We start from the raw sequence: 72089 nt of genomic DNA on the forward strand, positions 1-72089 counted from the left end.
TCAGGAACAATTCTTAAGTGACTGGAACGGGCAGGGTGGCCTGCTTGAGTTGCCACCAGCAGTTTGCTTCTCCCACCATCATGTAGGCAGCAAGGATGACTTTTTGTTCGAGAATCACCCCAAAGGTCGTGAAGGCCTTATCTGTCTTAGTTAACTAATACTCGCCCTCTTCAAAGGCGGATCCCACTGCAAAAGTAGATGGATTTAGTCTTTTATACCTTTCGATGTAGCTTGGGTCCATCATGGGAGGAGCTAGGTCTCGTGGAAGAGGGACTGGACTGTGCTGAGGATGGACTGGATGGCCTTGTGGTGGTACTTGATGATACGGTTTAGGCACCGGATTGTACTGTGGTGGTGCCGGGTGATGCAGTTAGTGTAACGGCCCCAGAAATTAAAAGAAAATGTATATATTTATTCTAAGTACAGAAAAGAAATAAAATAGAATATGATTAACATCCCTTACACAAAAACCAAAACGAATTAAACATATGAAAGAATAAACTAACTTAAAGGGAATACTATGAATGAATGCTATAAAGAAAACTAATAAATTCTTTAGCTTCTACTCGCCGTCGTCCTGCAGAACGAGCTCGAGAACCAAGTCCTCCTGATCTGAAATGGTTAAGTAAGGAATGAGCTACACTAGCCCAGTAAAGACATCACACTATCTCACTGTCACAGAAGTAAAGGTTGGTAGAAAACAAAAATAACCAATGGAGCATAATTTATAACAAACTCGTTTATCAATAATAAAATCCTTTACTGTCCACCTACCTCAGTGAGATTTATGAAAACAATTTATAAAAACAATTACATCATAAATATCATAAGATCACGCACACTCTGTAACATAACACATATCATACTTTTGTATTTCAATCATCAGGCAACAATTTTCCTCTTTTATTAGCCTACTAGTATCCATGGGGATCCATAAGGGGTCCCCGCTACACAGGAACCATTCACATTAATAACCTAATTCCAAGGCCGTCCCCATACCCCGCTCGGTGTGGGCGCCAAAACCATAAACCTCAATACCCCGTCCGGTATGAGGGTGAAACGGGTCGTCCCCATACCCCATCCGGTATGGGTGCCAAAACACATAAAGTCTCCATACCCCGTCCGATATGAGAGACCACGTTCCCGGTAGGGTTTCCTATAGACCCGGTCCGTCCACCATCTCCCAAAATATCTAGTCATGATGTCGACATTATCCATTTATCAATTCGCATACTTTTTTCCATTCTTTTCTTAATCTCAATTATCCAATCAAACATAAACACATAAACTGGTAATGGACACCAAACAAGGCAACACAACATCAGGTTCACAATAATTCAAACCATAATAAATAAAACCGTGATTCGTGCATACGAAACTATAGAATAAACACATCAGGCACCATACTGCATTTAAAACTGTAAAATAAATCAAACAACAACTGACCGAAAAATACATCAAATTCGGGCTCCATTAGCAACCTTAATTAATTATACATATCTATTAATTCATAAATACCGTTTTATCATTTATTAAGTTTTAATACCGTAATAGGAAATAGGGTGAGAGATCCTTAATTATTTTGGAGTCTAAAATCGGGCTCGCACTGCGCCTACGGGCAGTCCCTAGATTCCCTGAATTTTTCTCAGAAACTAAAACGCACTTCCGGTACCTACACATTTCCTCAAAAAAAATTCCAAATCAGACCCAGGGCCTTTTCGGCCAATTTCAGAATTCCGGCACGGCGGCTCCGCCGTACTCCGGTGGCAATCCGTTTCGGGTTGGCCGTTTCTGGCTGTTTTTGACCGAATTCGGTAAAACTTGCATTGGTTCCTGTGATAAAACACCCCTAAGGCCCTCGGTGGGCCAAAAAAATTCCAAAAAACTGAGACTTACCGGCGGCGAAGCTCTCGGGTACGGCAGCTCCTTCGGCGCGAGTTGCGATTTGGTGTTTTGCTCCGGTCAACCTGTAGAGAAAATGACGGTGGTCACAGTGGTATAAAAATTACATTGAACGGGAACCAAGAAGGGCCTCATCGGAGGCAAAAGTCGAGGAAACCTGCGGTGGCGCACTGGACTTCGGCGGTATTTTTATGTCAATCGATCGGTGGTTTGGCTCCGATTTGGCCACAGGGAGGTTCAGCATCGAAAAACGAGCCAAGGGAAAAAAGGTTTCCTCGTTTGGTGACCGAAAAATCCTCCAGTGCGGCAGCGGGTGGCGGCGGCTGGTTCCTCTGGTGGCTGGGTCGTCTTCTCCGGCAAGGGTTCTGGCGGCTAGGGTTTGGGGTTGGGTGTGGATGCGATTATTTATAACCTTTCCCTTTTAATCTGAGCTGTCCATCATGATTTAATCTGGACCGTCCGATCGTAATTAAATTAAAAATAAATCTGGGCTGTCCATCGCGATGCAATCTAGGCCATCCGTGCATGATCTAATATAGGCCGTCTGCACGCGTGAGATCTGGGCCGTCCATGCGCGTTTTTGATCTGGGCCGTCCGTGAGTGCGGGAACGAATCTGAGCCGTCCGATCGCACGCACGCGGATCACCCACGTGTCTCCGTCCCACGTGGCTCCCTGCGTCAGTATCCCTGCCACGCGGCGTGTCCTGGTTGGCCGGGGCTGCTAATCGGGCTGCTGATGTGGCACTATTTTTCTAAATTGCGTTTTAATCCCCGGTTTTCGATTTTCTTTCCAAAACATCCCTAGAATCCAAATTTTTACCCATTTTTTTCCTAAATCAATTTCAATTAAATCCTAAAAAAAATTTTACCCCATTTTATTATTATTATTATTTTTATTTCTATTAAATTAAATTAAATTAAAACTTTATAAATTAATTTTTAAAATAAAATAAAATTAGACAAAATTCTAATAAACTTAAAATAAATAAAAAAAGAGAATTTTGGGTGTTACAACTCTCCCCCCTTAAAAAATTTTGGTCCCCCAAATTTACTTCTTACTCTTGGTCGAACAAATGGGGATACTGGGCTCTAAAGTTTGATTCTAGCTCCCAGGTAGCCTCCCTTCGCGAGTGGTTCTGCCACACTACTTTTACAAATGATATTTCCCGATTGCGAAGCATTCTGCTCTTTCGGTCCGTGATACCGACCGGTACTTCCTCATAAGATAAGTCCTCATTGAGTGGAAGCAGTTCATGAGCCAAGATATGAGAGGGGTCCGGGTTGTACTTACGTAGCATGGATACATGGAACACATTGTGGACCTTGGAGAGCTCTGGAGGCAGTGCTAGTCTGTAGGCGGTAGTACCAATCATGTCTAAGACATCATATGGTCCAATAAATCAGGGGTTCAGTTTTCCCCTCCTGCCGAACCTACTAATTCTTTTGAAAGAAGTGACCTTAAAGAACAACCGATCGCCTTCTTCGAATGCTAAATCTCTCCTCCGGGTGTCCGCATAACTCTTCTACCTGCTCTGAGCCGTCTGAATGTTCTTTTTGATTTTAACAATTTTAAACGTGGTCTCCTCCACCAACTTTGGGCTAAACAATTTTCTGTCGTCCACTTATTCCCAACAAATCGGTAATCTGCATGGGCACCTATATAACGCCTCATACAGAGCCATGCCAATGCTCGTTTGGTAGCTGTTGTTGTAAGCAAATTCTATTAGGGGTAGATGGTTGTCCCAATGGCCCCCAGAGTCAAGAACACAAGCTCGGAGCATATCCTCAAGTGTACGGATTGTCCTTTCTGATTGTCCATCAGTCTGAGGATGGAAGGCAGTACTAAAAGACAGCTTTCTTCCCATGGCCTGCTGAAAGCTACTCCAAAATCGAGAGGTGAACTTGGGGTCCCTGTCGAATACCACTGTTATTGGAACTTCATGCAATCTGACTATTTTTCGGATATACATTCTTGTCAACTTGTCCAAGGGATCGGTCATCCTGATGGCTAAGAAGTGGAAAGACTTGGTAAGCTGGTCAACAATTACCCAGATGGCGTCATATCCTAAACGTGCTTTGGGTAATCCCGTTACGAAGTCCATGGCGATATATTCCCACTTCCATTCCGGAATCGGTAAGGGCTGAAGTAACCCGTCTGGGCGTTGATGCTTTCCCTTGACCTGCTGACATACCAAGCATTTAGATATAAAGTCAGTTATGTCCCTCTTCATCCCATTCCACCAAAACCGGGGTCGCATGCTTTAGTACATTTTGGTGCTTCCGGAATGCATGGCAAACTTGGAGCTATGGGACTCTGTCATGATGTCTCTCTTTAACTCACTATCGTCTGGGACACACACCCTGTTCTGAAACTGAAGTAACCCATCGACAGAGACTCAAAATTCTAAGCTCTCTCTCTGTTCTGCATCATTCTTGCGGGCTACTAGGGCGGGGTCGACTAACTGGGCTTCCCTCATTCTCTGTATTAACTCGGGCTGGACAGTCAGACGGCCAAAACATGCGACTCTCTTCAGGTCCTGAAGCCGAACCTATTGTGTGGCCCTAATTTGCCTGCGTTCTGAAACTATTAAATGAAATAAGATACCTGCATTTTTCCTGTTGAGGGCATCTGCCACCACGTTGCTCTTACCCGAATGATACAAGATATCACAATCATAATCTTTAAGGAGTTCCATCCACCTTCTCTGACGCATGTTGAGATCCTTTTGAGTGAATATGTGCTTCAGACTCTTATGATCGGTATAGATCTGGAAGGTCTCTCTGTATAAATAATGGCGCCAGGTTTTCAAAGCGTGTATGATTGCGGCAAGTTCCAAGTTATGGGTGGGGTAATTCTTCTCATGATTCTTTAACTATCTGGACCTATAGGCTATGACCTTCCCATGCTGTATCAGGACACAACCCAGGCCTAGATATGAGGAATCACTATAAACTGTATATCCCCCCGATCCACTCGGTAAAGCCAGTACAGGTGCAGTGGTCAGCCGCTCCTTTAATTCTGAAAAACTTCTCTCACAGTCCTCGTTCCACTCAAACTTAGCATTCTTCTTTCTGAGCTGGGTTAGGGGAGCCGCTAGATAAGAGAATCCTTCGACGAACCTGCGGTAATAACCTGTTATTCCCAGGAAGCTACGGATCTCCTTAACTGATGTCAACTTTTTCCAGCCAAGTACCGCTTCAACCTTTTCGAGATTCACTGATATTCCTTCCTTCGATATGATGTGTCCTAGGAAGGCGGTCTGCTCAAGCCAGAATCCACACTTACTCAACTTTGCATATAGCTTCTTCTTTTTGAGGACCTGCAAAACTTGGGCTAGATGGTGAGCGTGCTCTTCTCTGCTTTTTGAGTATACCAAGATGTCATCGATGAACACAATAACAAATTGATCCAAGAATTCACTGAAGGCCCTGTTCATCAAATCCATAAAGATGGTCGGGGTGTTGGTTAGCCCAAATGGCATGACCAGGAACTCATAGTGTTCGTACATGGTTCAAAAGGCCATTTTGGGGATGTTTTCTATTTTTATTTTCACCTGATGGTAACCTGATCACAGGTCTATTTTGGAGAAGACCTGCGCACCCTGCAGCTGATCGAAGAGGTCGTCAATTCTGGAAATGGGATATTTGTTCTTAATTGTGACCTTGTTCAATCCTCTGTAATCAATACACAGTCTCAACATTCTATCTCCCTTTCTGGCAAACGTGACTCCGGCACCCTAAGGAGACACACTGTGTCTAATAAAACCACTATCTTATAATTCAGTGATCTGTTTTCTCAGCTCTTCCATCTCAACGCGGCTCATGTGGTAAAGAGCAACTGAAATGGAATGGGTGCTTGGTTGTAGGTCTATAATGAACTCAACTTTCCTGTCCACTGGCAGTCCGGGCAGTTCGTCCGGAAACACATCTGGAAAGTCTCGGACTATCAGAATCTCTTGGATACAAATTTCCTTCTTGGGCTTGCCTAGTTAAAGAAAATAGCAAGGTTAAAGTACTTGAAAATTAAGGAAACTTGCCATCAAGGAATAAGTATCGAATGATTTTATTAATTTATAAATGGCTCCTCATTAGGAAGATTAAATACAACCTTCTTATTAAAGCAATCTATAGTGGTGTGATACACCGCTAGCCAATCCATCCCTAAAATTACATCAAAATCCCCCGTGTCTAACCCTATTAAGTCTACACTCAGTTTTCTATTTGCTATCTCCACAGCACAAGCCCTGTAGACAACTTCCCCTAATAGTGTTTCACCTCCAGCAATAGAAACAAACAATATTGAATCTAGTATCAAGTGATACATTAAGTTTGGATACAAAAACATGTGAAACAAATGAATGCGATGCACCAGTGTCAAATAAAACATGAGAAATATGGTCACAGATAGTGCACATACCCTGTACTACGTCCGGGTCGGCGTCGGTATCCTGCTGTGTGAGGTTATAAACCCTGCCCTGAAAAGGAGGTCTTCCTTGGTTCAGGTTCCTCGGGCACTCTCTCGCATAGTACTAGGCACTACCACATATGCGACAGGTGTTGTTGAGGCGATAGTATGGTCGGTCCCCATGATCCCTGTCGCAGTGCTGACAGATATTGCCACATGCTGCCCCTAGAGCCTGAGGGGGAGCCTGGATCGCCGATCTGGGCCTCTTAATTTGTTGGACAAACGTAGTAGGTGCTGGTCTACGGGGTGGAGCTGAGGGTCTGTGACTCCCTAATGACTGGGAAAGGGTGTTGAAACTCCTCTCCACGATCTGCGCCTTTGCCAGAATGGTTGAATATGTCTTGAGCTCTAGTACCAACAAGTGCTACTTGATCTCTGGGCAGAGGCCCCACTGGAACCTCCTGGCCTTTCTGCCCTCAACCATCAATGTCTCAGGGGAGTATCGGCCCAACTCTAGGAACTTACGAGCATACTTTGACACTGTCATGTTTTCCTGGACCAGTTGAACAAACTTCGTCTCCTTTAAATGTCGGATGTGCTCGGGGAGGTACTCAGCATGAAAGGCTGCTACGAACTGTTCCTAAGTGACAGGCGTGGCTAGGGTGGTCTGCTTGAGCTCCCACCAACAATCTACTTCCCCCACCAGCATGTAGGAAGCAAGAGTAACCCTCTACTCAGGAACCACTTCTAAGGTCTTGAAAGCCTTCTCTGTCTCCGCCAACCAGTACTGGGCATCTTCGAAAGAGGACTCCCTTGCAAAAGTGGAAGGGTTTAGTCTCCTGTACCTCTCTACGTAGCCCGGGTCAATAAGGAAAGGAGCTGGGTCCCGTGGAAAAGGAACTGGGCCAGGCTGAGGATAGACTGGGGTGGTGGCACCTGCTGATATACTGGGGGCACCGGATTATACTGTGGCGGTGCCGGGCAATACTGTGGCTGAGGCACCGGATTGTACTGCGGCGGTGGTGCCGGGAGATACTGTGGAGGAGCAGGCTCTTGCCGGGGTGGCTCGGGATCCGCTTGCTGCAGCGGTGGCTCAAACTATGGTAGATGGGGAGGGTCGGGTAATTCCCTTCTCTCCTCTTGACCTTGCTGAACAGCAATGATCCTTTTGAGTATCTCAAATATTCTGTCAACATCTTTCCGAAGCGAATCATCCCAGGCTGCTCGGTTTAGTGGGGGTCTCCCTCTCCTCATCTCTCTGCACCTGCATTTCACAAGAAAGGGTTGAGTAATAATTCTCAGTTTGGTATTCCTCTAAGTATTATTGTGTAAGGGACGGATCCAAGGAACGCGGCTCTGATACCAACTGTAACGGCCTCAGAAATTAAAAGAAAATGTATATATTTATTCTAAGTGCGGAAGCAAAATAAAATAGATTATGATTAACATCCTTTACACAATAACCAAAACGAATTAAACATATGAAAGAATAAACTAACTTAAAGGGAATACTATGAATGAATGCTATAAAGAAAACTAATAAATTCTTTGGCTTCTACTCACCGTTTTCCTGCAGAACGGGCTCGGGAACCAAGTCCTTCTGATATGAAATGGTTAAGTAAGGAATGAGCTACACTAGCCCAGTAAAGACATCACACTATCTCACTGTCACAGAAGTAAAGGTTGGTAGAAAACAAAAACGACCAATGGAGCATAATTTATAACAAACTCCTTTATCAATAATAAAACCCTTTACTGTCCACTTACCTCGGTGAGATTCATGAAAATAATTTATGAAAACAATTACATCATAAATATCATAAGATCACGCACACTCTGTAACATAACACATATCATGCTTTTGTATTTCAATCATCAGGCAACAATTTTCCTCTTTTATCAGCCTACTAGTATCCATGGGGATCCATAGAGGGTCCTCGCTACACGCGAACCATTCACATTAATAACTTAATTCTAGGGTCGTCCCCATACCCCGTCCGATATGGGCGCCAAAACCATAAACCTCAATACCCCGTCCGGTATGAGAGTGAAACAGGCCGTCCATATATCCCATCTGGTATGGGCGCCAAAACATATAAAGTCTCCATACCCAGTCTGATATGAGAGACTACGTTCCCGGTAGGGTTCCTTATGGATCCGGTCCGTCCACCATCTCCCAAGATATCTAGTCAGGCTGTCGACATTATCCATTTATCAATTCGCATACCTTTTTCCATTCTTTTCTTAATCTCAATTATCCAATCAAACATAAATACATAAACCGGTAATGGACACCAAATAAGGCAACACAACATCGGGTTCACAATAATTCAAACCATAATAAATGAAACCGTGATTCGTGCATACGAAACCATAGAATAAACACATCAGGCACCATACTACATTTAAAACTGTAAAATAAATCAAACAACAACTGACCGAAAAATACATCAAATTTGGGCTCCATTGGTAACCTTAATTAATTATACATATCTATTAATTCATAAATATCGTTTTATCATTTATTAAGCTTTAATGTCATAATAGGAAATAGGGTGAGAGATCCTTACTTGTTTTGGAGTCTGAAATCGGGTTCTCACTGCACCTACGGGCAGTCCCTAGATTCCCTGAATTTTTCTCAGAAACTGAAACGCACTTCCGGTACCTGCATATGTCCCAAAATAAGACCCAACGCCTTTTCGACCAATTTCAAAATTCCGGCACGGCTGCTCCGCCGTGCTCCAGCGACGACGCTGCCGCCCACGGTGGCGATCCACCTCGGGTTGGCCGTTTCTGGTCCTTTTCGGCCGAATTCAGCCAAACTTGTATTGGTTCCTATGATAAAACACCCCTAAGGCCCTCGGTGGGCCAAAAAAGTTCCAGAAAATCAAGACTTACTGGAGGTGAAGCTCTCGGGTACGGCGGCTCCTCCATCACGAGATGCGATTTGGTGTTTTGCTCTGGTCAACCTGTAGAGAAAAGGACGGTGGTCACAGTGGTATAAAAATTACATCTAACGGGAACCAGAAAGGGCCTCATCGGAGGCAAAAACAGAAGAAACCCGCAGCGGCGGCGCTAGACTTCGGCGGTATTTTTCGACAAATCGGCTAGTGGTTTGGCTCCGATTTGGCCACAGGGAGGTTCAGCATCAAAAAACGAGCCAAGGGGAGAAAGTTTACCTCGTTTGGCGACCGAAAAATCCTCCGGTGCGGCGGCGGGTGGCGGTGGCCGGTTCCTCCGATGGCTGGGTCGTCTTCTTCGGTGAGGGTTCTAGCGGCTAGGGTTTGGGGTTGGGTGTGGATGCGATTATTTATAACCTACCTCTTTTAATCTAAGTCGTTCATCATGATTTAATCTGGGTCGTCCGATCGCGATTAAATTGGAAATAAATCTGGGCTGTCCATCGCGATGCGATCTGAGACGTTTGTGCGTGATCAAATATGGGTCGTCCGCACGCGTGAGATCTAGGTCGTCCATGCGCGCTTTTGATCTGGGTCGTCTATGCGCGCGGGAACGGATCTGGGTCGTCCGATCGCGCGCACGCGGATCACCCACGTGTCTCCGTCCTACGTGGTTTCCTGCGTCAACGTCCCTACCACACGGCGTGTCCTGGGTTGGCCAGGGCTGCTGACCGGGCTGTTGACGTGGCACTATTTTTTTAAATTATGTTTTAACCCCCAATTTTTTATTTTCTTTTCAAAAATACCCCCGTAATCCAAATTTTCACCTTTTTTCCCAAAATCAATTTCAATTAAATCCCAAAAATAATTTTACCCTATTTTATTATTATTTTTATTTTTATTTCTATTAAATTAAATTAAATTAAAATCTTAAAAATTAATTTTTAAAATAAAACAAAATTAGACAAAATTCCAATAAAATTAAAATAAAATAAATCTGAGCCGTCTGTGTGTGATCAAATCTGGACCGTCCGTACGTGTGAGATCTGGGCCGTCCATGCGCACTTTTGATCTGGATCATCCGTGCGCACGGGAACGGATCTGGGCTGTCCGATCGCGCGCACGCGGATCGCCCATGTGTCTCCGTCCCGTGTGGCTTCCTACATCAGCGTCCCTGCCACACGGCGTGTCCTGGTTGGCCGGGGCTGCTGACCGGGCTGCTGATGTGGCACTATTTTTCTAAATTACGTTTTGACCTCTGATTTTTTATTTTCTTTTTAAAAATACCCCCATAATCCAAATTTTCACCCATTTTTTTCCAAAATCAATTTCAATTAAATCCCAAAAATAATTTTATCCCATTTTATTATTATTTTTATTTTTATTTCTATTAAATTAAATTAAATTAAAATCTTATAAATTAATTTTTAAAATAAAACAAAATTAGACAAAATTCCAATAAAATTAAAATAAAATAAAAGAAGAATTTTTGGTGTTATAGTTGGGGCACCGGGCCATACTGTGGTGGTGCCGGGTGGTACTATGGCTGGGGCACCGAATCATACTGTGGTGGTGCCGAGTGGTACTGTGGAGGAGTAGGGTCATACTGGGGTGGCTTGGGATCATCTCGCCAAAGGGGTGTCTCAACTTGTGGTAGCGGGGGAGGGTCAGGTAGCTCCCTTCTTTCCTCCTGGGTCTACTGGGTAGCAATGAGTCTCTCCAGCAACTCAAATAACCGGTCAATATCCTCTCTAAGCAAACCCTCTCAGGTTGCTCGGTTTAGTAGGGGTCTTCATCTCCTCATTTATTTGTACCTGCATTTCATAAGAAATGGTTGAGTGATAATTCATTATTTTTTGTGTTTCCTAAGGATTTTGTGTAAGGAATGGGTCCGAGGAACGCGACTCTAATACCAACTGTAACAACCCTATAATTCCAAAAGAAATAAATTATAAATTAAGTGCGGAAGCGAAATGATTAGTTAGGGTTTACATTCCTTACACAATAACTTAAAGTACCAAATAGTGCTACAGAAATTATTCTTTTGAAGGAAATACAAAAAATTAAAGAAATAAATGGAAAATAAGATAAAATTGGCATCTTACTCGCAGCCCTCTTGTGGATTGAGCTCTTAATCCTGGTCCTCTTGATCTGAAATGGTTAAATAAGTTATGAGCTACACTAGCTCAGTAAGAATATCACGTTACTCACCGACACAGAAATGAAGGTTGGTAGAAAAATAAAAAAAAAACTAGTGGAGCTCTTAATTAAACAAATTCATTTATCATAACCAAAATCTTTTACCATCTACTTTACGTAATAAGATTTACAAAATAACTTATAGAGATAATAATATAACACAGATCATGATTTCATATGTAATCGATTTAAATAATAATTTTATCTTTTATCAGCCTACTGGTATCCATAGAGGTTCATGGGATGTCTCTACAATACATGAATCCCTTTCCTTTAATATTTCCATACCCTGTTCAGTATGAGTGCCAAAATACTAAACCTCGATACCTCATCCGACATGAGGGTGAAACGTGCCGTCCCCATACCCCGTCCGGTATGAATGCCAAATTACCAAACTTCGATACCCCATTCGATATGAGGCAACGTTCACGGTAGGGTTCTCTATGTATCCAGTCTGTCCACCATCTCCCAAGATATCCAGTAAGGCTATCGTTTCATCCATTTACTTAATCACGCAATTTTCTGTTTTCCTTTAATCTCCATTTTTTTCAATTCAATCGTAAACACATAAAACAAATAATACATACATTCAAAGCTACAAAATCGATCAATCAGATACTATCATGCATTTAAATTGTAAAAACAATCAACAGAAATAACAGTAGATAATTTCTAGTTCTGGCTCCATTAGTAACCCGTTATTAATTATAAATATTTTCTAAATTGTACAAAATATCGTATTATTATTAATTTAACTTCAATTCTATAACAGATCATAGGTTGAAGGATTTTTATTCAAATTAATCCCTGAGAAGTTAAACTTGTTGACTACACCTACTGGTGGTCCCCGAGTTTTTTGAATTTTTATTCAGGGATTAAAACGTGCAACAATTACCTAAAAATATCCCAAAAAATCAAAATCAGTGTCAGGATTCCTTTTTGGCCAATTCTGGAATTCCAGCACGGCGGCTCTGCCGTGCTCCGGTGATGCCACTGCTGCCCGCGGCGGTGGTCCACCTCAACTTGGTAATTTTTGACTATTTTCGGTCGAATTCGGCCAGTTTTACATCAATCTCTACGAGAAAACATGTTAAGAGGTCTCAGTTGGCTAAAAAAATGAAAAACCAAAACTCATCAGCAGCGGGGTTCTCCGGTACATCGGCTCCACCGGCTCACTTTTGCAGTTGGGTGTTTTGCTTCAGTCAACTTGTAGAGAAGGAAATGGTGATTACAATTGTGAAAAAATTTTGTAGAACAGGAATTGGGAAAGACCTCATTAAAGGCAATTTTTGAAATTTCTCGAGGTAGCGCCGTCGGGCTTTATCCGTAATTTTCAGCCAAATAGCTGGTCCTTTTGCTCTTATTTAGCCATGGGGGTGTTCAAAATTGAATTACGAGCAAATGGGATAATTTTTATCTCTTTTGGCGGTCGAAAGTGACTCCGGCAGGTGGCGGCGGCTTCCTTCCCGGTGGCTGAGTCTTCTTCTCTAGCGAGGGGATCTGGTAGCTAGGGTTACGGTTTGGTGTGAAGATTGTTATTTATATCCGTCTCCATTTAATCTAGACCGTTCATCGCATTTGATCTAAACCGTCCTATAGCGATTAAATAGGGAGTGAATATGGGTCGTTCATCGCGATCTAATCTGGATCGTTCGATCGCGTTTAAATAAAAAATGGATCTGAACCGTTGATAGCGTTTAAATCCGATCGTCTGATCGCGTTTAGGAAGGGAACTCATCCGGACCGTTCGTGCGCGTGGGAACGGATCTGGGTTGTTCGATCGCAAGCATGCGGATCGCGCGATTGGCACCGCATCAGCGTCCGTTGCCACGCGGCGGATTCTAGTTCGTCGGGGGTGCTGACAGGGCATCCTACGTGACACAACTTTCCTAAATTGTATTTTCATCTCAATTTCTAATTTTTCTTTCAAAAATATTCTAAAAATCCAAATTTTTACTCTTTTTTATCAAAATTATTTTCTATTTCATCCTCCATCAAATTTTCTTTATTTTAACACTAAATAAAATTACAAAAATTTATTTATAAATTAATTTAATTCTCATTAAAATTAATTTGGACATTACAAAATATCACTTTTTTTTTCTTTTTTTTTTTTTTTTTGTTTCAAAGGCAACAACATAGTTGCACAATAGTACAATAAAGGCACATCATCTTAGGTCTTGTTTGATTGTACTTTTGATTTTGATTTTTGTAAAATCTGAGTATTTCAGTCTCTTCCTTCTCATCTTTTATAGGAGTTTTTGTGGATATCTGTAATAATTTATATATATATAAAAGTTATATTTTACATTATTTATAAATTTATATCTATATTATATATAATATACAAAAAAAATTAATATACATATATATATACATGTTTTGGTAAATTTCGGCATCAAAAAATAATTTTTACAATACACATAACTTTACAACTAAACTTGCTTCTGTAACACACAATCTGGAATCAATTGAAACTAGTGAAGTGGAAGAAGCATTATACTTACCAACTAATTAATTGTGGCTAATCTTTAATTTAACAAAAGTTTACCTTGCTTTTTTTAAAATAAAAAATAAATATACATTTGAGAAAATAATAAATTATATATACGTACATATATTATCATTGTATGTATGTGCATGGTTGTATGTATATTTTTCTGGGGTAAAAACATAAAAAATGGTTAATTAAGTTTGGTCCTGCATGCCATAAGAAAGACTAATTTAAACCCATCTTAGCTCTATGGTTTTGGCCTAACATTCTCTCCTTTATTAAAAAAAAGCCAATATCTTGACCCATTTTTCAAAGCTCAGCCATTCACTCATTCGTTCTCTTGATAAGATTTATCCACAAATATATATATATATATATATATATATATATATATATATATTATTGCTCATTAAATAATATTAATAATATAACTTTAATTAAATCTAATTGATAAAAATTTAATTTCTGTGCTGAAAATAAAACACAATTAATAAAAAATTTGATGTGAAAAACTCTCCAATGTAAAATTGAAAAGATGGTGGGTTAAAACTCTAAATCAAAATCTATTATCAAACAACTAATGGGTACTAATAATTTCAAATTAAGTCACAAATTTAGATTTTTATAATCAATAAATACTCAAATTATCTCTCTAGCCAACATTGTGTAAATCTCTTTATTTGTAAATAAATATTAAATAAATAAATAAATAAATAAATAAAATTTAAAATGTTTTTTTAATAATAAGTATGTGATAATGCAACAAAGATCTAATAACATTACTTTATTTCTCTGATTCTCATGCTCATGCACCCACCCAATAAGAACTTTATGCTCTTTCTTTTTCCAAAGCATTGAAACCCTTTTCTTGCTTTTTTCTTTCTTGGTCTGCATGCCTCCAAGTAGCCTTCACTCCTTTCTATTCATAATGTTTTTTCTTTTTTTTTTTTTCTTTTAGGATTTCTAGTCCTCCACAGACATAAATACCAAACTTTTAAAAATAAAAACTCATATATATATATATATATATATACATACAGACACACAAATATATTCCTTTTTTATTTAATGTGGGCTAAACTCACTTAACATCTTCTCCTCCAGCTCAATCTGTGACCTTGGGACATAACTCATGTTTGTCAAATCACTATTTTTATTGAGATATCAACTGAATTTTTACGGGTGTAAATATTTTTTAGCAATTCTATTATTATTCTTTATCTCATGAAAGTCAATCATGTCTCATATCAATATATTCGGTGCGATAATAACATATAAAATTCTTGCAAAATTTCACAGTACTCTAATTTTTACTGTAAAAGTCCAAAATTTAAATGAAATGAATTTATATTCTAAATGCGGAAGCAAACAATAAAATTAAAATTAGATTTCTTACACAGTAAATTAGAATATCTAATAGAGCTACTGAAATGCCCATTTTACAGCGATTCATAAAAAAAAGGGCAAATCAATGATTGAAAATAAATAAATAAATATTTAGGGGGTTAACCTCTAGTAGTACTTGACGAGATCCAAAAGGTAAACTACTCACAACCCTCTTACTGATCGGAATCTGGATGTTGGTCCTCTTGATCTGAAATGATTAATAGAAATGTGAGCTGCACTAGCCCAGTACCAATATCACACTAATCACTGATACAAAAAATTGAAAGTTGGTAAAAATCACAAAACGACTAATAGAGTCCTTATTTTAAATAAATTCATTTAACATTAAAACGTTTATTTCATACTTACCTTTACTAGTTTGCCAAAATCAACCTAATAAGGCAAATACTCATATAACATCAGGACTTTACGTACAAGTGAATGAGATTAGCAATTCTCCTTTTTTACTTGCTTACTGGAACCACTGAGGGTCCATAGAGATATTTTTCTACCCGTGAACTAAATATCTAGAGTTATTAATTAATCCGGTCATTCCCATACCCCGTCCGGTATGAGCACCAAAGATATCATCGCCTCGATACCCCATTCGGTATGAGCGTGAACCATATCTCCCAAATTCTTTCGATATGGGATTTCTCAGCCCCGTCTGGCTGAGCTAATGTCTACAGTAGGGTTCTCTATGTACGAAATTTATCCACATTGCCCAGGATATCGAGAAATTCTTTCTTACATGTGATCACACCACAAACCGATTACCAATTACGTACCAATATCTTATATTTCCAAATTAATGATTAATCATACAAATAGGTGATACGTACATCAAGAACATAATTGAGACATTTATTTGCAGGACAAACCAGAAAAATGAAATGTGGAATGAAGTAAATCAAATAACTGAGGAAATGATCAAAATCATCAATTTAGTATGCATAATATAACAATAAGTAATTTAAGCAGTATGAAAAATAAACAGTGAATCATGCCAAATATGAACTAACCAGTTTTGGCTCTACTAGTGACATATAATTATTTTTAAAAATTTTTTAATTTTCACGAAACAAAATATTATTGATTATTTAAGCTTCAATTTATCATAACAGGGAATAGACTGAGGGATCCTCACCCCGATCGGTGTCCTAAATACCATTCTATCTACTACACCTCCAGTCCTCGAATTTTTTAAATTTTTTTGACGGAAATTAAAATATTCGTCACGTACCCACAAAAATTCTGAAATATCAAAATAGGTGCTGAAAAATCTTTTCGGTAAATTTTAGGGTTCCAGCATGGTGCCGCTGCCGTACTCTAGTGCTGGCTCTACCGTCCACAGCGGCAGTTTGCCTCAACCTGGCTAGTTTCGCTAGTTTTGGCCAGTTTTGGCCGATTTTACACGTATCCCTGCGAAAAAATACGTTAGGGAAGTTTGGTTGGTTAAAAAAGTCAAAAAACCAAAACCTACCAACGACGAGAGGTCTCCAGGTACGGCGGCTCCCCTAGTCCTCCTTCACGGCCGAGGTTCCTCTTCTGCTAACATGCATTAAAAAAGGATAGTGAACAAGGTGGTAAAAAAATCGCGTGAAACAAAAAACAAGAAAGGGGTCATCGGAGGGGAGTTTTGGCCGCAGCAGCTCGATCGAGTTTTGCCCGAGTTTTTAACTCACTCGTCAATACTTTAGCTCTGATATAACCACAGGGAGGCTCGGGATGGAATTACAAGCTGGATGGGGAAAAAAACTTGTTTTAGCATCGGTAGTGGCTCTGATACGACAGTGACGACAGTTAATTTCTTTTCCAACCGCCCTTCTTCTTCTTCTCCAGCGAGGGTTGGTGAAGCTAGGGTAAGGGTTCCTTGGAACGCGATGCTTAAATACCCTCTTTGTGTCGATCTGGGCTGTTCGTGAGGGAATATGTGGCCCTCTCTCGTCTGTTGGATCTCTCTTATTTGAGGAATGAATTTAGGTTGCACGATTAGATTGAATCTAACCGTTTGATTGTGCCTTAAATGGAAATGTATCTGAATCATCCATGCTCGGGGGATGTGATTTGGACCGTCGAATCATCAGGCACATGGATCGCCCGCGTGGCCTCCTGCGTGGTGCCGATGTCAGCACCTTTTGCCACGCGACGTGATCTAGTTCGCCATGACTGCTGACTAGATCATCCCAGTGGCCAAATTTCTCCTTTTTGTAATTTTACATCATGTTTTAAAGTTTTTTTTCAAAAACACCCCCCTTATTCAAAATTTCACCCTTTTTTTCTTAAAATTATTTTCAATTTCGTCCCTAACTCTTTTTTTTCTCAAAAAGTTAATAATATTTAATTAAAACTAAAATTTTTATTATTTATATATTTATTGAATGAAAAAAATAATTATTACGAACTAATTTCTGGGCCTAGGTATTACAACTCCTCCCTCCCCCCCTTAAGAAAAAATTTGGTCTCTTAAATTTTTTACCCTCTCATTTAGTCAAACAGTTGGGAAAACTAGGTCCTGAAGTTCGACTCTAACTCTCAAGTGGCCTCTTCCTGTGAGTGATTCTACCATAAGACCTTGACAAAAGGAATATCTTTATTGCAAAGTACTCTGCTCTTTCGGTCTATAATGCCTACTAGTATCTCCTCATATGATAGATCCTCCTGAAATGAAAGGGACTTATGAGACAAGATATGTGAAGGGTATGGGTTGTACTTGCGTAGCATGGACACATGAAATACATTATGGACTCTAGATAGCTCTGGAGGTAGTACTAGTCTATAGGCGGACGTATCAATCCTATCTAAGATTTTAAACAGTCTAATGAACCGAGAATTTAATTTTTTCCTCTTATCAAACCTGCCGATTTCTTTGAAAGAAGTGACCTTAACAAATATCCGGTCATCTTTCTCAAATTCTAAATATATCCGGTCATCTTTCTCAAATTCTAGCTATCTAGATGTTCTTCCTAATTTTAATTATCTTAGCTGTAGTCTACTCTATAAGATCCGGACCAAATAATTTTCTATCATCCACATCTTCCCAACAGATCGACGACCAACAGGGTCAGCCATACAATGTCTCATACGGGGCTATGTCAATACTTACTTGATAGTTATTATTGTATGCGAACTCTATCAAGGGTAGGTAATCATCCTAATGGCCCCCGAAGTCTAGAATACAAGCTCGGAGCATATCCTCCAGGCTTCGAATCGTATTTTTTTATTGTCTATCGGTTTGATGGTGGAATGCAGTGTTGAGAGACAGTTTCATTCTCATTGCTTGCTGAAAACTAGACTAAAACTAAGAGGTAAAGCTGGGGTCTCTATTGGACACCACTGTCACCCGAACTCCATGTAGCCTGACTATCTCCCGGATATAAAATCTTACTAGCTTGTCTAAGAGGTCGGTTATTTTGATAGCCAAGAAGTAAGAGGACTTTGTGAGACAGTCGACAATTACCCATATAGCATCATGTCCTAAGTGTGCCTAAGGCAACCATATCATAAAACCCATGGTGATATGTTCTCATTTCTATTCTGAGATCGGTAATGGCTGAAGTAGCCTACCCGGGCATTGATGCTATGTTTTAACAAGTCGATATATAAGGCTCTTGGAGAAGAAATCGGTTATCTCTCTTTTCATCATGCTCCAGACCTCATACTTTGATACATCCTAATACTTCCGGGATATTTACATAGACTATAAGAGCTTGAAGCATATATTTACTCAAAAGGATCTCAACATGCATTAGAGGTGTTAGATAGAGCTCATCAAAGACTATGATTGTAAGATCCTGTATCACCAAGGCAAGGGCAATTTAGTAGTCAATGCACTCAGTAGAAAAAGTTCAGGTATGTTGGCTCACCTAATGATTTCTAAATGTAGGGTAATAGGGGCTGCACAGCAAATGCGGCTTCAGGACTAGAAGAGGGTTACATGTCTGACCAATCTAAACGTCCAACTGGAACTGATTTGGAGAATAAAGGAAGCTCAACTGACTGATTCCACCCCATCAGCTCTTAGAAAGGATGCAAAATAGGGAGTAAATCCAAGATTATGGGTCTCTGGTGATAGGTTGCTCAGGTTCGTCTCAAAAGTCTCCCCTTACAAGTAGTGGCGCTAGGTCTTTAAGGCGTGGATAATAGGACAAGTTCCAAGTCATGGGTAGGGTAATTCTTTTCATAACTATTCAACTACTTGGATCCATAGGCTATAACTTTCTCATGTTGCATCAGAACACAACTCAATCCTATATAAGAGGTATCACTATATACTGTGTATCCACCTACCCTACTTGGTAGAGCTAAAATAGGTGCAGTAGTCAACCACTTCTTGAGTTCCATAAAACTCCTTTCGTAATTCTCGTTCTACTTGAACTTAACGTTTTTATTTGCAAGTCAGGTTAAGGGAGCAGTTAGGCTAGAAAACCTTTCACAAACCTGCGATAAAACATGTCATTCCTAGAAAGTTAGAATCTCTTTAACTGAAGTCAATTTTTCTCAATCGAGTATTGACTTAACTTTCTCGGGATTCACTAACACTCCATCTTTTGATATTATGTGCCTTATGAAGGTAGTCTGCTCAAGTCAAAACCCACATTTACTTAATTTTGCATACAACTTCTTTTTCTTGAGAACTTGTAAAACCTAGGTCAAATGATGAGTGTGTTCCTCTCTGCTCTTTGAATAGACTAGGATATCATCAATAAACATAATGATAAACTGATCTAGAAATTTTCTAAAATCATGTTCATCAAGTCCATAAAAATAGCTAGCGCATTGGTTAGTCCAAAAGGCATGACCATAAATTCATAGTGTCATTACCTAGTTCTTAAAGTTGTCTTGGGAATGTCCTCTGCCCTGATCTTTACTTGATGGTAACACAAACGCAAGTCTATCTTGGAGAAAATCTGTCACCTTATAACTTATCAAAAAGGTCATCAATTATGGGAAGGAGTTACTTATTTTTTATTGTAACTTTTTTTCAATCCCATGTAATCAATACATAATCTCAGGGTCCCATCCTCTTTTCTTTTAAACTTGACTCTAGCACCCCAAATAGATACATTATGTCGGATGAACCCACTATTCTGCAATTTTTTTTATCTATTTTCTCAGCTCTTCTATCTCAACACGACTCATGCGGTAAGCGGTAACTGAGATAGGCTGGGTGCTAGGCTAGAGATCTATGGTGAATTCAACTTCCCTATCCATTGACAATTTGGGTAGTTCATCAAGAAATATTTTTAGAAATTCTATGACTACAGGGATCTCTTGAATACAAACTTATTTTTTAGGTTTGTCTAATATGAAAAAAAAAACAAGTTAAAGCGCCATATAACAAGAAAATTGTCATGAGGGAATAATATTTAAAACTTTTACTAATTTGTAAATGACTCTTCATTAGGAGAATTCAATAAAAGCTTCTTATGGAAACAATCTACGATGGCGTGATACGCCGCAAACTAGTTCATTTTTAGAATTACATCAAGACTTCTTGTGTCTATCTTTATCAGGTCTACACTCAATTTCTTATCTACTATGTGTACGATACAAGCTTTGTATATGACCTCTCCTAATAATGTCATACTCCTATGAGTAGACACAAACAGCAAAAATCAAGATTCTCAGACAATGCATTTTGCAAAAGTATGTATCAGTATCAATCAAAACATGTGCAATGTGATTACAGATAGTGTACGTATCCTATATCACGTCCAGGTTAGCTTTAGTATCCTGCTAGCTAAGGTTGTAAGCTCTGCCCTGGATGAGAGGTCTGGCCTGATTCTGATTTCGCAAGCACTCTCTCGCGTAGTGTTGGGCACTCCCACATATGTGACAGATATTATTGAGGTGATAATAGGTTTGGTTTTCATGATCCTTTTCACAATGCTGGTGAATCCTACCGCGTCCTGTTACCGGAGTCTGAGGAGGAGCTTTAGTCATAGACTTATGTCTCTTGTTCTGCTGAACCGATGCAGTGGGTGCTGGTCTGCAGTATGGAACCAGGGTTTGGAATTTTCCACTACTTGAGGGAAAATGTGAATGTTCATCTCTACTAGTTGTGCCTTGATTTACTGAGTTCGAACACATACAGTTGTTGTCTAATCTCAAGACTGAGGCCCCACTCGAACTTTTTTGTCTTTCTACCTTCATCAATCATACTCTTAGGGTAATACCGGCCCAACTCTAGGAATTTTTTGGCATACTCTGACACAGTCATATCACCTTGGACCAGGTGTGCAAACTCCATTTTTTTCAAATACCGAAGGTGCTCTGGGAGGTACTCTGCATTAAAGGGTATCAAGAACTGTTCCCAAGTGACTGGAACGGGTAGGGTGGTCTGCTTCAGCTGCCACCAGCGACCTGCCTCTCCCACAAGCATGTAGGTGGCAAGTACCACCTTTTATTCAAAAACTACCGTCAAGAGTCGCGAAGGCCTTGTCTGTCTCAGCTAACTAATACTCGTCATCTTCGAAAGAAGATGCTCCTGCAAAAGTAGAGGAGTTTAGTCTTTTATACCTCTCAATGTAACTTGGGTCCATCATGAATGAAACCAGATTCTGTTGAAGAGAGACTGGATTGTGTTGGGAAGGGACCGGGTGACCCTGTGGCGGTACTTGATTGTATGGTGGGGGCACCGAATTGTACTATGGCGGTGTCAAATGATATGGTAGAGGAGCAGGACTGTACTAGGGTGGCACCGAATCTTCTTGCTACAAGGGTGGCTCAAACTATGGCAGCGATTCAAGGTCAGGCAACTCCTTCCTTTCTTTCCAAGCCTGCTGGGCAGAGATAAGTCTCTCTAACATCTCAAAGAGTCGATCGACATCCTCTCGAAGCAATCCATCTCGAACTGTTCGGTTTAGTAGGAGTCTTCCTCTCCTCATATCCTTGTACCTGCATTTCACAAGAAATGGTTGAGTGATATGTTATATTTTGATGTTTTTAAATATTTGTGTAAAGAATAGTTTCGAGAAACGCGGCTCTAATACCAATTGTAAAAGCCTAGAACATAAAAGAAATGAATTTATATTCTAAATACGGAAGTAAAAAATATAGTTAAGGTTTACATTCCTTACACAGTAAAGTAGAATGCCTAATAGGGCTACTGGAATGTCCCTTTTACAATAATTCATAAAAAAAAGGCAAATTAATGATTACAAATAAATAATAAATGTCTTAGGGGGTTAACCTCCACTAGCACTTAATGAGATCCGGGAGGGAAACTACTCACAACTCTCTTACTGATCAGGATCTAGATCTTGGTTTTCTTAATCTGAAATGGTTAATAGAATGGTGAGCTACACTATCCTAGTAAGAATATTACACTAATCACTGATACGGAAAATTGAATGTTGGTAAAAATCACAAAATAAATAATTAAGCCCTTATTTTAAGTAAATTCATTTAATATTAAAATGTTTATTTCATACTTACCTTTATCAGTTTACCAAAATCAACCTAATAAGGCAAATACTCATATAACATAATAACTTTATGTACAAGTGAACGCGATTAGCAATTCTTCTTTTTTACCTGCTTACTGGAACCACTAGGGACCCATAGGGATATTCCCATACCGGTGAACTCAATATCTAGATTTTTCAATTAATCTGGCCGTTCTCATACCCCATCTGGTGATAGGTACCAAAGATACCATCACTTCGATATCCCATCTAATATAAGGATAAACTATATCTCCCAAACCCTTCCAGTAAGAAGGGTATGGGACTTCTCAACCCCGTCCGACTAAGATAATATCCATAATAAGGTTTTCTATGTATTAGGTGTAACGGCCCCGGAAATATTAAAATGAAATGAGTATTTAAATGTATCAAATGCGGAAGCGAGATCAAAATTTCATTTAACATCCCTTACACGAAAAACTAAAAACGTGCTTAAAATATAAAAGATTAAACTAACTAAAAGAGAAACTCGAAAATAAAGCTATGAGTATGACTACAGAGCCTCTAGGCATCCCTTTCGTCGTCCTCCTGCGGAACGGGCTCGGGAACCATGTCTTCCTGATCTGAAATGGTTAAATAAGGAGTGAGCTACACTAGCCCAGTAAGAACATCACGATATCTCACCGTCACGGAGGTAAAGGTGGGTAGAAAACACAAAAAAGACCAATGGAGCATAATTCACAATAAACTCATTTATCAGTAATAAAACCCTTTACCATCCACTTACCTCGGTGGAATTTATGAAACAATATAAGAAAAACAATAACATTATCATAATCATGGAATAATATAAGCTGTAAAACATAACACTTATCACGCCTTTTGTAATTCAATCATTATACAACATATCTTTTTTTCATTTACCAGCCTACTAGTATCCGTGGGGGTCCATAGGGGTCCCGCTACCCGTTAACCTTTAACATTCATAATCAGTTTCCAGGGCCGTCCCCATACCCCGTCCGGTATGGGCGCCAAAACCATAAACCTCAATACCCCGTCCGGTATGAGGGTGAAACGGGCCGTCCCCATACCCCGTCCGGTATGGGCGCCAAAACCATAAACCTCAATACCCCGTCCGGTATGAGGGTGAAACGGGCCGTCCCCATACCCCGTCCGGTATGGGCGCCAAAACCATAAGATCTCCATACCCCGTCCGGCATGTTAGACCACAATCCCGGTAGGGTTCCCTACGGACCCGGTCCGTCCCCCATCTCCCAGGATATCTAGTCAGGCTGACCCCATTACACAATTATCAATTTATACAATCTTCCATTCTTCTTTCCCTCAATCAGCATCGTCAATTCACATTTAAACAAGCAAATCGTAATTCATGCCAAACAGACAACATACAGTATCAGTTTTTCAGTCATTCAACCCATAATTAATAAAAACGTAGTATATGCACACAAATCTGTAAAATGAACACATCAAACCTCATTTTGCATTTAAAGCTGTAAACAGGCCAAATAACAGTAAATCACTAATCACACTAGACTCGGGCTTCATTAGCCACCTTAAGCAATTTCACACATTCGTTAATTCAAGAAATACCGTTTTATTATTTTGAACTTTAATACCGTGATAGGAAATAGGGTGAGGGGTTCTTACTCGTTTCGGGGTCCGAACACGGCTTCACAGTGCGCTTGCAGGCTGTCCCTAATTTTTCCTGAATTTTTCTCGGGGAACTGAAACGCACTACTGGCACCTGCACATGTTCCAGAAAAATCCCAAATTAGGCCCAGGGCCCCTTTCGGCCCAAATCGCAACTCCAGCACGGCGGCTCTGCCGTGCTCCGGCGACGGCGCCGCCGCTGGCGGCAGCGAGTCGCCTCGGGTTGGCTATTTTCAGCCGTTTTCGGCCGAATTCGGCCACACTCGCATCGATCCCTGTGAGAAAACAACCCTAGGGCCCTCGAGGGGCCAAAAAATCACAAAAAAACGGAGCTTACCGGCGGCGGCGCTCTCGGGTGCGGCAGCTCTCCGGCGAGGTTCGTGTTTTGGTTATTCGGCTCCGGTCAACCTGTAGAGAAAAGAATGGTGATCACGGTGATATAAAAATTGCATCAAACGGAGGCCAGGAAGGGCCTCATCGGAGGCAAAAACCGAGAAGGGGCGCGGCGGCACCGCTGGGCTTCGGCCGTGTATTCCGGCCGTTTGGTGGGGATTTTGGCTCCGATTTGGCTACAGGAGGAATCAGCGTGGAAAAACGAGTCGGGGGTACGAAATTTACCTCGATCGGCGGTTGGAAGTTCCTCCGGTGCGGCGGCGGGTGGCGGCGGCCGGCTTCTGGTTCGTCTTCTCCGGCGAGCGGCAGGCGGCTAGGGTTTGTGGTCTGGTGTGGGGGTTCTATTTATAACCCCTTGCCCTTTGATCTCAGCCGTCCATTTTGTTCTAATCTAGGCCGTCCATTTTTGATTGAATCTGGGCCGTCCGTGCGATTGCATCCGGGCCGTCCGATCGCGCTCATGCGGATCGCCAACGTGGCTCGTTCCGGAGTGACGTGGTCTTGCCACGTGGCAGGCCCCGGTTGGCCGGGTTGCTGACCGGGCCTGCTGACGTGGCTGCCGACGTGGCTTTTTTTTTTTTTCCGGCCCTTTTTTTCCGGGCGCTACAACTCTCCCCCCCTTAAAGAAATTTGGTCCCCAAATTTACCTCATTACTCTTGATCAAACAGATGGGGGTATCATGTCCTAAATTCTGATTCTAGTTCCCAAGTCGCCTCCCTAAGCGTGTGGTTCTGCCACATGACTTTTACAAATGATATTTTCCGGTTGCGGAGTATTCTGCTTTCTCGGTCCATGATACTGACCGGTACTTCTTCATAAGACAAGTCCTCTCGGAGTGAAAGCGGTTCATGAGCCACGACATGAGAAGGGTCCGGATTGTACTTGCGTAGCATAGATACATGAAACACATTATGAACCCGGGAGAGCTCAAGGGGCAGTGCAAGTCTGTAGGCAGTGGTACCAATCTTGTCTAAGATTTCAAATGGTCCAATATATCTGGGGTTTAATTTTTCCCTCCTGCCGAACCTACTAATTCCCTTGAAGGGGGTGACTTTAAGAAACACCCGGTCACCTTTCTCAAAGGCCATGTCTCTCCTCCGGGTATCGGCATAACTCTTCTGCCTACTCTGAGCTGTCTGGATGTTCTTCTTGATCTTAACTATCTTGGACGTGGTCTCCTCTACCAAATCCGGGCCAAACAATCTTCTATCGCCCACTTCTTTCCAACAGATCGGCGACCTGCACGGACGCCCGTATAGCGCCTCGTATGGGGCCATGCCGATGCTTGCTTGGTAACTGTTGTTGTAAGCAAACTCTATCAGGGGTAGGTGGTCGTCCCAATGGCCCCCGGAGTCAAGGACACAAGCTCGGAGCATATCCTCCAGCGTACGAATTGTCCTCTCTGATTGTCCATCGGTTTGGGGGTGGAAAGCAGTACTAAGAGACAGCTTTGTTCCCATAGCTTGCTGGAAACTACTCCAAAACCGAGAAGTGAATCTGGGATCCCTGTCGGATACCACTGTTACTGGAACTCCATACAGTCTGACTACCTCCCGGATATACATTCTTGCCAACTTGTCTAAAGGATCAGTCATTCTGATGGCCAGGAAGTGGGAAGACTTAGTGAGTCGGTCAACAATTACCCATATAGCATCATGTCCCGATCGTGCCTTGGGTAGTCCCGATACGAAGTCCATGGTGATATGTTCCCACTTTCACTCTGGAATCGATAAAGGCTGAAGTAACCCACCCGGGCGTTGATGTTCTGCTTTGACCTGCTGACATACCAAACACTTAGACACAAAGTCGGCTATATCTCTCTTCATCTCATTCCACCAGAACCGGGGTCGCATAGTTTGGTACATTTTCGTACTTCCTGGATGCATGGCGAACCTTGAACTATGGGACTCTGTCATGATGTCTCTTTTTAATTCACTGTCGTCTGGGACACACATTCTGTCCTTAAAACGAATCAATCCGTCGGCAGAGATCTGAAATTCTGAGTTCACTCCCTGTTCTGCATCCTTCTTGCGGGTTACTAGGGCGGGATCGATTGACTGGGCTTCCTTTATTCTTTGGATTAACTCGGGTTGGACTGCTAGGTGGCTCAAACATGTGGCCCTCTTCAGATCTCGCAGTCGAACCTGCTGCGTGGCCCCAATGGACCTGCATTCTGAAACCATCAGGTGGGCTAGGGTGCCTGCACTTTTCCTGCTGAGGGCATCGGCTACTACGTTGCCCTTACCTGGATGGTATAGGATGTCACAATCATAGTCCTTGAGGAGTTCCATCCACCTTCTCTGACGCATGTTGAGATCCTTCTGAGTGAAGATGTGCTTCAAACTCTTATGATTGGTGTAGATCTGAAAGGTCTCTCCATACAAATGATGGCGCCAGATTTTAAAGGCGTGTATGATTGCGGCAAGCTCCAAGTCATGGGTAGGATAGTTCTTCTCATGATTCTTTAGCTGTCTAGACCCATATGCTATAACCTTTCCATGCTGCATCAGGACACAACCCAGGCCCAGATAGGAGGCATCACTATAAACTGTATACCCTCCTGATCCACTCGGTAGAGCCAGCACGGGTGCAGTAGTCAGTCGCTTCTTCAATTCTGAAAAACTCCTTTCGCAGTTCTCATTCCAATCAAACCTTGCATTCTTCTTTGTGAGTCGGGTTAGAGGGGCCGCTAGACTGGAGAACCCTTTGACAAACCGACGGTAATAACCTGCCATCCCTAGGAAACTGCGAATTTCCTTAACTGTTGTCAGCCTTTCCCAACCAAGTACCGCTTCAACCTTTTCGGGGTTCACCGACACCCCTTCCTTCGATATAACATGTCCTAGGAAGGCGATTTGCTCGAGCCAAAATCCACACTTGCTCAACTTTGCATACAACTTCTTTTCCCTGAGTACCTGTAGGACTTGGGCAAGATGATGAGCATGTTCTTCTCTACTTTTTTAGTAGACTAAGATATCATCGATGAACACAATGATAAATTTATCCAAGAACTCTCTGAAGATTCTGTTCATTAGATCCATAAAGATGGCCGGGGTGTTGGTTAGTCCAAACGGCATAACCAGGAACTCGTAGTGTCTGTACCTGGTTCGGAATGCCGTCTTGGGGATATCTTCTGCTCTTACCTTTACTTGATGGTAACCTGATCGTAGATCTATTTTAGAAAAGATCTGTGCACCCTGCAACTGATCGAAAATGTCATCAATCCGAGGAAGAGGATATTTGTTCTTGATTGTTACCTTGTTTGTCCTTCTGTAATCAATGCACAGTCTCAACGTTCCATCCTCTTTCTTTGCAAAAGTAACCCCGGCACCCCATGGGGAAATGCTGTGTCTAATGAAGCCACTGTTTTGTAGTTCAGTGATTTGTTTCCTTAGCTCTTCCATCTCGATGCGGCTCATTCGGTAAGGAGCTACCGAGATGGGCTGGGTTCCTGGCTGTAAGTCTATGGTGAACTCGACCTCTCTATCCCCTGGTAGACCGGGCAGTTCATCCGGAAATACGTCTGGGAAGTCTCGGACTACTGGAATCTCTTGGATACAAACTTCTTTCTTGGGTTTACCTAGTTAGGGAAAATACAATATTAAGGCACTGGGAATTAAGGAGAAAAGAATTTGTCATTAGGGAAAATCAGTACCGAATAATTTTATTAACTTGTGAATGGCTCCTCGTTGGGAGGATTAAATACAATCTTTTTATTAAAGCAGTCTATGGTGGCGTGATACGCCGCTAGCCAATCCATTCCTAGGATTACATCAAAATCCCCTGTGTCTAACCCTATCAGGTCTACCCTCAATTTCTTATCTGCTATCTCCACGGCACATGCCCTGTAGACAACCTCTCCTAGCAATGTCTCCCCCCCAGCGGTAGATACAAGCAATAATGAATCAAGTCTATCAGGTGATACACAAATTTTGGAAGCAAGAACATATGAAATAAAAGAATGTGATGCACCAGTATCAAACAAAATATGAGCAATGTGGCCAGAGATAGTATACATACCATGTACCACGTCCGGGTCTGCGTCGGCATCCTTCTGGGTAAGGTTGTAAACTCTGCCCTGGATTGGAGGCCTCCCTTGATTCTGGTTCCTAGGGCACTCCCTCGCATAGTGCTGGGCACTGCCGCATATGCGACAGGTGTTGTTGAGGCGGTAGCAGGGTCGGTCCCCATGATCCCTGCCGCAGTACTGGCAGATCTTCCCACGTGCTGCCCCCATAGCCTGAGGAGGGGCCTGAACGGCAGGCCTGGGCCTCTTACTGGGTTGGACAGGCATGGTAGGCGCTGGCCTACGGAGCGGGGCTGAGGGTCGGGAACTTCCCGCTAGTTGAGGGCGGGTGTCGAAGCTCCTTTCTATGATCTGCGCCTTTGCCAGGACTGCCGAATATGTCTCGAGCTCCATCACCAATAAGTGCTGTCTGATCGCCAGGCGGAGGCCCCACTGGAATTTCCTGGCCTTTCGGCCCTCATCCAACAATGTCTCAGGGGCATGTCGGCCCAGCTCCAGGAACTTGTGGGCGTACTCCGACACTGTCATATTACCCTGGACCAATTAAGCAAATTCTATTTCCTTTAAATATTGGATGTGTTTAGGGAGATACTTCGCATGGAAGGCCGCTAGGAACTGCTCCAAAGTAACTGGTACAGGCAGGGTGGCCCGCTTGAGCTCCCACCAGCGTACCGCTTCCCCTACCAGCATGTAGGAGGCAATGGCAGCCCTCTGCTCAGGAATTACTCCCAAGGTCTCAAAAGCTCTCTCAGTCTCTGCCAGCCAGTATTGGGCCTCTTCGAACGAGGATCCCCCTGAAAAGGTAGAAGGGTTCAGTCTCCTGTACCTCTCTATGAAGCCGGGGTCGATCAAGGAGGGAGCGGGGTCCCTAGGTAGAGGGACTGGGACCGACTGAGGGTGAACTGGGGGACCCTGTGGTGGCGCCTGCTGATGTGGTGGGGGCACCGGAATGTGCTGTGGCGGCACCTGTTGGTACTGTGGCTGTGGTACCAGATCGTACCGCGGCTGTGGTGCCGGGTGGTATCGTGGAGGAACAGGCTCCTACCGGGGTGGCTCGGGATCAGCCTGCTGTAGCGGGGGCTCAACCTGCGCTAACGGAGGAGGTCCCGGTAACTCCCTTCTCTCCTCTTGCCTTCGCTGGGCAGCTGCAAGAGCCTCCACCATCTCGAATAGTCTATCTAAATCCTCCCGAATTGAATTATCTGGGGCCGCTCGGTTTAGTGGGGGCCTTCCTCTCCTCATTCCTGTGTACCTGCATTCACAAGGAATGATTGAGTAACAATATATCGGTGAGTATTTCTCTAAGGCACATTAGTGTAAGGGATGGGTCCGAGAAAATGCGGCTCTGATACCAACTGTAACGGCCCCGGAAATATTAAAATGAAATGAGTATTTAAATGTATCAAATGTGGAAGCGAGATCAAAATTTCATTTAACATCCCTTACACGAAAAACCAAAAACGTGCTTAAAATATAAAAGATTAAACTAACTAAAAGAGAAACTCGAAAATAAAGCTATGAGTATGACTACAGAGCCTCTAGGCATCCCTTTCGTCGTCCTCCTGCGGAACGGGCTCGGGAACCATGTCTTCCTGATCTGAAATGGTTAAATAAGGAGTGAGCTACACTAGCCCAGTAAGAACATCACGATATCTCACCGTCACGGAGGTAAAGGTGGGTAGAAAACACAAAAAAGACCAATGGAGCATAATTCACAATAAACTCATTTATCAGTAATAAAACCCTTTACCATCCACTTACCTCGGTGGAATTTATGAAACAATATAAGAAAAACAATAACATTATCATAATCATGGAATAATATAAGCTGTAAAACATAACACTTATCACGCCTTTTGTAATTCAATCATTATACAATATATCTTTTTTTCATTTACCAGCCTACTAGTATCCGTGGGGGTCCATAGGGGTCCCGCTACCCGTTAACCTTTAACATTCATAATCAGTTTCCAGGGCCGTCCCCATACCCCGTCCGGTATGGGCGTCAAAACCATAAACTCTCCATACCCCGTCCGGCATGTGAGACCACAATCCCGGTAGGGTTCCCTACAGACCCGGTCCGTCCCCCATCTCCCAGGATATCTAGTCAGGCTGACCCCATTACACAATTATCAATTTATAAAATCTTCCATTCTTCTTTCCCTCAATTAGCATCGTCAATTCACATTTAAACAAGCAAATCGTAATTCATGCCAAACAGACAACATACAATATCAGTTTTTCAGTCATTCAACCCATAATTAATAAAAACGTAGTATATGCACACAAATCTGTAAAATGAACACATCAAACCTCATTTTGCATTTAAAGCTGTAAACAGGCCAAATAACAGTAAATCACCAATCACACTATACTCGGGCTCCATTAGCCACCTTAAGCAATTTCACACATTCGTTAATTCAAGAAATACCATTTTATCATTTTGAACTTTAATACCGTGATAGGAAATAGGGTGAGGGGTCCTTACTCGTTTCGGGGTCCGAACACGGCTTCACAGTGCGCTTGCAGGCTGTCCCTAATTTTCCCTGAATTTTCCTCGGGGAACTGAAACGCACTACTGGCACCTGCACGTGTTCCAAAAAAATCTCAAATTAGGCCCAGGGCCCCTTTCGGACCAAATCGCAACTCCGGCACGGCGGCTCCGCCGTGCTCCGGCGACGGCGCCGCCGCTGGCAGCGGCGAGTCGCCTCGGGTTGGCTGTTTTCGGCCGTTTCCGGCCGAATTCGGCCACACTCGCATCGGTCCCTGTGAGAAAACAACCCTAGGGCCCTCGGGGGGCCAAAAAATCACGGAAAAACGAAGCTTACCGGCGGCGGCGCTCTCGGGTGCGGCGGCTCTCTGGCGAGGTTCGTGTTTTGGTGATTCGGCTCCGGTCAACCTGTAGAGAAAAGAATGGTGATCACGGTGATATAAAAATTGCATCAAACGGAGGCCGGGAAGGGCCTCATCGGAGGCAAAAACCGAGAAGGGGCGCGGCGGCGCTGCTGGGCTTCGGCCGTGTATTCCGGCCGTTTGGCCGGGATTTTGGCTCCGATTTGGCCACAGGAGGAATCAGCGTGGAAAAACGAGTCGGGGGTACGAAATTTACCTCGATCGACGGTCGGAAGTTCCTCCGGTGCGGCGGCGGGTGGCGGCGACCGGCTTCTGGTTCGTCTTCTCCGGCGAGCGGCAGGCGGCTAGGGTTTGTGGTCTGGTGTGGGGGTTCTATTTATAACCCCTTGCCCTTTGATCTCAGCCGTCCATTTTGTTTTAATCTGGGCCGTCCATTTTTTATTGAATCTGGGCCGTCCGTGCGATTGCATCTGGGCCGTCCGATCGCGCGATTGATCTGGGCCGTCTGATCGCGCTCACGCGGATCGCCAACGTGGCCCGTTCCGGAGTGACGTGGTCTTGCCACGTGGCAGGCCCCGGTTGGCCGGGTTGCTGACCGGGCCTGCTGACGTGGCTGCCGACGTGGCTTTTTTTTTTCGCCCCTTTTCTCCGGGCGCTACATTAGGTTTGTCCACCTTTTTTCAGGGTATCGATTAAGTCTTTCTTACATGTGATCACACCACAAATTGATTACCAGTTACGTGTCAATATCTTATGTTTCCAAATTAATGACAAATCATGCAAATATGCGATACGTACATCAAGAACATAATTAAGACATTTACTGCAGGACAAACCAAAAAAAGAAAATATGCAATAAAGTAAATCCAACAATCGAAGAAACGATCAAAACCATCAATTTAGTACACATAATATAACAGTAAGTAATTTAAGCATAACAAAAAATAGACAGTGAATCAGGACAAATATGAACTAACAGATTTCGGCTCCACTAGTGACATATAATTATTTTTAAGATTTTTTTAATTTTTACAAAATACAAGATTATCGATTATTTAAGCCTTAATTTACCGTAACAGGGAATAGAGTGAGGAATCCTTACACAGATCGGCGTCCGAAATACCGTGCTATCTACTGCACCTCCTAACGGTCCCCGGATTTTTTAAATTTTTTTAACGAAAATTAAAATACCCATCACATATCCAAAAATACCCCAAAAAATCAAAATTGGTGTTGAAAAATCTTTCCAGCAAATTTTAAGGTTCTGGCACGGCGCCGTCGCCGTGCTCCGGTACTAGCTCTACCGCCCACGACGGTGGTTCGCCTCGGTCTGGCCAGTTTCAACTGGTTTATACCAATTTTGACCGATTTTACATGTATTCCTGCGAAAAAATACGTTAGAGAGCCTCAGTTGGTCGAAAAAGTCAAAAAATCAAAACCTACCAGCAGGGGGAGGGGTCTTTTAGTACGGGGACTCTGTCAGTCCTCCTTCGTAGCTGGAGTTCCTCTTCGACTAACCTACACCAAAAAAGGACGGTGAACATAGTGGTCAAAAAATTGCGTGAAATAGGAAACAAAAAAGGGGTCATCAGAGACGGTTTCGAATTTTGGCCGCGGTAGCTCGACCGAGCTTTGTACGCAGGTTTTGGCTCACTCGTCAACATTTGGTTCTGATATGGCCATAAGGAGGCTCGGGATGGAATTCCGAGCAGGAAAGAGAAAAAAAGTACTTATTTCGGCATCAATGGTGGCTCCGGTGCAACAGTGACGACGATCGATTTCTTTTCTAGTCGTCCTTCTTCTTCTTCTTCTCTGGCGAGGGTTTATGAGGCTAAGGTTAGGGTTCCCTAGAACGCAATGCTTAAATACCCTCTCTATGTCGATCTAGGTCGTTCGTGCGGGAATACGTGGCCCTCTCTCATCTGTTAGATCTCTCTTATTGGGAGAATGAATCTGAACCGCACGATTGGATTGAATCTTATCGTTTGATCACACTTGAAGGGAAACGTATCTGAGCCGTCATGTGCGCGCGGGACGTGATCTAGACTGTCGGATCGTCAGGCGCGCGAATCACCCACGTGACCTCTCATGTGGTGCCGATATCAGAGTGTTTTGCCATACAGCATACTCTGGTTCGCCGTGGCTGCTGACTGGATCGTCCTACGTGGTCGAATTTCTCCTTTTTGCGATTTTACCTTCTATTTTCAAGTTTTTTTTAAAACACCCTCTTATTCAAAATTTCATCCTTTTTAAAAAAAAAAATTGTTTTTAATTTCATCCCTAACTCATTTTTTAAAAAAAATTTAATAATATTCAATTAAAAATAAAATTTTTATTATTTATATATTTATTGAATGAAAAAATAATTATTATCCCAGGCCAATTTCTACATTCACAGTTAACTATATATTCATTCTACTTCCGACCTAATTCTTAAATGAATATTTTCAACCAAAATAGTTTATTACCAACTTTAGTTGATAAGTATACTCTATTTCATTAATAGATAAGATAACATATTTTTGTAATCTACACTTCCATTATATAATTTTTTTATAAAAAAAAAAAATCAAATACATACTTGAAGTAGACTTCCTATTGTCAAAATCATATGTTATATCTACATTTATATATCCTTCTAAAATTGGGTTTGAACTATTAAGGCACAAATGCATATTTAAACTATCTCTTAAATATTTGAAAATTTATTTTTCAATTTTTTGTTAAGATTATAAAAAAAAACAAACTGTTAACAACTCGAACTGCCTATCCAATAGCAAATATGATGTAATGAACAATTAACATCTCTTGTTTATCTTTTTGATTGAATGGATAATTCTTCTTGCTAAGTTTGAATTGAACATTGATTTGCTAAGTTTACGGAAAACTGGTGAAAACAGTAGATTTATTGAGCGAATATGAAACCTTTACCTAATTGAATTAAAATTTTGATTCAAGTCTTTAAACTCTTTTTTCTCTAAAATTTGTCTTATTTGTTTGCTAATTGGTTCACTTACTATATATCAAGGGATTGTATATCAAGAGAGCATGATATAATACATATATATATATATATATAGATATATATGCATGCTGAACTCAAATACCAACAAGGGATTGTAATGAAGGGGATCTTAATAAAATTCTAGTACTTGAATTGTATCTTGCTGTTGCTATATATCATGTATGTATATATAATTTAGTTAATAATATAATTGTAAATTGAATAAAAAAAAAAATCATGAAAATTAGACACAGAACTTTTGCTAAAGATACATTGCGAACATTCCACCCAATTAATTAATCACCAAATCAAACAACAAAATGAATCCTTCCCAAAACCAAAAAAGAAAAAAATAATCCTTAATTCTCAAGCATTTTTTCAATCAAAAACCCATTTTGAGAATCAATCTCTCCACTCTTAATTTCTACTTTTTTGAAGAAAAAAAAAATCATAGTATAAATAAATTGAGAATTGAGATCAAGTGGGATTCTTCGTGTTCATCTTGCATTGTCTTTTAATTCATGGCTAATTTCATCATTTGGATTCTTCTGACACAGTTGTTTTCTTCTCTTCAACAGCAACTTCTTCTTCTTTCTCTTTCTCTTTCTCTTTCTCTTTCTCTTTCTTTTCCTCTTCCCCATCCCCATTAGAACTCTTTGGTTTCTCTTCTTCCTTCACCTCCTCTTCCTGCTTTTCTTCAGTCTTCACTTTATCAGACTGTCAACCCATTACATATGTATAAATATATGTAAAACTTGTTAGATATATTAATATTGATATAAGATATAAAGAAGGTACGAATGTGTGTGTGTATATATATATACCTCGTCGAGTAAGGAGCCAAGAGACTGGGTTTTGTTGTCATCGTCCTCTTTTTTCTCTTCTGGTTGCTGATCGGCTTTCACATCTTCCTGGCCCTCCACAGCATCAAACATCTCCTCCTTAGCAGGCTCAGGGGCTGCATTGATTTCATCCTTCAGTTCTCTCGGAGCACTTGCACAAGCACCCATCTTATCTTATTCTTATTAATCTACTTTTTTTTTTTTTGTTGTGTAATTTGAAAAACAAAAAATCTTTCTCTCTCTCTATATTTTAGAGAGAGAAAGCTTGAACAAAACCCAGAAGTCTGAAACCAAATCCACCAAGAATGCTATCGCAATGCATGAGGTGTGGTGTGTTTAAGAGATTTATATAGACTGGTTCTTTGTGGGTGTTGCCTAAATTTTCTCCATGGTGAAGAAACATTCAAGCAAAGGAACTGGTTGGCATTCATTATTTCTCCTTTTTTTAGGGACAAATTAATTATAATTGTTGGTACTTAATTATTCTAATGGTAATTAATTAGTGGTTTAATTGAAAATAAAAAAATAATGGTTTTGTGGGTTGATTGCTAATCACAGGTTGTAAAAGTCTTTGATGAATCCAAATCGTCTATTTCTTAGACTAAACATGATTAATTAAAATGCTTGCTTGCTTTATTTTTTTTTTTTAATTAGATTTTAAATCGGGTAGAGATATTTCTAGCTTGTTTATTTTTCTTTTTCTACATTTAATACTAGCTATAGCTTTTTGGTGCCAAAGTGTGTGTTATATAAGTTTTTAATTGTTATATTGTAATATTTAAATTAATTTTTTACTATTTTTAAATATTTAAATTTGTTTAATTACTTTTTCCCACTATTTTTTTTTATTATATTAGATATTATCTATTAAATATCACAAGTGAATTTTTTACATGATAGCCGATTAGACATGTAATTATTTATAATTAGATAAATTTTTATATGCAAAATTTTTAATTATTTTTTAATATAATAAAAAATTAAAAATTAACATAAAAAGGTTATTTATTTTAAGATTAATTTATTTAATGGAGAAAATTATTTCCTTTAGCATCACATTTTTAAAAAAATAAATAAATATTTTTGCTATTGATCCTCCACGATTAAAAAAAAAAAAAAAAAGGGAATGTTCGAACTAAAGACCAAAAAAAAAAAAAGAAAGACTAATTTGATCTGATCCAAATTAAAATACACCATCTTTTATTTTTTAATATTCTTTCAAAAATTTAATAAACAATATATACACACATATATATATATATTTTCATTTCGACTTTTTATATTCTTTTTTTTTTTGTTTTTTTTTTTTCTTCTAATTTATTTATATGTATTTAACTAGTCTGAATTAGGAGGACCCAATTTTTAACTCTCTAATTTTTTTGGTCCCAAGTATTATCCAATTTTTCAGTTTGGACCCTCCAATTAAACAACCAAATTCAAGAACTCATCCATTAAAAACATTTTCTTTAATCACTCCTTAAGCCCACTTCCAATCCAGTTTAAACCCAATAACAAATTCAGCTCACAACCCAACTCATCCAAGTCCTCCATACGACACCGTTTTCTTCTTCAGTCACCCCTTCGACTCTCAGACTGGAGATATTAGTTCAAAAGAAAGCTATTCACTCTGAAACAAAATAACTAACAAACAAACAAACAAAAACCCCTTACTCTGATCTTCCTTACAAAAAATCCTATTTAGAAACCTAAGAATCAAACACCAATCAACGAAGAAGAATCGTACGATTGATCTTCTCTGATCGAATTAACCAACCAATAAATTGGACAGAGTTTTTCGTTGCGAGCTCGCATGACCATCCTGCCTTGGCTCTGCTCCTGCCTGCGCACGGCTATACGGTTAGGTTTGCTCTTGTGTAGCGACTGTGCGACCGAGGTGGGAGAAACATCGGCTGCGTCAATCTTCTTCGGAGTTTCCACGGGAAGAGCGGCCTTGCGCGCGGGTTCTACTGTCGTGGTAGGTGGACGAGGGTAGTAGAAATCGGTAGGGAAAAACCAGTATGGATATTGCATACCAGCCATATTGGAATCTTTGACAAGTTACTTGTCTGTAGTTCTTCGACAATGTTGAAAGAGTAAAGAGAGAAGACGAAGCGGAAGAGGAAAGTTTTTGAATGCTGAAGACGAAGAAAGAGTTTCAAGTTTTCTTCTTGTTTGATTTGTAGGAATTCTGAATTGCCGTCCGTTGGGTATTTTATAGGCGCCATGTGAGTTTACTCCGGGTCCGATCTGGAGTTGGGATTTTAATCTTATATTCGACCGTTTTACTTTCCCTTACCAACAAAAACAAACATAAAATAATTTAATATTTAATCCTCTATTTTTCATGTTTCACTCAAGAAATTAATAGAATATAATATAATGTTGATTAGTAACACTATTTTTTTTTTTTTTCTATTTTGATGTTACACACGAGTGAAGTACAAGACATGTTAAAAACCCTTCCCTGCAAACTGTGCTCGTGCAATCCTTCTTAAAACAAAAGGTCTTCAATTTATAAAATTTTACAACCAATCAAGACTTTACAAGTGTTCCAATAAAGGAACTGCGGCTGTTAACAAAAAGAAAATTCGTCGCAATAAATTTTTATTTGCTACAAGACTGTGCATATTGCAGGTTGAGGATTTTGTACTGTTGGTTGTTTCTTAACAGCTGACCACAACATTATTATTGACACACAGTTCCTTAATTTGAAAATTTGTACATTACATTTTTATTTATGTAGTAACCTTTGAAAAATTGTTATTATATGCTTAGATTATTATGTTATTTTTATATAGAGACCCCTATTTTTTTCTCAAGAAAAACCTTTTTTTCAATATGCGTTGAGGGAACCGGATGAATACCTGAATATAAGCAAAAAAATTTGAATTTCACAGATTATAAACAGAAGTAGATGAGAAAATCAAGGAAATCCATTACACACCACAAAAATCAATACATACCTTGATAGATAATATATTTGGCGAAACAAGTTTTAAACGCCAGTGTAGACTCTCTGCAACAAGCAGAAGCAGAATATGAAAGCCAAAGAAGCATAAGCAAATGAGAAGAGGAGAAGCCAGGGTAATTGCAAGGATAAAACGGAAAGAAAAAATATTCAACAATTAACTAATTTAAAAAAAATTAATAATCTATCACTATATACACCACGAAAAAAAGTGATTCAAACAAAAATGAACTCATTAAATTATCTTGCCGTATATTAATTGGTCCATCTTTCAAACACCGGATTACAAATTAATTCTGAAAACGAAAAATTAGGAAAAAGAAAAAACAAGAAGAAGAAGATTTACGAGTTACAGGGAGCGGTTGAAGAAAGTCCAAAACCCTTATTTTATCTTCTCATCCTATGGTAAACCCAGAGCCGGAATTTGCCACCTCTCCTTAACATAACGATGAGTACGGTTCAATGACGAAGAAACCAGCTGAACGTTCATCAATCAATTGCTGGTGAGTTGAGTGGCGATCTAGAAACACCGTTAATGGATCAATCCGGCGCCATCACCAATCAATTGTCTTCTTCTCTTCAACTTCGCCAAAACCCAAGTACCACTATTCGCAACAACGATGATAGCAAACCGAAACCGGCTCCGAAACGTTTCGTGAAGAACCAGATCCCGGACTCAATCCTCAACGACTCAGCTCTCAACGCTGCCATATCCCTCCTTCCCTCCAACTACAATTTCGAGGTCCACAAGTGCGTCTGGCGGGTCCGCTCCACGGGCGCCAAGCGTATCGCCCTTCAACTTCCCGAGGGTTTGCTCATGTACTCCCTCATCCTCTCGGACATTCTCACTTCCTTCGCCGGCGTTACTCAATGCTTCGTGCTCGGAGACGTCACCTATGGAGCCTGCTGCGTCGATGACCTGTCCGCCTCCGCCTTATCAGCCGATCTCCTCATCCATTTCGGCCACAGCTGCCTCGTTCCCATCGATTCCACCAAGATCCCCTGCCTCTACGTCTTCGTCGAGATTACCATCGATGTCCGCCGACTAGTTGACACCGTCTTGCTCAATCTTGGCGAACCCACGAATACCAAACGCCTTGTGCTGGCCGGCACCATTCAGTTCTCGTCCGCCATTAGAGCTGCCAAGCCGGAGCTGGAAAAGCACGGTTTCAAGATACTAATCCCGCAGTCGAAGCCGTTGTCTGCGGGTGAAGTGCTTGGTTGCACGGCTCCGAAGGTTTCTGCTATCGGTGATCTTTGCGAAACTGTTTTGGTGTTCGTTGCAGACGGGAGGTTTCATTTGGAAGCATTCATGATAGCTAACCCTGGGATCAGGGCATTTAGGTATGATCCATATCTGGGTAGGCTGATACTGGAGGAGTATGATCACAAGGGCATGAAGGAGACAAGGAAGAGCGCGATAACCAGGGCTATGGCAGCAAAGAACTGGGGAATTGTGTTTGGGACGCTGGGGAGACAAGGGAATCCTAGGGTGTTACAGAGGATAGAGACGAAGATGAGGGACAAAGGGTTGGATTACACAGTGTTTTTGATGTCGGAGATCAGTCCCTGCCGGATTGGCTTGTTCGAAGATTCTGTGGATGCTTGGATTCAGATTGCATGTCCAAGACTGTCCATTGACTGGGGAGATGCATTTAAGAAGCCTCTGTTAACCCCTTTTGAGGCAGAGATTGCTCTTGGGTCCAGACCCGGGTGGTGGGAGAAAGCTCGGGCTGAGGATTCTAGCTGTTGTGGAGGTTCTTCGTGTTGCGGGAGTAGAAATGGAGATGGAAGCTGTGCTTCCATTGATGAGGATTATCCAATGGATTATTATGCTAAGGATGGTGGGGAATGGAACTCCTCCTACCTCAGGAAGCAATCCCGTCCTCCTCGGAGAAGCTCTGTTTCTTCTGCAAGCAATGCAGACATTTCATAGTGTCATCTTCTAAGAAAATGTTGCTGTTTCATGTTGTTTTTGGTTGGGGAAGGTGTGCAAATGCCAGATTGCCTTTATCAAGTGAGCATTTTCAATGCCCATATTTTCATGTTTCTTGATGATGTAGCTGTTAGGAGAACATATACTTAGTTGGATTCTTAAAATTGATGAATGATTCAATGAGTGTAAGGAGGTTTCTTATTTATCAATGAATTCTAGTTCTAGCAATAGTTTTTGTCAGCCAAAATACTTTTTTCCCCATGTATCCATTGTTATAACTGTTAAGGAATATATCATAACTTGCTTTTAGATGAACGTATGGCAGATTTTCCTCGCATATCTTTTTGTCTTTTGGAGTTAATGTTTAGGCACTATATGTTTATGACCTAAGAAGCTTACAAGTAGAAGAATTGCTACTATGGAAAGCCAGTTGAAATTGAAAGGAGACTTATCAACATTTGTGATGACTTTGGCTTGTGCTGTAAATTTTAAAAGTAATATTAAACGATAGTTGTTCATTAAAAGTACTTTTAGTCGAAAATTGTCACTTAAAAGAAACAGAAGTTATGTTTGGTAAAAATAATTGATTTCTATTAAAAATCAAGGTCAGTTTCTAAAAGTTACGAATTGTAATTTTTGTGTTTTAACTTATGAAAAACATATTTTTATCTTTAATTGTCAAAGCATCTTTTATTTCATCAGTTTGGTTGCGAAGGTGTCTTTTAAATGCAAAAACTAAAACCAAAAGCTGCCCCAATCTTTATTTGATAAAATATATATTATTTTGTTATCAACAAGTCTTCACATCCTATTACTATTTTTCTTTAAAAAGAAAGTCCTTCAATCCCAATAAATAAACAAATAAAACAATACTATTTTTCATTGAGTGGAGAGATATGTTCTGGTAAGAGAAAAAAATCACTTTCCAACACAAATTCATCTAATCAAAGGCTTATGAACCTTTAACTTTGTGATGCCCTCTCCATTTCTTCCTGCTAAAAACTAAGAGATACAGATAGGTTTTGTATCAAATACTCAAAAGCTTATTGGATCTTCTGTGTTCTTGATTGTCCTTTTCTCCCTCTCCCGGGCTTTCACTGCCGCTAGCTGTATGAGTTCATGCATTATTTTTCTTCGTTTGCAGCATAGAGTGCTTTGATTTCTTCAACATCCTCATAGCTGCCTAGGAAGATAGGGGATCGCTCATGTATCTTCTTTGGAACCAAGTCTAGTGCCTGTAACACCAATGACCTTATGAGTTTAACACTTGCAAGATTGGTGCTTGAAAATCAACTAGAAAATATTTGTAAGGTGCAACTAGTCCTCATAGAAAGTGATTTTTCTAGAAGATGTTTGGAACAAATGCAGAAATTTTGGGAATTCATTTACAATTCACATTTAGTTCAAATAGAATTCATTTCGCGTGGAATTTCATATGAGATTAGTTTTTATCATGCTTATTGAGTTACCTTCTATCCTAGTTAAACCATGTTCGGATTTTCACTGTGGAGTTCAGTAGATCAGTTAAATGATTAAGATTCATTTTAAAAGAACTAACTTGACAGCAAATGAAAGATTTACAACTTATGCGTAGTGGCTAATAAGAAGTTCTAGAAGTAATGGATACCCTTTGCTTCCCTGTGAATGCCTGACCTCCTGCTTGCTCCATCAAGTATGACATTGGAAAGACTTCATACAGAACCCTGTTTGGATGGAATCAGATCCGTATTTAAAGCATGAACTAATAGACACACAGAAAAAGAGAGAGAAATATGTTCTTCTATCAAGAAGATCCATGATGTAGAACAATGCAATACCGGAGTTTTCCACTAGGGCTTTTCTTATCAGCAGGGTATAAAAAGATACCACCATAAAGCAATGTCCGATGAACATCAGCAACCATGCTGCATTGATGAATTGTGTTAGCATATATGCTTTTAACTACTGCAGGTTGCAGAAAAGCAAGTTCAACTAGACAGAAAAGGATGAAGAATATTATTGCTGATATGCTCACAGAATATATCAAAAGAAGATGTATTAGGTACTGACGCTCTCCATCTTGCTTAAATCATGACACATTTGAGAATCCAGTGTTTCTTTCACAAACTATAGATTGCATGCTGATGATCAATAGCAAATTTTAAAATCTAATGCGGACATGCATGGTGCTATAGAATGTGGTAAATTTTAGTAAGTTTCATAGATAAGTTTGATTGATTTATACCTTCCAACATAGCGAAGAGACTTTGGCGCTGAACCATCTTCTGGGAACTTACATTTTTCGACATATCTGGAGCAGAAACTATGTAAGGGAATTTTACGTATATAAGTAAATAGAAAAAGATGGTTAATCAGTTAAACATACTTGGCAGTTTGCTTGTCCCAGTGTTTGGCATTTCCTTCATTTACTGAATAGATTTTCCCTTTCTTTGGGATCTGCTAAAAATTACAATATTCAGCATGTCTGATGCCAATATCTTTTCTTGCTAGGGTAATTCAGTGAAGCGAAATCAATCTGCATACCTTGATGTTAGGGTGAGTTAATATAAACTCTCCAAGAGATGGATCAAGCGTGAAGCCATTGACACCATTTCCAGTGCTGAGAACTAGCTGCAGTTCCGAAAATTCAAATAACTATTATGAGGATGTCCTCAGTGTTCGCCAATGTTAAACAAACATCCTTATTTACAGACGTGATAGATACGGCTGACCTGATGACATTACACAATATCTTGCTGATGTAATTCTATAAATGTAAATTGCAGAACAGAGTAGTTTTACCATGCAAGAGCTCCCATACATGCAGTAACCAGCTGCTAACATGTTGTTCCCTGCTTGCAGGACATCATCCACAGTTGGCTTTTCTTTATCTTTCACCAGGTAGATCCCAAAGATCTGTTTTTGAGAAAGATTGATTAGTATGCAGGTTAAGGCTCCTAATCCCAAATTCTGCAAGGAGATGTAAAAGAGGTATATACAGTTCCTATGGAGACTCCACAGTCAATGTTTGAGGATCCATCCAGTGGGTCAAAAACGACAGCGTATCTGCATCATTAGAAAATGAAAGAACAATTTACTTAAATCTGCAGTTTTTGAGAATATAAAATATATATGTATCTTAAAAGGGCAGAGAAAAAGAAACCTTCCACGCATTGATGGCTCCACAAATGTAGCCTCTTCATCCTCCTCGGAAACAAGAATACTCTGAAAACAAGATGGGATTAGTACCAAAAATAAATAAAACCCATGTCTAAAGCTGAATCTGTACTGAAGATTTTATGTAATGAAATTATATATTAAACCAAATCCTGATTTAATGAATTTTTCTCTTTAGGTGTTCTTTTTCTTTTACAAATTCCAGCCAGTTGGGTAACTTTGTTCACAACCATTTTCCAACAATAACTCGTTGATCAAGACAAAACTAAGAGAAAGCTTAATTAAAAACTCTAAGAAAGAGAAAATTACAGTGCGCCCACTGCTGATTAAAGCTTTGACGAAGACCTCATTGGATAGAACATCGAGTTTCTTTTGTTCTTCGCCCTGAAAACGCCATGTCTGGATTAATAAACATGACAGAAGGTCCTACTCAAATTAGATCAATTTACCCAAAGGGTAAAACTCACCTGGACATTAGTCTCTCCAGCAAGTCCTATGAGTTTTGCCAGACCAGCCTACAATATTCGTCATGTATATCTTTAATCTCTTAAAAACTAAACCCAGAAAAGATAAACAAAAGGGAAAAAGAAGAAAGACCTTGTTAACGGCAGAGCAGACGAATTTGCAGCCAAGAACAATATGACTGAGCAAGATGGTGAAGTCTCCTCTGGCCTCTGGGTATCTGGACTGCTCGTTGAGAACGAAACGAGTGATGGTCATAAGATCAGTGGAGCGCATCTCTGATGCATGATCCATGGCGATTTTTTTATTTTTCAACTAAAAGTGGCTGCTACTCAGATTGCTCTTGTTTTTTTCACGGCAAAGAATTACTAAGAATTTGATTTAGGGGATAGACACCATATATATATATATATATATATATAAGAGCTAATGTGGGATGAATGTTTTCAATTCAAACATAATCAATAAACAAGTGACTTTATCAAATAAAGAATAAGGAACAAAAAGGGAGACTTATTCGGTTTCCAGAATGTGAGGATGCTTAATTGGACCAACACCATGTATGTATGTATATATATATATGTGGCAACCAGATCGGAAACAGAGAGTCTTTGACTTGGCAAAGTTTTCATACCAATGTGGGATTGAGATGACATGTTAGCAACCAACACCCAAGTAATTCTGAAAATCATTGTTACGTAAAAATATACGAGTGGTGGTGTTATTATATTTCTATTAATTATTTAAAAGTTCTGACAAAAAAAAAAAAAAGAAGGCAGAATAATAGAATTTAGAAATTTAGTTAGAATTTGCAATACACCTAAATTTGATCATACATAATCTATAATTTATTCAACTTAAGTTTATGATATGGAAAAATTAATTAATTAATTAATTGTAATCATTATCTATACATACAAAGAATTATTATTCACTTAAATTAAAAATATTTAACTAAAAACTTTGTTAAAATTATAAATGGTAATTATTACACGATAAAAAACTTGTAGATTGATTTAATTGTTAGAAGATGGAAATGCGTTTTGCAGAGTGTGTGTGTGTGTGTGTGTGTGTGTGTGTGTGTATATTCGATTCTTGTAATTATTAAAAATAAGATGGTTTAACAATTAATATATTAGTTGATAGGAAGAGAGGGAAAAAGGGAAGAAAAAAAAAAGATGAGATCGTGGAGAGAAGAATAAAATATGGGAAGAATTATTCTTTCTTTTAAGTTTACATGTTATATAGAAATTATTTATTATTAACAATAAACATAATATATATATATAGATTTTTTAATTTTAAAATATTTAATTTAAAAAGTTTTTCAAAACCCAAATTCTCAGTATATATGTTCAAGTTAACCATATTTAAAAATAAAAAATAAAAAATTTATACCAATTTAAATTTTTTATTTAAAAAAAAATGGAGAGAGAGAGAATGATATTATACAAAATAAAACAATAAATAGCACGAAGTTCAAAATCAAATTCATGAAATATATAGACTGTAACACCCCCTGATTTTATAATTTTTATTATTATTATTTTTAATTTCTAATTTATTTTATTTAGTTTATTTTATAATTTTTAAAATTTAATTGATTTATTTAATTTAATTTAATTTAATTTAATAAAAATAAAAATAATAATAATGATAAAATTGGGTAAAAATATTATTTGGATTTAATTGAAATTGATTTTAAGAAAAATGGGTGGAAATTAGGATTCTGTGGATATTTTTGAAAAGAAAATCAGAAACCGGGAGTCAAAACGCAATTTAGAAAAATTGTGTCCCGTCAACGCCACGTCAGCAGCCACGTCAGCGGCCCAGTCAGTAGCCCTGGCCAACCAGGACTTGCCGCGTGGTAAGGCCACGCTGACCCGGGAACGAGCCACGTGGGCGATCCGCGTGCGCGCGATCGGACGGCCCAGATGCGTCCCCGCGCGCACGGATGACCCATATCAAGCGTGCGCACGGACGGCCCAGATCAAGCGTGCGCACGGACGGTTCAGATTCAATCAAGTACGAACGGCCCATATTTAATCAAGATGGACGGTTGTGATTAAAAGGTAAAAAGGTATAAATAAAACCCCCACACCTGACCACAAAAACCATAACCGCCTGCCCTCGCCGGAGAAGACGAACCAGACGCCGGAGGAGTCGGCCGCCGCCACCCGCCGCTGCACCGGGGAGTTTTCCGACCTCCAATCGAGGTAAATTTCATACCCCCAGCTCATTTTTCAATGCTGAGTTCCCCTGTGGCCAAATCGGAGCCAAAATCCCGGCCAAACGGCCGGAAAACACGGCCGAAACCCAGCGGCGCCGCCGCGCCCCTCCTCGATTTTTGCCTCCGATGAGGCCCTTCCCGACCTCCGTTTGATACAATTTTTATATCACCGTGATCATCATTCTTTTCTCTACAGGTTGATCAGAGCCAAATCACCAAAACACGAATCTTGCCGGAGAGCTGCCGCACCCGAGAGCACCACCGCCGGTAAACTTCGATTTTTCGTAATTTTTTTTGCCCCCCGAGGGCCCTAGGGTTGTTTTATCGCAGAGACCGATGCAAGTGTGGCCGAATTCGGCCGGAAACGACCGAAAACGGCCAACCCGAGGCGAATCGCCGCCGCTTGCCATCGCCGGAGCACGGCGGAGCCGCCATGCCGGAATTGCGATATTGGCCGAAAGGGGCTCTAGGTCTAATTTGGGATTTTTGGGACACGTGCAGGTACCAGTAGTGCGTTTCAGTTCCCCGGAAAAAATTCAGGAAAAATTAGGGACAGCCTGTTGGCACACTGTAGAGCCGTATTCAGACTCCGAAACAAGTAAGGACCCCTCACTCTATTTCCTATCATGGTATTAAAGTTCAATAAATGATAAAACGGTATTTCATGAATCAACATATGTGTGAAATTGTTTAAGGTCGCTAATGGAGCCTGAGTCTGGTGTGTTTGTTGGTTAGCTGTTGTTTGACCTATTTTACGGTTTTAAATGCAGTATGAGGTCTGATGTTTTCATTTCATAGTTTCGTGTGCATATATTATTGTTTTATTGATTATGGGTTGAATGACTGAGAACCCGATTTTGTATGTTGTCTTGTTTGGCATAAATTACTGGTTTGCTTGTTTGTGTATGAATTGATGATGCTGACTGAGGAAAAGGAGAATGAAATGTTATGTAAATTGATAATTGTATAATGTGGTCAGCTTAACTAGATATCCTGGGAGATGGTGGACGGACCGGGTCCGTAGGGAACCCTACCGGGATTGTGGTCTCTCATACCGGACGGGGTATGGAGACCTTATGTGTTTTGGCACCCATACCGGACGGGGTATGGCGCCCATACCGGACGGGGTATGGCGACGGCCCGTTTTACCCTCATACCGGACGGGGTATTGAGGTTTATAGTTTTGACGCCCATACCGGACGGGGTATAGGGATGGCCCTGGAATCTGATTACAAGTGTTAAGGGTTCACGGGTAGCGGGACTCCTATGGATCCCCATGGATACTAGTAGGCTAGTAAATGAGGAAAAATATGTTGTGTAATGATTGAATTGCAAAAGGCGTGATAAGTATTATGTTATACAGTTCATATGATTTCATGATGATGATAATGTTATTAATTTCGTATATTGTTTTATGAATTTTACCGAGGTAAGTGGATAGTAAATGATTTTATTATTGATAAAAGAATTTGTTGTAAATTATGCTCCATTGGTCTTTTTGTGTTTTCTACTCACCTTTACCTCCGTGACGGTGAGATAGTGTGATGTCTTTACTGGACTGGTGTAGCTCATTCCTTATTTAATCATTTCAGATCAGGAAGACATTGTTCCCGAGCCCGTTCCGCAGGAAGACGGCGAAGGGGACGCCTGAAGACTCCATAGTTATATTTATAGCTTTTATTTTCGAGTTTCTCTTTTAGTTAGTTCGTTTTTTTATACTTTGGGCACGTTTTTGGTTTTAGTGTAAGGGATGTTAATCAAAATTTTTATTACGCTTCCGCATTTAACCTTTTTAAATACACATATTTCATTTTAAAATTTCGGAGCTGTTACATAGACTACATGTGATAAAGTTTGAATGAAAGCGACAATCTTATTCTTCTTCATGTTCCATTCAAATTCAACTTTATGGAATCGGAACGAGAATGCGATACAAATAATATAATGTTTGAGTAGTTTAATTATTCATCAAAATCATAATTTCATTAATTGTGTTGTTAAGTTTCTTGAATCTTTTCTAGCATCTACGGACCTCTTTATTTTGCCATTAAATACGATTTTCTTTATCATAGTAAGCAATCAGATCACTCTATTTTTTATCGTCCGACGAGATATTGTTCTATATTTGAAATAGTGATTGACCCACTAGATGTTTGATCTTGGCTAATCAACTTACATAAAGCAAGCAAAGTGATACTATTGAATTTAGCTTTGACAATCATCATTCCACGAGCTGCCATAAACTATTTTTCCCCTCACATTTTCAGATGGTTCACCTCTACTGTTAAACCTTATGCCAGGTATCCATGAGAACCAAAGAGGATTTTAAGAAATGTGGGTGAAGGGGTACATCAAGTTCTTTGGTGGTGGAATATATATATATATATATATATACATTTCAGTATTGTCTGAAGCTGGATAATACTGGAAGAAGAGCATAAGAAGTAGTGTTTCACCCAGTTCGGTCAATCCCAATTCAAACTTGTTGAATTGATTTCCTTTGAAGCAATAAACAATCAATTGTTCAAACTTCCAATTCAAATTAACCAAGCCCTTGATACATCAAAAATAAAATTATAACACCCACCCTGACCACCCCACTTGAGTAATTAAAATCAAATGTATCTTTCCTTTATTGAAGAAAATAAATAAATAAATAAATAACACAAGACAAAAATATAAGCAATATCCACACTCAGGTAAAGACTTAATTCTTACAGTTAATATAAACAAAATCCCACTATGGCATAAAATGAAAACCATAAAAACTTACCTTCCTGATTCTCTTCTAACACAGAGCAAACCTAAACTTTCATGGTCCAATAAAAAAAACCCATAAGACCATAGTCAATCAAAATTACACTCCAATTTCCAGAAGAAAAGAAGTCTATATAATTATATATATCCCACTCACTGCCAACATTATTAACTTTGCTTTCCAAAACCTAATGACAAAGCATAATATACTCAAAAGTTTACAACTCCAAACATCTGAGACACCAATATATTTTTCTACCTATAAACCAAAGCTTCAAAAGTTTAACTAAACTGAAAATTTGGATATGACCCCAAAGACTACCAGATGAATAGGATAACTCGTCTGTTCTCCGCTTGACCCGACTTAGAAACACTTCCTGTGAACAATAGCTGGACCAGATTCATCGTACTCACCCTTGGATATCCACATCTGTGCGACAGGAAACAAGTTATTGGCAACGGAATTCTAACAACATAACTTACGTACAGAACTAACTTCAAGAATCAAGGACAATCGCGATACAATTATTTCAGAATATCAATAGGACCAAGCACAAAACTTACCTGTTGGAAGGTGCTGAGAGAAGCCAAAATGGATCCTCCGATCCAGACACTGTACTTCCTCTCAGGAGGTGCAACCACCTTGACCTTCATGCTGCTGGGGGCAAGGGCTGTAATTTCCTTGCTCATCCTATCAGCAATACCCGGAAACATGGTTGACCCACCACTGAGAACAATATTACCATACAGATCCTTCCTAATATCTATATCACACTTCATGATGGAGTTGTATGTTGTTTCATGGATACCAGCAGCTTCCATTCCAATGAGTGAGGGCTGGAAGAGCACTTCTGGGCAACGGAATCGTTCTGCTCCAATGGTGATTACTTGCCCATCAGGCAACTCATAACTCTTTTCAATTGCAGAGCTGCTCTTAGCAGTCTCCAACTCTTGCTCATAATCAAGGGCAATATAAGCAAGTTTCTCCTTTATGTCACGAACAATTTCCCGCTCAGCAGTTGTGGTGAAAGAGTATCCTCTCTCGGTGAGGATCTTCATCAAAGCATCAGTAAGGTCACGGCCAGCAAGATCTAGACGGAGGATAGCATGGGGAAGAGCATAACCTTCATAAATAGGGACAGTATGGCTCACACCATCACCGGAATCCAAGACAATACCTATTCACATATCCAAGTGATATAGTTAGAACGTATCAGCAATTTCGGGTGGGGGGGCATTAAAAACTACAAGTGTGCTCTCCCTATCTATTCAATTCCTAAATTTTACCCAAATTCCATACATTCACTTAAGTATAAAAGAAATTTTACGAATGTGACATTAATAACTAATTCTGAAAGATATCAATCTAATTTTTACCCAAGAACAAGGCTTCCAATACCAAAAGTAAGACTTCCAAGAGTTAGCTTGAGTTATATCAAATGTGGTGATCCAAAATTTAAACAAGAAACTAACAATTTCTAAGTATCAACACAAACCTGTTGTACGACCACTGGCATAAAGTGAAAGAACAGCCTGGATGGCGACATACATAGCAGGCACGTCGAAGGTTTCAAACATGATTTGGGTCATTTTCTCTCGATTGGCCTTGGGATTAAGTGGTGCTTCAGTAAGAAGTATCGGATGTTCTTCTGGGGCAACCCGAAGCTCATTGTAGAAAGTGTGATGCCAAATCTTCTCCATATCATCCCAGTTGCTAACTATTCCATGTTCAATAGGGTATTTCAATGTGAGAATACCTCGTTTAGACTGAGCTTCATCACCAACATATGCATCTTTTTGACCCATCCCAACCATAACACCGGTATGGCGAGGTCGCCCTACGATACTTGGAAATACTGCCCTTGGAGCATCATCCCCAGCAAACCCAGCCTATAAATATTGGATTGTTTAGAAATATTAGCAATTTTTATATTTTACATTGATTAAGAACAGCTTTCATTATCTTCAAGAATGTTATTTGGACATCATATTGAAGCTCACAATCTATAAAAAAATGGTATGGGATAAGTCTCTGCTATATCATCTACCCTTACAATACACAGAAACAAAATATAAGACCTTATAATGCAATATAAATCTATATATGTATGCACGTGTGCCACATGTATATATTAATAAAGTGGATATGTGCTTTAATGTTATTTTAAACATTCAAATAAAAAGGTCACCGATAGAAGGAAGCACAGCTGGCATAATTATGAGAAAACTTTGAACTTGTGCAAGCTATTAAATCACAAAATATTAACTCACTAACCTTGACCATTCCAGTTCCATTGTCACAAACAAGTGGTTGAATATCCTCTGCATCTGCCATATTTTATAATCCCTGCACAGAGAAAAGTAGACTGTGGTGATCATGAAACTCAATGAAATATTAGATACAAATTTATGAACGATGGAAATCTTTAAGTATAAATTCGGAACTTAAAAACCAAAACATTTCTTTTCTAAGGATTCATATCCAAACTTGAATTTCATAAAGAAGAAAACATCTCTTTGAACTTCTTAAAAGGGGAATCAACTAAATTAGTTTCAAGGTCACATGCAAGATCATTTCAATCATTATCATCAATCTAAAACCAGGGGTGTGCAAAAAAAGATGACAAGAATTGCTGGTTATCTCTAAGGAACACAAGAGACCCGAATATACTGAAGAAAACAAACATGTATAGAAGCCTGAAAAATGATGCTCAACTTAATGAATCAAAGCTTACAACTTTTTAATAATACCCAGATCAATATCAGAAGAAGTAAAACATTATGGTGATAAAACAGCCAAAACATTTTTCTTATTACATCTTCAACTCATAATAAATCAAATAATAAAAGATACTGCCAACTTAGCAAATACCCAGACGAAACAGATATAGATTAGATTAGAGATCACAAGAGTTCAGGCTTGAAAATTTCCCAATCGATTAAAAATAGCTGAAAAGCAAACAAGGTAAAGGGTGAAATTTACAAGCCCAAAGTAGGAATTTTGGCTATAAAAAGAAAACACTTGTCATAGTAATTTAGTAAGAATCTACAAAAAAATGATTGAAAGGGCTGGATCAGAGAAAACCGAAAGAGGAAACCAAAGACACAGATAAAAACTTACCTTGATTAACCGAAAACTACAAAGCCTCCGCCTCTGAAAACGAATAAGAAGGAGAAGGAGAAGGAGAAGGAGAAGAAGAAGAAGAACGGGCAGCTGAAAACTGAAGCAGAAAAGAGAAAGGGAAGGTTAGGTGTCAATTTAGAGGATTCGGAGATTTAAAAGAGTGTGATTTGGGTCAAAAATGAAAATATGAAACCTTTGAAGGACCTTCTTTTTATTTTTTACCACCAAACAGAGACTTTTGGCTTTTTCCCACTTGAAACAAAAAAAAACAAACAAAGAGAAAAGAAGAATCTTGTTTTGTTTTTTGGAATCCAACAAAAGTCCTTAGTTCAGGGCGACTCTATTATTACAGATCTGGGTAATGCTGTGTTGTGAGCTGGTGAATCATGGCAAGCGTATTTTAGGTTGTAATAAATTGAATTTGACGACTAAACTTTATGACCAATGACTAGAGCAGGGCGGCTATGACGGTGGGAACAGAACCATGAGAGCTGACCATGTCTCCCCAAGTCGGCTCTGTTAGGGGTTGGCAGTGGCCCCCGCTCAGCACAATCATATTGCCTTTACACCTGGTTACAGGTTCCTTTATAGATTACGCAAAAGATTAAAATAAAAAAGGTTAAAATCATCTAACAAAAAGTATGTTAATGGAGATCTAGAAGTAATGAAATCACAAAATAGAAGTGTGTTTGTTTTTTTTTTTTTTTTTTTTCTTTTGGGTAAGGCTGTGTTTGTTTGATTTGTTACATAACTAGTACTTCGTTAAGCATATGGTAGGGCAAAAAGTAGGGCTGCTAAGGTAGTTGAAGAAAATTATTAAATGAACTTTGGAACATTGGTTATTTGCGTTTTGTTCTATAGTCAAGAATTGAGTTCCACTTATATCATATATAAATTTATATATTACGTCTCATTAAATAAAGATATCTAAAAAATTAAACAATAAAATTTTAATTTTAAATAATTTAGTATATAAATTAATATTAATATAATCATAAAAGTGTTACCAATAAAAAAAATTAAAGTATTAATAACAATAATATTAGTTTAAATAATAAAATAATGATTATAGTGTTCAATATGACACCAGTATAAGAAGTAGTTGTGATGATAATAGTGTTAATAATAAATATATTAAAAATATAATTGTGGTGGTGGTGGTAGTAGAACAATTACGATAATGATATTAATATTGGCAACAACAGTAACAATTATAATGGTAATAGTCAACAATTGTATAAATTAAAAGAGTAACGGTGGTGATTGAGATAACCATAACAAATATGACAAAAATAATAAGAATGGTGGTGGTAGCAATAATGGTTTGACGACTGTAATATGTTTGTTATCAGATAAATGTTAAATAAGTAATATAATAATCACTTTAATCTTTTTAAAAGCACTACCCACTTAAATAATGATTATTCATATGTTTTAACAACAATATTCACTTTATGATGGGTAATGTGTTATCATACATGTACATAATTCATTTTTTTTCTTAAGATACAATAAATGCGAGAACCAAAAAATAATTAGACTGTCATTCTTGATTCAACATCATCATAAATATTAAGATAGATATGAATTTTTTAATTCTCTAAAAGTCTTTCTATAATAGTAGTTCTATATAAAATGTTATGGACATGTGAAGTAAAAAATGCAGCGCAAATATTACATTCCTGGTAAATATGCAAAATTTGGACATCTGGTTCCTTATTAAGCAAGTTTTACAGTTGAATATGAAAGCGACTGTTGATCTCTCTTCACTTTGGAGTCTTTTAACTAAATCTCTAGTATAGAAGGAGTTTATCTCAATAATTAAATAGTAAATTTTCTTTATAGAGACAACTTATAAATTTCTAAATACCTCTACAACTCCACATTGTTTTGGTAACGAATGTCAGGATTAACCATGTAACTAGTAATTCAAGTGCCTCTATAGTCCTATACAAGGTCACCAACAGACACGCCATCATGATCATTACATTCACACTTATTTATACTAAGCTTGAATAATTTAGATAGCGAAAGTTTCTAGTTAATCCAAAGATACATTCTCATATCATTAGATAACGTTTGTGGATTGGGGCATAATTGAGTTTCTTGATATTTCAAGACAATTTTGATAATCTCCATTAATATTATCATAAATAAAATCATTTATTTTTTTTTTTACAAGAGCCAAGCAATTGTTGAAAAGATGATCCTCCAAAAAATAATTCAATGTATGTTCATATTAACTTTAAGATTATCATTGATTCATTTGTTAATAAGAAGAGAAAAAAAAAGTATTAATAGATTTATAATTAATAAAATTAATTTATACATGACTTGAGATAAAATAATTATAGATAACGTGAATTAGATAGTAGAAATTATACTTCAGCGCCCCATTATTGCATCTTAAACATCGATCCTCCAATGTCATGTGTCTCATTCTTCGTTTCTCATTTCAAAGGAGTTAAATGCTTTATTCGGAAAAAAAAAATACTTTAAATATTGAATAAAAAAGATAAAGAGCATTATTTTATTAATATGATATTACTTATCATGTCATTAGTTATTTTTTTTCATGTATTACAAATTTTTTTATTAGATACATTTGCAATTTGTTCTAAAATTATTTTGGATAAAAAAATATAAAAATCAAAGTAATGACATGAATTACATTTTTTATTTCAAATGTTGTATTAAATATTTTAGATGGTTAACTCTTAAAGAGTAAATTGATATTTCCTTAAAAAAATTAAATGTGCCAATTTTAAGTTTTGATAAAATTTAAGGTGTAGCTTTGTAATTTATCAAAAATTTAGAAATAAGAAAAAACCCTAGATCTAGACATCTCCTTTTGGGCTTTTGTTCATTTTTTAGCGCTCTAATTTTCCCCAACTTCTCTCGCCTTCTCCCTATTGATCTGCCAATCTCCCCTTCACATCCCTTGTCCCGAACTTTCGTTTCCAAAAAAATCAAGCTCTCTGAGCGGGTGCTCAAGTTTAGCATTTCTCGCAGGTGTGCTTTCATCTCCCTCTCAGTAGGTTTTACCTATCGTCCTCGTCATCTGTCAGGAAACAGATTTGTCGAGTTATCATTTACTGATTTGTAGAAGGTTTGGTGGGTTTCGTATTTCTGGGTCCTCGATGATCGTACTTTCTGTTGTAGAATTAGTTTTTTTTTTTTTTTTTTTTTTCTGTTTATGGATCTATATCTTGATGGGTTAATTCCAGTAATATATTATTTATTTAACGCCTGCACCAAATTTTTGGTCATTTTGGCTTAAAATCAATAGCCAGATTTAGGGGCTGAGAAAAAGCCTCGGTTTTTGCTTTGTTCTTTAATCTTGAAAATTGATGTTTTTCTAACTTTTGCTTTATATAAAATTAGCTATCTATGGTGAAAGGTTAACGTATGATGCGAGCGAAGTATGCACGGCATGAAATTGTTGTCACTTGATGATTGAAATTTGATTATATTCTTATTCAAACTAGCACTTCACTTGGTGCTTAAGCAAGATAGTGCTGATACTGCCCTTTCTATTTGGCAACAATCTGGCAGGTGGCTGGACTAGCTCCTTTCCTTGCGTGCTTGTTGGAGTTATTCTCATTTTCCATGTAAGAAACTTATAGCAATACCTTCATGTGTTATTTTTATGTTATTTTTTGCTCTTTAATTGCCATTTCTTTGCTTTAAGCATTTTTAGCTGTTTAAATTCTCTCAGTTTCTAACTGATTTTTAGTTAAGTCATCGATTACTAGGATTGGAACTAATCCACTTGGCATCTATGATGAGTGACACTTCAAATTGCAAGAACATAGAACTTGGTCCTGCTAAAGTATTTGCAATATAATAATCAAGCAGTTAGGAAATTACTCCCCTATAATACTAGTATTCTGAAACAGTAGTAGTTTAGATGCTTCATAATATGAAATTCTTTTCTGCCTTTTGTTTTCCTAAAAGATATTGTTTGTCCTTTTCAAGTCACTTGTAGATTTGTGTGACTGTTTTGTTATCAAAATTAGCGTACATGTGTGTTTATAGCAGATATTGAACAAATAATTGTTTGGACTTAAGGCTGAACATAATCACTTTTACATAATCTGCCCATGCATAAAAGAGAGGATGGCACTAATGTCAATTGCCAAAGGAAAATTTGCCTGCTTGTTGACTGTGTGCCTGTTATGTAAAAAAAGGTGTGTAATTCTTTTTTTTTCCCCTTGAATATTTTTGCTTGAAGCTCATATAGTAGACAATAATTTTTGCTTTTCATTTCTGTCCTTGTTCGTAGCTGCGGGCATTTATCTTATTGCATATTTTTCCAGTGCTGGCATAAAGGGACTCATTATCACATAAAAAGTTTAGTTATACAAAGTCTAGCGCTTTCCACATATCTCATCATTCCCTTTTTTTCAAGAATTCAGATAACAACGCTTTGATTTCTAATAGCTTCTTTTTTGCTTTCGCTGTATGTTGAAAGCATTCATTTTTAGGTCACATTTAAAATGGTATTTGAATTTTATTATGATGTCAGCTCCTCCAGTCAAAAGTGTTAAGTTTAATATCATTTAGAAATGCCATACAAAGTAATGAAGCCAATATTCAGGGTTAATTTACCTCATCTCTGGATAACATTTTGAATAATGACTTTGCTTCATATTTTCTTCAGATTTGGTCACTTGCATATTCTTTAATCTAGTTAATGCAGTAAGCTTGACAAAATCTGAACTTTTCATGATAGCTTAATTTATAGTCAGGCTGGAATTCGTTTTTTATCTAGTGCTTTTCAATAACCAGATAATGTATTTATTACAATCAAGTGGTGTTGCTGATGTCCTGATATCCAAACAATTCAAAGTAGTGACTACATGATATTTGAGATGACTTGCATGCAAATGATTGATCTGTCGTGTATGGGAAATTATGCTTGGAGTGGAGAATTTCAATCTATGACATTATCTGACTTATCAAAGTAGTTTATACTAGCTGTGATGCTTTTGATCATCATTTTTTTTTCTTGTTAAATGTTTCTTTAACCTCGATATTCAACAGGGAATAGTTTACTATTGTCATACTGATTGATGATATTGTGGCAGTATAATTCTTGAAAGTGGAAGACGGTTTATGTTAGTGGTGATAAAATATTCAAGTAAAGTTTCTTAATCATATCCAGTTATTGGATTATAATGGTCTTGTTTTTCCTTTATTTTTTAAGGAACAGATTTATAATTGTATCCACTTGGAAACAGATGAAACAATTTTTTTTTCATTAGAATGCAGATGAAATTTCTTCAAATGTGCATCAACTTCGTAATCTTAATTCATTTGCTTACAGCATTGCAGCTTCACCAGACCTAACTAGCTGTCTTTTTTTATATCAGTGCTGCCAAATGTTAACAAGCTTATTCCTTTTCCTTTTTCAATCATTTCAGGGCAGACGAGGAAGCTGTTGATCCGAAGAAGCTTCTTGAAGAGGCTTGCATGCCAAAATGTGTGAAGCCATTACTTGAATATAAGGTGTGCTATGATCTAGTAGTACGGAGTGTCTTAGAAATAGTTCCCTGCTTAAATATACTAACACGTATTTGATTTGTATTTGACGACTGGATTGTGGTGGTTTAACATGTCGGACTTACTAGAATTTGCTAGAAAAATCTAGTGATATTTCGGGTTGAAGTGGAGGAGTTACTGGTTTGCCCTACTTTTTCCTCTTCGTGCTCATGAGTCAAATACTTACTGAGCTGCTAACTTATTTCCTTGACATATAACCAGCCCTGACTTGAATACAGTGAGTGATGTTTATCCTTTTGGCTCTTGTTGTGATATCAAATCAATGAAAAGAAAGAAAGTATTCAAGCAAAGAAATAGTGTATACTGGTTAAGTTGATTGGCATTTTTTCATGTGATTATTTCCTAACTTCTTGTATTATATCAGAAAAGCAACGCATAACTTTAGTTTGATAACCTTCCTGTTGATTTCAGTTTTTGTTTTGTTAATGGTGGATTGCAACTGCAGGCATGTGTGAAGAGAATCCAAGGCGATGAAAGTGGGAACAAGCACTGCACTGGCCAATACTTCGACTATTGGTCTTGTATTGATAAATGTGTAAGTATTACTTACTGCACTCGTCTTTTAAGGGTGGTTGTCTTTTTTATTCTGTAACTGAATCTGAAATTGGTCGTGCTGAATGCATGCAGGTTGCGCCAAAGCTGTTTGAAAAGATTAAATAATACAATAGATTGTTCAGGGCGATCATTTTCTATTTTGCCTACAGCTCGTAAAGCTGCTTATTCCCTACTTCTCAATAGTAATGGATGCTTGGATTGTTTTTTTTCTGGCATTTCCTAGTTTTCAATTGCTGAGGAAAACTTGAGTTGTGATCAATAAGATGAAACCTGGGTAACATTCTCCTGACCAAATTTATCAACTTTTCGAAGATTGAATCCAAAGAAAGATTTTGGAGATGTTTTATTTATTTATTTTTTTGGGTATATATATTCATAGTTGATCGTATTAATACTAAATGAATAATCATTATTTTGTGGGTTATAACAAATGTGTCTGAGTTAAAGTGGGTGTAAATTTGATTATGAAAGTTGCCATCATATGATCTGGATGCATGCACCATGATCAAGTAAAGTTGCCATCAGAATCACTTAGGGGCTGTGCTTTGGAAATTACTGGAAGAGAAAAGAAAGGACACGGAAGGTGATGGAAATGATTTTTTTTTTTTTTTTGTGTGGTTTGGAAGATAAAAAATTAGAAGGAGAATAAATGAAGAGATAATTCTTGAAGTATGTATAGTTGTTGGGTTAAAAAATATATATTTCTATGAATTTATTCATGTGTCTTTTACTCTATATAATATAAAACAATGAGTCATGAAATCCAAAATGGTTAGAAATGCTCAGAAATACAAATGGTAAAAAAAAAAAATGTATAAATGTTACACAGACTACTTAGAAGTGTATAAGATAAATAGTTAGAAACGCCTTATTAAGTGTTTAGAATTTTCAACAACATGCTGAGACACATTTTTTAAACTTATCTACCATCATCTTAGATATCTAAATTTTAGGAATAACATAACGTGGGAATCTGGAGGGATAAAAGGCAATCTACCATTTGTTATTAATTCTTTTAAAACCTAGATTTCCATATAAGAAAGAAAATATTTTTTTTTTCTTTTTTCGTTTTTTTTTTCTTTTGCTCTCTTATTATGCTTCGTTCTTCTCTATTCGAGCATATTCTAAAAGTTACATGTCTAAATAATAAGTAAGTTGAGAAAATTAGAGAGAATTGGTTGGAAGTTTTTTTTTGTATATACTTTATTGAGAGAGGAGAAATATATATAGGAGAATATACACAATCTTGACTACCTATATCTAAGGTTATGAAGTCGTAATCTTCAATCAGTGGGATTTAACTCAAATCAATATAGGAAATTAAATATATAAAGAATATGAGAGGTATACAAAAATGGAAAACATATATTATAAGATTTTTCTTAATACTCTCCCTCAAGTTGGAGAGTGAATGTCATAAAGTCACAAGTTGTTGCATAACGTCAAAAAATGGTATTTTCTTAAAGATTTTGTGAATATATTTGCTAACTAGAATTGCGTTGAAATATGAGAAGGGTTTATCATTCCAGTTTGCAAATTTTTCTGAAACAATGTGACAATCTATTTCAATGTATTTCATACGTTCATGAAAGACTGGATTTGCAGCAATGTGTAGGGCTGCTTGATTATCACAAAATAATGGTGTAGGAGTTGCTTGTAAAACTTTCAAATCTTGTAGTATGTAGCGCAACCAAGTCAACTCTAAACATGTATTGGTCATGGCTCGATATTCGACTTATGCTGATGATCTAGAGACATTAACTTGTTCCTTGGATTTTTATGAGATGAGAGAGTCTTTAAAGCAAATGTAGTATCTTGTAACAGACTTTCTTGTGGCACAATAACCTCCCCAATCTAAATCACAATAGGCTTTTAAATCAAGATTATTAGTGGATGGAAACAATAATTCTTGACCAGGAGTACCTTTGATATATCTAAGAATCCGCATAACAGCATCCCTATGAGGTCTTCAAGGTTTATACACAAACTGAATTAGTGTTTGAACTGAGTAAACTATGTTCGGTCTTGTGACTATAAGATAAATCAATCTACCAATGAGTCTTCTATATTTAGTTGGATCATTTAGTAGCATTCCATCTGTAGGAGTGAGTTTTAAATTTTGTTCCATTAGAAACTTATCTGGGTGTGCACCTAAAAATCCTGAATCTTGCAAAATATCCAAAGTATATTTTCTCTGAGACATGAAAATACCTTTTTTGGAGCATGAAAACTCAATACCCATTAAATATTTCAGATCTCCAAGATCTTTGATGCGAAAGCATTGCAAAAGAAAATCTTTAAGGTGTTTCATCTCTTGAAGGTCATTTCCTGTAAGAAGTATGTCATCAACGTAAATAAGGACTATTGTGAATGAACAACCTTCGGCTTTAGTGAAATGTGAATAATCAACTTTTGATTGTTGGTGACCATCATTTTGAATAGTATCTGAAAACATAAAAAACCAGTTTCTTGATGTTTGCTTAAGTCCATAAAGTTACTTATTGAGTCGACACACAATGTTCTTCCCCGATCGGCAAAGACCAGGTAGAGTTTTCATGTACACTATCTCATGTAAATCACCGTGAAGAAAAATATTTTGTACATCTAGTTGATGTATGAATCAATTGCAAGCAACTGCAATAGTAAGAAGACAACATAAGGTGGTGAGTTTGGTAGTAGGAGAAAAGGTTTCTTGATAATCAATACCTTCAACTTGAGTGTAACTTTTAGGTACAAGCCGCACTTTATAACACTTAATGGTGCCATCAGATCTGTATTTTATTTTGTATACCCATTTGTAACTGATGAGTTTATGACCGGTAAGAACAGGAACTAAACTCCATATATTGTTTTGTTGCAAAGTTTATAACTTTGTATTCATAGTGTGTTGTCAATGTGGGTCATAGAAAACTTGAGCATAGGATTGAGGCTCTTTATGACCTATAATGTTAGCTAAAAAAAAAAATACAATGGGCAGTAGAAAGACGAGAATATGAAAAAAAAATGAGAGAGAGGGTACTAAGTATTGGATTTCGAATTTGGCGCGGAGGTAGAGTGATTGACTAGAGCTGACAATATGTAGTCTTTTTGCCATATTGGTGATTGCTGAAGGCGAATGGATTGACAGAAAGGGAGGGAAGTTAAAGGATCTAAGTTGTTAGGAGGAGATATAGGTGGTTCATCTTGAGTTGATGAAGTAGGGGATGAGAAAGAATCTGTGGTAGTAGGAGCAGGTTTGGGAGATGGGAATTCTTTGCCTTTAGACATATCAGTCTATTGGGGTGGGGTGGAGGTATTTTGTGATGGAGACCAATTGTTTGAATAAGCAAAAGAAGGATCAGGTAACGCAAAACTAGAATATGGAGTATTCAAAATTGAAGAAAAAGTGATTTTATAAAATTTAACGTCACAACTAACAAAAAAAATGTTATTATCTAAATCATAAAGTTTGTAACCTTTTTAACCAGTAGGGTATCTAACAAAAATACATTTTTTAGCACGTGGTTCAAACTTGTATGTGTGATGAATAATAGTTGCATAATATAAGCAACCGAATACTCTTAAGTGACCAAATGATGGTGGACGTTTGTACAATAATTCAAAAGGGGATTTGTTGGATAACAATGGTGATGCTAATCGATTTATAAGATAAATAGCAATTAATACAGATTTACCCCAAAAATTAAGAGGTAGATGGGACTGAAATAGTAATGCACAGGCTATCTGTAAAATATGTCGATGTTTGTGTTCAACAACTACATTATGTTATGGAGTGTAGACACAAGTATGCTGGTATTCAATACATTTAGATTGAAAAAAAATCTTTTATTGACATGAATTCAAAACCATTATCTACTCTGATGGCTTTTATGGTTGCATGAAATTGAATATGAGTAAAGGTAATAAAAGATTTTAAAATACTTTGAGTTTTATATTTGAATTGCATAAGAAATATCCATGTGCATCTTGTAAAATTATCAACAATAGTAAGAAAATAATGTGTACCTGAATGTGTAGGAATTTTGTGAGGACCCCAAATATTACAATATAATAATTCAAAAGGAGCATGAGTTGATATGGAACTTAAAGAGAAAAGAAGTCTGGCTTGTTTAGCCGTAGGACAAGCATTACAATTATTATCCAAAGAAATATTGTTGGTAGGCAATAAGGAAAAAACTAACTTAAGGAGAAGTGGTGATGGATGTCCAAGGCGCATGTGCCACACGTTTTGAGGACGAGAAACTTGGTGAGAGACTGGTGTTATTTATATTAGAGACATGTAATAAAGACCATCTTATTGCTTACCTGAGCCAATCATCTTCCCCATAACCAAGTCTTATAGGAAATAAAAGGTGGGAAACAAAATGGCACAACAGTTTAAAGTAATGGTAAGTTTACGTACTAATATTAAGTTTAATAAAAAAGAAGGAACACATAAAAAATTGTCTAAATTGATATCTGGAGTAAATGATATGGTTCATATAGAAGTAATTGGGGCAGAAGACCCTGTGGGTAAATTGACAATAGGTATTAATGACCATTTTATGTGAGTGAAAAGTAAAGAATCTGAAGTGATATGGTTAGTAGCTCCACTATCCAAAATCCAAGGTTTAGTGAATATAGAATTAATTGAGATATTAGAAAAGGGAAACAGACCTGTAGCATTTGCTTATAGCATTGTTGTTGCAGAAGCAAATTTTGTAGACATCATAGATAAAGCATGAACTAGTTGTTGAATTTGATATGCTGATAAACCATGTGTGGGATTCAGCTGGTTAGAGAATTGATTTGGTTTATTGACATCCTGTGAATGAGTGTCTTTCACAGACTGAGAAGAGTTTGCCATATTGACATTAGAGAAGGATTTGGGTACAGTTCTTTTTTATCTATGTTGCTTCTGTTGTGGTTGACCTTGTCGATTCCTTTGAGCTCCATGGTTATTAGAAACCCATGTACCATTTTTAAACTTGCATCTTTCTTCAATATGTCATCTTCTATCACAATAGTTGTAATGAAATTTTAGAGTTCGACAGTTTTCAATAGTGTGACCTTCTCTATTACAATGTTCACAATGCTTGTCTTTAGATTATTTGAGAAGTTATTTGAATGATTTTGAACTGTAATAGCAATAGAAAAATTCCCAGTTGATTATGAAGTTATTTGATGTTGTGTTTCATCTTGAATAACCAAAGAATAAGCTTGACATACATTAGATAATGGAGTCATCATGAGAATATTGGTGCAAATGACGTTGTAGGCATCATTAAAACCCATAAGGAATTGCATCACTCGATGCTCTTCCCTTTGTTCATTATGTGCTTTCATCTTATTACAGGTCGGAAGAGTGCGATATGTTTCTAATTCATCTCAAAGACCTTTAAGTTTTATAAAATAAGCAGACACTGACATGATGCCTTGAGAGAGATAAGCCAATGATTTTTGGATTTGATAGATTGTCGGAGCATTCTTTCGAGCAAGCTAATCTTTGAAATTTTCCCTAACTTAATGAATTGTTTTAGCATGAACAACTCCCTTGGCTAGGTCAGGTTCTACAGAGTGAGTGAGCCATGATAAAATCATATTGTTACATTGATTCCATAACGCATAACTTGTAGGATCTTCTATTTTTGAAGGTGATTTAATTATTCCATTGATGAAGGTGATTTTGTTCTTGGCCGTGAGAGTATGAATCATGGATTTACTCAATAATTGATTATTGGATCCATTCAATTTTATTGGTACGAGTATATGACCAGAATAATTTGAAGGGTGAATAAAATATGGGTGATGAGTCCATAACATAAGTATTGCTAGTATTGGTTAAATGCTTGGAAACAGATTTTTCTGGTGATGTTTGATTTTCATCTATCATGGTTCTAACTTTGCTATGATACCATCTAAATAATAAGCAAGTTGAGAAAATTAGAGAGAATTGATTGAAAATTTTAATTTATATATTTTATTGAGAGAGGAGGAATATATATATGGGAGAATATACACAATCTTAGCTACCTTTGTCTAAGGCTATGAAGTTGTAATCCTCAATCATGGAATTTAACTTAAATCGATACAAGAAAGTAAATATATATAGAATATGAGAGATATACAAAAAATAAAAAACATATATTACAAGATATTTTTTAATAACATGTTAATAAACCCATATAAAAGTATACCCTATTATATTTTTATAATTATAATTAATAATTAATAATTAATAGCCCATTTATGTACCTTTGTTATCTCCATGGAAACCGTATGTATTGTTTTTTAATGAAGGAACATATCATAGTATTTTAGATGATCAAATATTTTAGTTTTCATGTTTTTTGGAGGCCAATTTATGGTATGAACATATTATCCAAAACCTCATATATTCTTAATATTAAATTGGTTATGGTAATAATATGATTACTACCTTGTCAACTTGATTATAACCAATTTATTGTGAAATTTAAGTATGAAAATACAGAAAATGAAAAAAAAAATAATTAATTTACCCAAACAATATGATTAAACTAATACCGTAAGATTTTTATGATTAGTATTTTTATTCTTCTTATAAAAGTATAAATTTATATTACATGTATAATTGCTAATATTATTTATCATAATATTATTAGTATATATGAATCACTATATTATTAAAATATATAAAATAATTATTATCAATATAAATATTATTTTGACCTTATTCTATATCTCAATCTCATTTTAAAATAAATAAAAATACTAGAACTAAAATGCTTAGTCCGAGTACAAATACATAATTAAGCAAAATGCATAAACGCTACTACTACGTAATACTATTAGATAATGCATGTATATATATATATATATTATTTTAACATTTATTAGTAATTAAATTTTTTACTCGTATAAATTTTTAACATTGATTATTAACTCTTAAATCATAACTAAATATAATATGATACTTTACATTAAAATACTTCCAAAGCCTTTTTTTATTAAATATTATACTAATTTGGTTTCACCACCGTCTTACAAGAGAAGCAACAAACCAAATATTCGGTTCCGAATGTGAACGCACAAGATTCTGAAATTCGCTTTCTATCACACCATTTTCTAATCTTTATTTGCCAACATCATTACCTCCGCTTTATAATGAGGCGTGTGTCCTCCACACTTCTCCACACTCCTCTTTTCTCCTTTACTTCCGTCTCATCATCCTCCTCTTCCTCTTGTCCATGGAAACTACTCTGCCAACTTCCCTTCCTCCACAACATTTAACCCTGGAGCTCCAGAAACAAACCAACCCACAACAAGAAATCGAGGTTTTCGACTACTCCAAACGAGCCCAGTGGCTCCGTGCAGCCGTCCTTGGCGCCAACGACGGCTTGCTCTCCACAGCTTCTCTCATGATGGGAGTTGGCGCCGTCCGAAAAGATTTCAAGACCATGATTCTCACAGGGATTGCCGGTCTAGTCGCTGGTGCTTTAAGCATGGCGATAGGTGAGTTCGTCTCTGTTTACTCCCAATACGACATCGAACTGGCGCAAATGAAGAGAGAGAGCAAAGATCAGTTTGAAGTAGAGAAAAACAAGAGTCTGCCGAAGCCGTTGCAGGCTGCAGTGGCGTCGGCTCTGGCGTTCGGTGTCGGCGCGGTGGTGCCGCTGCTGGGTGCGGCGTTTATAAAGGAGTATGTAGTGAGAGTGGGAGTTGTAGTGGTTGTAGTGAGCTTGGCGTTGCTGGGGTTTGGTGGGTTAGGGGCTGTTCTGGGGAAGGCGCCTGTGGTTAAGTCTTCTTTGAGGGTTTTGCTTGGAGGGTGGGTAGCCATGGGAATCACTTTTGGGTTCACGAAGCTTATTGGGAGTACTGGACTTTAAGTTGATTTTAATTATTATTCTCGTGTCATGTCATAATGAGTTTGTTTTTACTTTAATGCTTTTAGGGTTCTTTGTTAATAAACTAGATTCATGCATGTCTTACCACACCAATCATGCCTGGTAATTCTGGTTTCTCTGTGTGAAGGGATAAGCTGGAATCTGATTGTATATTTAACAGAACAAGATAAGAGACTGTTTTAATACACTTTAATCATCTCAAGCTTAATGCTTGTTTACCTCATGCTTTAGACTGTAGAAAAATGTCACAAAAAAAAGAAAGGCAATGAGAGCATTCTTGGATATGACAAATGGGGGTATAAAAGCATATTGTATGTCATGTATAATGGGTGGCTAAGAATATTATTACCCAATTATTCGTTTCTAGTTTTTGGTTTCTTCATATTTTAAAAGGTTGATGGGTTCGGGAGGAATGTGTATTTTTTCTAGTGGTTGCATTTATGTATAGCTTTCTGTGAATGTCTTGCAATTTGAAATTAATAAGAAAATTACCATATCTTTCAAAGAAAAGAAAAACGTACGTAATAACTCTACAACCTTTAACATGCAAAAAGTATTTATTATCGAAATAAATGTAATATAAAAATCTAGTTAACAGATTTTAAAACTTCTTTATTATTTACAAGATCAATACAAGATTATAAATGTTTTACTTTACAATACTTCAAAAAGTTTCGTAAAATATGATTGATATTCTATCGGATTACGTGTTTTTGTAAAATATATTTGTTATTCGATCATCACAAAGTATGAGATTCCATCAAGCTTTTATTCGTACCATTTTGTTTCTTTTTACATAATATTCAAATATTATTTTTTGCTGTGTGCATTTGAAAAAAAAAAAAATTAATTATTGATTCTTCTTCTCCCAATCTTAACAATTTTATAAGTTTCTTGAAAATTTTGTAACAAAAAGTTTGAAATTGAATTATATTATAATATACATGATGGTGGATTCTTATACAATAATAATGTAAACCACAATTTAACCAATATACATTTTTTAAAAAAATTACTCTTTTTTGCTTTTTTTTTTAACCAACCTTTATTATTTTCTTTTTTTATTTTATTTTATTTATTTATTTTAGATAAATTTCTAAGTTAGTCTTTGAAGTTTGATACTTATTGCAATTTGATACTTAATTATTTTCATTATAATTTGGTTTTCAATATTTTATATCTATTTCAAAAGTTCAACTTCTAGTAATTTACTAAAGGAAAAAAACTAAAATAAATAGATCATATTTAAAAACTTTAAAAACAACTCGTTTTAAATTTAAAATAATTAAAAAATATATAAAAAAAGCTCATGTTTACACAAAAATGAGTTGTTTTTTTAAGAAATTTTTTTGCTTTTTTTTTTTAACCAACCTTTATTATTTTCTTATTTTATTTTATTTTATTTATTTTTTTTAGATAAATTTCTAAGTTAGTCTTTGAAGTTTGATACTTATTGCAATTTGATACTTAATTATTTTCATTATAATTTGGTTTTCAATATTTTATATCTATTTCAAAAGTCAAATTTTTATCATTTTCTTAACTGTTTGGAGGTTTTGAAAAATACTTCATTCTAAATTTAAAAATAATTTTAAAAATAAAAATTTCTTAAAAAAACAACTCATTTTTGTGTAAACATGAGCTTTTTTTATATATTTTTTAATTATTTTAAATTTAAAACGAGTTGTTTTTAAAGTTTTTAAATATGATCTATTTATTTTAGTTTTTTTCCTTTAGTAAATTACTAGAAGTTGAACTTTTGAAATAAATATAAAATATTATGGATCAAATCGTAACTTAAATACCAAATTGGGATAAATATTAAACTTCAAAAGTTAATTTATTAATTTGTCTAGGGGTGAACATTATTTAATTCGGATGAAGAAACCTCATCGACCCATATCTGGACGAATTAAATAATGCTCAGTCAGATCTTTTGTCTAAAAACTTTTTATCAAAAATTTTCGATCTATTTTAATCCAGATTGATTAGTATTAGAAATTAAAATAATAAATATATAAATTAAATATATTTATGTCCTTTAATAGCAAAAATTAAAATATTATTATATAAATAATATATTTAAAAATTTAAAATTTTTGAGCAAATTTTGTTCCACTTTAGTTTGAGACTAGACCGCACTGAAAATTTTCGGCCTAAGTGAAGTTAATCCAAGAAATTTTTTCCATTTGATCTGATCTAATTCAGTTTAATCTAATTTGATTATGGACGATACTCACCCTTAAATTCATCCTAATTTTTTAGATCAACTTCTCAATTAGATAGACACTCAACTTTAATTTCTTTCTGAAATGAAAGTAACTCACTCATAAAAAAGAGTATAAGTTCAATACATAAGAGATAAAAAAAAACAAAATATCTATTCTCATAAAACACATTGTAAAGGCTTGTAATCTTAAAAGAAATGAATATATAATTTAAATGTAGAAGCGAATAATAAAATTAGAGTTTACATTCCTTACACAATAATTTAGAATGCCCAATAGGATTACAAAAATGTCTCTTCTAAAAGTCAAACGGTAATAAAAAAATAAATAAGTATCTTAGGACAACCTTCACTAGTACTTAAAGGGAGTCCGAGTGGTGAACTACTCACAACCTTCTTATTTATTAGAATTTGGATCCTGATTTTTTTTTATTTGAAATGGTTAATGTAAGAGTGATCTATACTAGTTTAGTAAAAATATCACACTAATCATAGATATGGAAAACTGAAGGTTAGTAAAAATCAGAAAAATAACTAATGGAGCCCTTACTTTAATTAAATATATTTAACATAAAGACGTTTGTTTGATACATATCGTTACGAATTTTTCAAAAACAACCTATGAAGACTCATATCCATATCACTTTTTATTTTCACATATAAGAGAACAAATTATGATAATTTTTATTTCTTACTTGCTTACTGATACCCTTGGGGGTCTACATGAATGTTCTCATACTCCTGAACTCAATATCCAATTTTAACAATTAACTGGTCGTCTCCATACCCCGTTCGGTAATGGGCACCAAATATTCCATCGCCTCAATATTTCATCCGGTATGATAATGAACTATATCTCCCAAAATTTTTTGTATAAAACTTTTTAGCCCAATCCGACCGAGATAACGTTCACGATATGCTTCTCTATGTACCGGCCATGTCTGCCCTTTTTATGAGTACCCAGTAAGTCTTTCATATAAAGATTTTCATCAAGTAAAACAATCAATAAATGCATATCAATATCTCATATTATATTTATAGATTAATTAAACGACATTTATGCAAAAGATATAGCTTATCATAACAAGAGATCGAGTAACTAGATAACCAAATAAATAAGATAAATCGATAAGACAATTGAAACTATAAATTAAGAATATACACAATACGATTACAAGCAAGTAAGACAATACATGAAAATAAACAGAAAATCAGAACAATTGTGAATTAACCGATTCCGTCTCCACTAGTGATCGGTAATTATTTTTAGAATTTTTTTAACTTTTTACAAAAATACAAAATTATACATCATAAATTCTCAATTTACCGTAACGGAGAATAGGATGAGGGATCCTTACCCAGATCAGTGTTTTAATCGCGCTATTTACCATCCCTCCTAACTGGTATTAAAATTTTTAAATTTTTCTTGTTGAATCCAAAATATTCGTCACATACCTAAAAATGCTCCAAAAATTTAAAATTAGTGTCCAAAACTTTTTTTGGCCAATTTTAGAGTTTCGATACGGTGCCGACGTCCACGGGAGTAGTTCGCATCGGCCTGGCAAGTTTTGGCCGATTTTGGTCAGTTTTACATGTATCCTTGCAGAAAAACACATTAGGGAGTCTCGTTTGGCCACAAAATTATAGAAAAGCTAAACCTACCAGCGTTGGGGTCTCCGGGTGCGGCAGCTCCGCAGGTTCTCCTTCACGATTGGGGTTCCTTCTTCAGCTAATCTACACAAAAAGGATGGTAGACACAATGATTGAAAAGTTGCATGAAATAGGAAGCAGAAAGGGGCTGGTCAGAGGAATTTTTTGGTTTTGGCCACAGCGGCTCTATTGAACTTTGCCCCGATTTCTGGCTTACTCGTCATCCCTCTCTCTCCGATTTGGCCATATGGATACTCAAAATCGAATTTCGAGCTGGTAGGAGAAAATTTTACATTTTTTGACGGTCGACAGCGACTCCAGTGCGGCGGTGGTCGGCCTCCTTTTCTAGCACCTAGTTCTTCTTCTTCGGCAGAGGCTGGCGGCTAGGATTTGGGTTCCCATGCGATGCAGCTATTTATACCCATCTACCGTCAATCTGGAACGTTCATTGTGATTGATCTCATCCGTCTGATCGCACCTAAGGAGGAAATAAATCTGAACCATTCATCGCGATTGATCTCGTCCATCTGATCACTCCTAAGGAGGGAACGAATCTAAGCCGTTCACACACGCAGGATCGTACCTGAGTCGTTGGATCGCTGAACACGCGGATCGCCCACGTGGCCTCTTGCTTGGCATAGACATCAGCGTGTTTTGACATACGGCGTGCTTCGGTTTGTCGGGGCTGCTGACTGAGCTGAATTTTTTTTTTTGCACTTTGACTCTCTATTTCTAATTTTTCTTTCAAAAACATCTCCCGAACTCAAATTTTCACCATTTTTTTCCCAAAATTATTTTTAATCTCGTCCTTAATTCATTTTTTTTTCAAAATTTTAATTAAATAAAAATAAATTAAATTAAATAATTATTTCAATAAAATATTTTAATAAGAAAAAATTATCTCGAGTCGCTTTTCGAATCTTGATATTACAACTCTCTCTCTCTTAAGAAAATTTGGTTCATCAAATTAGTCACTCTCTCACTCAGTCGAACAACTGGGGGTACTAGGCCCTGAAGCTTGATTCCAGTTCCCAAGTGGCTTCTTCCTACGTATGTTCTGCCATAGGACCTTGATGAAGAGAATTTTTCGGTTGAAAAGTACTCTACTATTTTAGTCTACAATATCTACTGGTACCTCCTCATAAGATAGATCCTCTTAGAGTGAAAGGGGCTCGTGGGACAGAATGTGTGAGGGGTCCAGGTTGTACTTGCGTAGTATGGATATGTAAAACACATTATGAATTCTAAATAGCTCTGGAGGTAGTGTCAGTCTATACGTGGTCGTGCCAATCCAGTCTAAGATCTCAAATGACCCGATAAACTGGGAATTTAATTTTTTTTCTCTTGTCAAACCTATTGATCCCCTTGAAAGGGGTGATATTAAGAAACACTCAATCACCTTTTTTAAATTTCAAATCCTTCATCTAGGTATCTGCATAACTCTTCTGCCTACTCTGAGTTGTTTGGGTGTTCTTCCTGATCTTAACTACCTTGGCTGTAGTCTCTTCCACAATATTTAGGCCGAATAATTTTTTATCATTCACCTCTTCCTAACAGATCGACGGCCTACAGGAGCGGCCATACAATGCCTCATATGGAGCCATGTTAATACTTGTCTGATAGCTGTTATTATAGACGAACTCTATCAAAGGTAAATGATCATCCCAATGGCCCACGAAGTCTAGAACACAAACTCGAAGCATATCCTCCAGTGTGTGAATCGTCCTCTCTGATTGTCTATCGGTTTGAATATGGAATGGGATACTAAGGGACAATTTTTTTCCCATGATTTATTGAAAACTAGACCAAAATTAAGAAGTGAACATGAAGTCTTTATCGGATACCACTGTCACTGGAACTCCATATAACCTGACTACTCCTAGATATACATTATTGCTACTTTTTTCAAGGGATCAGTCATCTTGATAGCCAAGAAATGAGAAGACTTGGTGAGCTGGTCGGCAACCCAAATGGTATCATATCCTAAGTGTGCCTTAGGCAACCCTATCATAAAATTCATTGTGATTTGTTCCCACTTCCGCTTCGAGATCGGTAATGGCTGAAGTAGTCTGCCTGAACGTTGATACTTTACCTTAACCTGTTGACAT

General features: G+C 37.7%; 5 protein-coding genes and 1 pseudogene across 5 annotated transcripts; 3 read left to right on the forward strand and 3 right to left on the reverse strand.

Annotated features, from left to right (window-relative positions):
- Positions 1-34901: 34901 nt before the first annotated feature.
- LOC148268945 (uncharacterized) lies at positions 34902-35816 on the reverse strand. The gene is made up of 2 exons (XM_088213939.1): positions 35469-35816; positions 34902-35361 (listed from the first exon to the last, which is right to left on the reverse strand). Exons 1-2 carry the CDS (start codon positions 35652-35654, stop codon positions 35179-35181), a joined length of 369 nt encoding a protein of 122 aa, XP_088070065.1. The 5' UTR covers positions 35655-35816; the 3' UTR covers positions 34902-35178.
- A 2901-nt stretch (positions 35817-38717) lies between these two features.
- Positions 38718-40705, forward strand: LOC148268946 (diphthamide synthesis DPH2 family protein). The gene has a single exon (XM_088213937.1). It carries the CDS (start codon positions 38990-38992, stop codon positions 40388-40390), a length of 1401 nt encoding a protein of 466 aa, XP_088070063.1. The 5' UTR covers positions 38718-38989; the 3' UTR covers positions 40391-40705.
- Positions 40706-41244: 539 nt separating this feature from the next.
- On the reverse strand, positions 41245-44549 carry LOC148268947 (fructose-1,6-bisphosphatase, cytosolic-like). Its single transcript, XM_088213938.1, has 12 exons — positions 44144-44549; positions 44014-44061; positions 43856-43930; positions 43533-43594; positions 43369-43435; positions 43172-43285; positions 42914-43000; positions 42756-42826; positions 42615-42680; positions 42208-42294; positions 42018-42093; positions 41245-41625 (listed from the first exon to the last, which is right to left on the reverse strand). The coding sequence occupies exons 1-12, from the start codon at positions 44300-44302 to the stop codon at positions 41515-41517; spliced, it is 1023 nt and encodes a 340-aa protein (XP_088070064.1). The 5' UTR covers positions 44303-44549; the 3' UTR covers positions 41245-41514.
- Positions 44550-48911: 4362 nt separating this feature from the next.
- On the reverse strand, positions 48912-52295 carry LOC110823605 (actin-2). The gene is made up of 5 exons (XM_022054018.2): positions 52117-52295; positions 51271-51342; positions 50492-50885; positions 49560-50173; positions 48912-49425 (listed from the first exon to the last, which is right to left on the reverse strand). The coding sequence occupies exons 2-5, from the start codon at positions 51328-51330 to the stop codon at positions 49360-49362; spliced, it is 1134 nt and encodes a 377-aa protein (XP_021909710.1). The 5' UTR covers positions 51331-51342; positions 52117-52295; the 3' UTR covers positions 48912-49359.
- Positions 52296-55063: 2768 nt separating this feature from the next.
- LOC110823881 (cytochrome b-c1 complex subunit 6-1, mitochondrial) lies at positions 55064-58578 on the forward strand. Its single transcript, XM_088213940.1, has 5 exons — positions 55064-55131; positions 55665-55730; positions 57546-57630; positions 58130-58219; positions 58312-58578. Coding segments are annotated over exons 2-5 (210 nt in total). The 5' UTR covers positions 55064-55131; positions 55665-55728; the 3' UTR covers positions 58345-58578.
- Positions 58579-65375: 6797 nt separating this feature from the next.
- LOC110823788 (vacuolar iron transporter homolog 4 pseudogene) lies at positions 65376-66327 on the forward strand (annotated as a pseudogene).
- Positions 66328-72089: the final 5762 nt, after the last annotated feature.

This window comes from Carica papaya, chromosome 2, assembly GCF_054855325.1.
Source record: "Carica papaya isolate Zhongbai chromosome 2, ASM5485532v1, whole genome shotgun sequence".
In the NCBI taxonomy this organism is placed as follows: Eukaryota; Viridiplantae; Streptophyta; class Magnoliopsida; order Brassicales; family Caricaceae; genus Carica; species Carica papaya.

Excerpts from the sequence above, each read along its gene's own strand:
- LOC110823605 (XM_022054018.2), bottom strand. The coding sequence starts at position 51,330 with ATGGCAGATGCAGAGGATATTCAACCACTTGTTTGTGACAATGGAACT. Across the intron at positions 50,174-50,491 it reads TGCCAGTGGTCGTACAACAG|GTATTGTCTTGGATTCCGGT; the intron begins GTTTGTGTTGAT and ends ATATGTGAATAG. Across the intron at positions 49,426-49,559 it reads CTCTCAGCACCTTCCAACAG|ATGTGGATATCCAAGGGTGA; the intron begins GTAAGTTTTGTG and ends CCTGTCGCACAG.
- LOC148268945 (XM_088213939.1), bottom strand. The coding sequence starts at position 35,654 with ATGGGTGCTTGTGCAAGTGCTCCGAGAGAACTGAAGGATGAAATCAAT. Across the intron at positions 35,362-35,468 it reads TTGGCTCCTTACTCGACGAG|TCTGATAAAGTGAAGACTGA; the intron begins GTATATATATAT and ends ATGGGTTGACAG.
- LOC148268947 (XM_088213938.1), bottom strand. The coding sequence starts at position 44,302 with ATGGATCATGCATCAGAGATGCGCTCCACTGATCTTATGACCATCACT. Across the intron at positions 44,062-44,143 it reads TCTGCTCTGCCGTTAACAAG|GCTGGTCTGGCAAAACTCAT; the intron begins GTCTTTCTTCTT and ends CGAATATTGTAG. Across the intron at positions 42,295-42,614 it reads TCTCTTCGCTATGTTGGAAG|CATGGTTGCTGATGTTCATC; the intron begins GTATAAATCAAT and ends TCATCAATGCAG.
- LOC110823881 (XM_088213940.1), top strand. Across the intron at positions 57,631-58,129 it reads AGCCATTACTTGAATATAAG|GCATGTGTGAAGAGAATCCA; the intron begins GTGTGCTATGAT and ends TTGCAACTGCAG. Across the intron at positions 58,220-58,311 it reads GGTCTTGTATTGATAAATGT|GTTGCGCCAAAGCTGTTTGA; the intron begins GTAAGTATTACT and ends GAATGCATGCAG.
- LOC148268946 (XM_088213937.1), top strand. The coding sequence starts at position 38,990 with ATGGATCAATCCGGCGCCATCACCAATCAATTGTCTTCTTCTCTTCAA.